The sequence below is a fragment of the Cynocephalus volans genome, chromosome X (genome assembly GCF_027409185.1).
Source record: "Cynocephalus volans isolate mCynVol1 chromosome X, mCynVol1.pri, whole genome shotgun sequence".
Classification (NCBI taxonomy): Eukaryota; Metazoa; Chordata; class Mammalia; order Dermoptera; family Cynocephalidae; genus Cynocephalus; species Cynocephalus volans.
In genome coordinates, this window is record NC_084478.1 from 177,584,151 (window position 1) to 177,655,440 (window position 71,290).

At 51.5% G+C, this 71,290-nt stretch overlaps 2 protein-coding genes and 1 pseudogene across 2 annotated transcripts; 2 read left to right on the forward strand and 1 right to left on the reverse strand.

The window, feature by feature from the left end:
* Window positions 1-9,963: 9,963 nt before the first annotated feature.
* On the reverse strand, window positions 9,964-21,067 carry LOC134368635 (histone-lysine N-methyltransferase PRDM7-like). The gene is made up of 7 exons (XM_063085056.1): window positions 21,051-21,067; window positions 20,826-20,963; window positions 19,512-19,633; window positions 14,714-14,815; window positions 14,231-14,502; window positions 13,736-13,803; window positions 9,964-10,147 (listed from the first exon to the last, which is right to left on the reverse strand). The coding sequence occupies exons 1-7, from the start codon at window positions 21,065-21,067 to the stop codon at window positions 9,964-9,966; spliced, it is 903 nt and encodes a 300-aa protein (XP_062941126.1).
* Window positions 21,068-42,134: 21,067 nt separating this feature from the next.
* On the forward strand, window positions 42,135-43,177 carry LOC134368636 (melanoma-associated antigen 8-like; annotated as a pseudogene).
* Window positions 43,178-58,533: 15,356 nt separating this feature from the next.
* PWWP4 (PWWP domain containing 4) lies at window positions 58,534-60,517 on the forward strand. Its single transcript, XM_063085057.1, is given in 2 exon segments — window positions 58,534-60,414; window positions 60,416-60,517. Coding segments are annotated over 2 exon segments (1,983 nt in total).
* The last annotated feature ends 10,773 nt before the right edge of the window (window positions 60,518-71,290 follow it).

The window sequence follows — 71,290 nt, forward strand, 5'->3', positions numbered from 1 at the left end:
GGATGTGAGGCCTTGACACAACTCGGTGACTCTGAAGTGGTCACTCCCGTGATCCCTGACCTAGGGCCAGGAGGAGAAGGTAACACTGACCACAGGGACACTGACCACATGGTGGACATCACTCCTTACTGACTACAGCTGGACATTACTTCTCACTGACCACTGGATGCACATGAGGCTCTGACAGTCACTCCTGAGACTCTTGACCCAGGACGAGAAGGAGACGTGACACTGACCACAGGGTGCAGGTCAGGCCACACTGACCACAGGGTGGATATCACCCTTTATTGACCACTGGGTGGATGTGAGGCCCTGACATGACTCAGTGACCCTGACCTGGTCACTTCTGCGACACTGACCCGGGGACACGAGGAGAAGGTGACACTGACTACAAGGAAACTGACCACAGGGTGGGCACCTGCAATCTGCCTGAAGCAGGTTCTGTGAGCACGTGGCTCCTTTTCCATGCAGGGCAGATGGGCAGCCGTCCCTTCTCTCTGTCCGTGACTGGACAGTGCCTGCTTCTTGCAACGATAAAATAGTCCTTCCCCAGGGGCACTTAGAAGTGAGACAGACACCATGAAAAACCTGCTTCTGATGTTAAGGTGGGCCTGGGGCGTGGGGGATGGGACACTGGAGAATGCCTGAGGGACAAGATTTCCCTACATTTAGACCCCAGGTGACCCTCGCAGGCAGACGCAGGTGCAGCCCTAAAGCTCTGAGCCCAGGTCACTCAGACCCAAGGACAGGCCTTTGGGGAGCAACTGAGCCTTGGCCCACCCACTGCCACTGGCATTGAGCTTCTGCGGGGCCTGCCCGTCTCTGTCTCCCTGGTCTGGCACGAAGTAGTCCAGGCTGTCAACGTGGCAGAAGGTGCTGTGGTCCAGGGACCAGTCCAGCCAACTGGGGATGTCCAGCCCACACAGGTGTCTGACCACCGAGTGGTCAGCACAGAGCAGGTACACGGAGCCCTGCCCTCGCTCCCACACTCCTGGGGTGGACGGCTCTGGCGTGGTGCCTGAAAGACAGGAGGTCAGTGAGTGGCCCCCAGGGCTCCAGCAGAACCCTTCCCCCTGCCCTGTCCACCCCCAAACTACAGACACTCCCCAGGAAATGAAAGATGCTCTGTGCAGGGTGGACATCATGGGCCTGGGACTGCTCTCCTCAGGAAGGGGGTCAGGAAGGACCCTTGGCCAATGTCAGGAAACCGGACCGTTACGGTGGCACAATGGGGGACCTGAAAAACAAATCCACATCCGAACCCCAGAACCCGGGAATGGGACCTTATTTGGAAATAGGGACTGTGCTGATGTAATTAAGACAAGGTCTTCCTGGAGGAGGGTGACCCTAAATCCACTGACAAGTGTCCTCATAAGAGACACCAGAAGAGACACAGACACAGAAGAAAAGCCAAGTGAAGACGGAGGCAGAGACTGCAGTGATGCAGCCACAAGCCCAGGGACACCTGGAACCACCAGGAGCTTGAAGCGGCAGGAAGGATCCTCCCCTGGAGCCTCTGGAGGGAGCGCTGCCCTGCCACATCTGGATCTCAGACTTCTGCCTCCAGACCTGGCAGAGGATACATTCCCATTGTTTTAAGTCCCCCAGTGTATAAGCACTTGTCACGGTGGCCCGGGACACTCCTACAGCTGCCGAGCCTCTTCTTACACTGCTATGAAGTCTCCCTAACCAGTAAGTGGCCCTGTGCCCACACCGTGCGAACCATGGGTTTATCTTGTGCCCGGGCGTTCTCTGGGCGCCTGAAGTTTGGGAGATACAGGGTGGATGGCGCCCATGTGACCAGCCCCCAACACACACCCTGGGCACCGAGTCCCTGACGGGCTCCCCAGGAGGAACCACCACACGCGTGTGGCCGCCTCTTCATTGCTGGGAAGAGGGTGTTCTGCAGACCTTGCGGGAGGCAGGGAGCACAGGGCAGTGGCACGTGGCTTCTCCTGACCCTGCTATCCTCCCCGAGGCCCGGCTGCGTGTCCTCAGGTGCCCTGAGACCCATGTTAGCTGCGAGCACACCACAATACGCTGACTCCACAAGCCGCCTGGGAGTGCCCAGACCTGGGTGGTCTTGGGGAACCTGGCGCACAGTGGTGCACAGCGCACACTCCGCACAGCTTCCACCTGGTGGGAGAACCACACTCCTGGCCGGTTTGGTCACTGCTGGTTGTTTGCAGGCTGAGCCGTGCCCCCGGCCCCAGCCCCAGCCCACATTCTCCACCTGCAGGTTTCCTCCCAGTCTTCTCAGGAAAGAGCCAGGCTTTCTACAGCAAATTGTCTGCAGGCGGCTCAACTGTGCCCAGACGCTCACATCCCCAGGTGTGAGACCTCCCCGGCCCCCTCCGCCTCGGGGCTGAGGTCCCTCCTGGGAGTCCCGAGCACCGCAGCCCACCCCAGGACACAGACTGTGCTCATGGGGCTCTGAATCCCACCCCAGGACACCCAGGGCACACGGGGCACTCTCACGAACGTGGACACCTCAGGGAAGGTGCCCTTGGCCATGCCACACGCCGATGAGATTAACATTTCCAGGGCTGGCCGAAGCCACATCTGGGCGGATAGCCAGGAGCCCAGGAGGCATAACGGGGTGAAAAGATGGGGTTTGGAATTGGACAGAACGCGCTGGAATGACAACTCTCGTCTGGAGACGCCCAGCACCACAGGGCATGCACTGGACGTCCGAGTGGTCACCTGCCATGAAGGGGAACAGCTGCCCAAAGCTGCCCGCTTGGCCCCTGGCACCTGCCCTGAGCGTGGGACTGCCCAGGTGGCCACTGGCCTCCAGCTGACCCAGGTCGCAGTGGGCTGAGGCCATACCTGACCTTCCAGAAGCCCACCTGCCACACACCTCCCGGCAGGGCCCACCTTGCCGTCGTTGAACCTGTTGTGGGGCTTGTCCCTGTCCAGCCAGGCCACCCACTGCACCTGCTGTGTCTCCCAGTCCAGGAAGCCGAGGCGGGTGCCGGCTGCCCCCACATAGGCCCCTTTCTGGCGCAGAGCCACGCAGACGACGCGGTTTCCTAGAGAAACACAGAGGGACAGGTGGGGCCCCCGTGGCTGCCTCTCCACTGGCCAGTGCCACCCCCACCCTGCCGTGGCGCCTGTTAGGAGCCGTGGCCGGTGAGGAAGTGTTTCTCTTCTCCCCAGGCGGGGGTCAGCTGCTCCCCAACTGAGAGGGGACCCCTCCTGAGCCAGCCGTCCTGTGCATCCCCTCCCCACAGCAGCCTCTACCGTTCCTCCAGGACGTTACCGAGGCGGCCGGCCCTGCCTGCAGCCATCACGGTGACCAGCTGCAGCGGCTACTAGCGGGCTGCTTTCTCTTCTGACAAAGTCAGGGGAAGCTCCGTGACCCACATGGGAGGGCACACCCAACCCAGGGCCCCAGGCGTGTGGGGACCAGACGTGCCTTCACACACGGTCCCCACCCTGATGACCAGGAAAGGGGGTCGAGTCCCCTCCCTGCGGGGATCCCCAGTCGCTACTCACTCAGGCCCACGGTCCGCACCTCCCCCGTGAGTGGGCTGCACCGGCCCGAGCCCGGTGGTGATGTCCACGAACAGCAGCTGCCCTGTGCCCTCTTCCCACACGGGGCACCCCCCCCCATCCTGGGCCGCTGCCTGACACGATGCCTCGAACCTGGGGGACGCCATGGCCTGAGGAGAAGGCGAGCCCCTGAGTGCAGCCTGGTGTCCCCTCCCCCTGCTTCCCAGTCCCCAGGGCTGGGGCCGCTGGACAGGGGAGACCCCGATGCTCCCGGTGTGTGATGCACGCACTGTGACGAAACCCGCGTCTGCCGCTGGAGCCTGACCACCGTGAGACTCAGACAACACCGCGCGCAGTCAGTGGAAAGACGACACCCGTGGGACGTCCAGGGGGCTCTTCGAGCAGACGCGTTGTCCCTGTTCTCAGCACGCCCGTGTTAACTCGGTCGCCCCTGCCGTCGCTCCACACAGCACACGGGGACACGGAGCCTCTGAGAAGCCAAGTGACGACGTGGCCAGACGTGGAGCATGGGATGGGGGCTGCACTCCTGGGGGTCTGGCTCCCAGGTGGCCCCTGCCTCTAACTACACCTTCCTTGCCCCGCGACAGGACTCCATTCACGTTCTTTGAGTTGGACGCAGTTTTCAACAACTCTCTTTTTAATGGGGTTTCTTTTCCAAACGCTTTCCTTCTAATCAGATTCACTTTGCAAAAACCTTCCCTCAATGGCATTTGTTTTACAAAACCTTCCTGGTATTCCAGACACTCGGGAAGTGGACCGGCCAGAAGCGGGTCCAATGTCACACGTCACCTGCGGCTTCAGGGGCTCGCCCGGCTCGGCTGCTCCGTCTCAGCTCTCCCTCCTCTGCTCCAGCTCAGGCAGGACACGCGCTGTCCTCAGCTGCTGAGCTCGGCCGGGGCCGCCCCTGGCAGGCAACTCCCTCCGACCCTCGTCCGTCCCTCCCTCCTGTGTCCTGGCCAAACCCCAGGAGAGCCCCAGTGGGCGGGCGCGGTCGCCCTGCTCTGTCCTGGGGAGCCCTGAGTGGCAGCTCCAGGAGCTGCTGTCCACTTTGCATTAGGCTGGAAGAAGAGGTGCTGGGGTCTCCTTCCGCAGGAGCCCCTTAGAGCACCCAGCCAGTGCCCCTTGCTCCTGCCAGCCTGTCCTGGGGCTCTTCTCAGGACCGGGCTGTGGCCGAGTCCATCCTCCCCCCACATGGGCTGCCAGCTCCTTGGAGGTCGATTCTCCTGCACCGATTAGTGATGCGGGCTCCTCCCAGATGGGAGCCCACACCCTGTATCCCACGGATTCCGCTGAAAGGCCTATCGCAGCTCACTGAGGGCTCTGGACACCATCCCGGACCAAGCGCCCTCTCTGTGGACCGAATCACGAATCCACAGATTCCGCGTCTTCCCTGACATGCCTGTCATATGTGGAGTTTCGCCTCCTGGGCTCCCACGGCACCCTCATGGTGTCAAACCCTGGGTCTTCCTGCAGCTCCCCTGGGCCTGTGACCCTGGCGGCTCCTGTCTGAGACTGTGCCAGGCTCATCCCTGCCAGTGGCCCCGACCCACAGGGCCCATGGAGGCCTGTGCCCCCGAGGAGCCTGCACCCCCATGGGCTGCGGTGGGATTCAAAGGAAAGGAAGCAGGGCCTGAGGCTTGCGGTGGGGACCCCAGAGCAGCGGGCATAGTGAACTCAGGGCCCACTCCCTGAAACAGCCTTTGGCGTGTCTTGCAACCTCTGGGTCAAGTTAGACCAGCTCCACCCGGCATGCGTTTCTTCCCAGGATGGCGCAGCTTTCTAAGTGTGTTTGGCTCTGCAGTACCTCACAGTTCTGTCTTGGGACCCCACATTAGGAAATGCTGTCTGGTCATCCCAACTGGGCACCTTGGTGTCTAGGTGGTCACTGGGGCCAGGAGCTGCCTGCCTCTGAGGCCTATTTGGGCTGACTGTGGGTGTGGACACTTTCACAAACTCCCTGGTTACATATGTGCGGGACACACACGCCACTTACACGCTCGCTCCCGTGGGTGCGTTTATGGAGCCACAAACACCTGCCCAGACCACCGGACACAGTCTGATTCCCTGAAGCTGAGAGAATGCGTTTCAGGGGGAAGGACGCACACGGCTGCGTGGGACACCACTGTCACAGAGGCCACACTGAAGGTCCCGTGGTCTACCACATTTTTTGGCCAACACTCCCTTTTCTGTCCATCCTCAAACCAAGAGGGCAAGGAGAGCAGCGGGCAAAGAGGTGCTTTTAAGTCCCCAAAGGAAGTTTGAACACAGGGAGGAAAGAGGCCACTGCACTGGGCCCGAGGAGGCCGCAACGGTGGCCTAGACAGAAACTGGAGGACGCATTCAGCTGCAGCAGGGCTAATCGCCGTCCATGGGCTGAGGACTCGGAAACACGTGAACCCCCGTCGATCCATGTGGGCCTTGTGCCTCCAGCGCCCCGGTGGTCTCCGCTGCTGAACCTTGGCCCTCGCGTCCCACCCCCGCCTGACTGGCAGCCACACGCAGGCACGAGCACCCTCCTGCCACAGCCGCTCTCAGCTGCGCCCCACGTGCTCTGGTCTTTCCCACCTTGAGGTCTTCCTCAGCCTCCGTCCAACAAGTCCCCCTCTCAGACTATCCCGTGGAGTTCCGGGCTCCATCCTCCCACCCCGTGTCCTCCATCTGCACCTGGGACTGATGATCTCACAGTCTCATGACCTTACACACTCCATGTGCCGAAGACTCCCGGCTTCACAGCCGCAGCCCAGATGCTGCTTCCAAACTCAGACTCACATACCCAACACCCCCGTCGGGAAGGTCACCAGGCATGAGAAATGAGCACGCCCCAGACTCCCCTTTCTGCCTCCGCCCCCTCTTCCTTCTCCCCACTGCTCAGAACATGAGTCTGGATAACTTCTCTCACTCCCAACCCCAAGCCCCCCAGCAGCACCACCGTGGTGGATGGATAGTGTCCCCCAAAACCCACGTCCCCCCAGAACCTCAGAATGCAACCTTATTTGGACATAGGGTCTCTGCAGATGGAATTAGTTAAGATGAGGTTCTAGTGGAGTAGGGTGGGCTCTGTTCCAATGTCAGGTGTCCTCACAAGAGACAGAAGAGGAGACACAGACACAGAGGAGAAGCCACGTGAAGACGGAGGCAGAGACTGGAGTGATGCGGCCACAAGCCCAGGGACGCCTGGAGCCACCGGGAGCTGGAAGAGGCAGGGAGGATCCTCCCTGGAGTCTCTGGAGGGAGCACGGCCCTGCCACACCTGCATCTCACACTTCTGCCTCTGGAACTGGGAGAGGACACATTCCTGTTGTTTTAAAGCACCGGTTTGTAGTCATTTGTCACAGCAGTGCCAGGAGACTGATGCAGCCACACATGTAGATGAGAAAAAGCTCATGGAAAGGAAAGGAACACCAGTGAGTGCATGGGGTTGCCTGGATGGGGGACACGGTGGATGGGGTGGTGGCATGTGGCTTTTTTGTGGGTGTTGGGCTCCTGGTGCTTATTCAATTACAGTAAATGAAAGAACATATAAGAGAGCTCAGCATGCACCAGGGATAGGCCGAGTCGTGATCCAGGGGCCCTGATCTCTGGCCTGTGCACCTGTCATCCCTCAGAAACAGCCGACCAGTGTACCAGGGATTCTGTGGACTGTTAAGTGCATGGTGTTGGGTTTAAATTCCTTACTGTTTTCAGATTCCATCAGACAAATTTGAAAGGGACAGTTTGGTTTGCAATGTCAACGTCCATTTAGATGCTGGAAATCGTGTCCTTGCCGCTCGCTCCGCTTGCAGTGAAAATATTGCATGCCAATTCTTAAACATGCAAAAAGGCACATAGTTTAAAAAGTCATTGCCAGGAGAACGTGAGCAAACACAAAAGTCTTGAAAACCCTCCATGCCGACCAACCCGGGTCCACGTCTCCCTGGGTAGAGCCCCCGTGTGCGCTGGTGAGGCGGAGGTGGAAGAGCTGGGGGCCGGGACTCCTGTTCCTCCCTGCTCGGTAGGGTGGATGTGGGAAATGTACCCAAAGTGCTTTCTGGCAGGAGCAGTGGAGTGAGCAAGTCAACAGTAGATCAGGTGCTGCTAACAGAGAGAGACCAGGACGGTGCAGGGCCGGCCTGTGGAATTGGGGGGTGCAAGCTCGGGAGGCGGTGGGGTTGTCTTGTTGGACCCACTTCCTCGTCTGTGACCTCAGAAGACCCGGGTCCTATTGTTGGGTGAGCAGGGCTGGAGCCATGTTGGAACCTAAAAGTGCATGGGCTCTAAGAGATTTTAAAAGGACCCGTTTTTTTTCTTGGCATGTGTTTCTCTGAGTTCCCTCTTTTCCCATGGTTAGTTAATATTTGGAACCTTGGTTATAGGCAATATGACATCAGTTACATGAACGTAAAGTTTTTTCATAGAATTAATGTCATGGAGCCACAGACTTGCCACAAGGCACGTACTATCCAGACCCTGAGAAACCAAGGAAGACGTCAACCAAGCTGTGCTGATTCCACCCCTAAGCAGGACCCTCAGGTGACAGCAAGGACGGGAGTGCAAACCAGGTGGAGCCTTGGCGAGACCTCACACCTGGCTCCTTGACTTTCATGTTGTTTATTTTTGAAAGGGAGCAGACAGCCGGACCTGGGCCAGGTAACACCATGAGATGAGGTGGGGGTGGTGAGATCAACTGAAAAGCAAATCTGGACTTAGTAAGGGAAGACTACTCAAAAGGATTATTGCAAATGGGGGAGACTCTTTCCAATAGGGGAGGGGACTACTGCAGTGGCGGAGGGGACTGTGGCATTGGGGAGGGGGACCATTGGAACAGAGGAGGGGATGATTGCAATAGAGGAAGGGAACTGTGACAGTGCGGGGGGGATTATTACACGAGGAAGATCTCTCTGGCCAGGAGGTCTGCAGGAGGAGGAGCCAGAGTCTCTGTGTGCTCAGGTGAGACGTGGGCAGAGGGGCTGCAGGAGGAGGGTCCACGGGCAGGGGTTAATGGGGAGCTGCTGCTACTGGGCTTGTGGTCTTCTTTGTGGCTGATAACAATTGTCCCTATGTGGGTGGATGTGGTGATTGCTTCACATTGCCAAGATGCTCAATTCCACTAATGCTAGATTTGATGTTCTGTGTTTTTTATCAAAGTAAAATAAAGTTTTATTTATCATATATTATATCAATAAATTTTATATGTTTTGTAAATATATATGACTGTTATGTGATGCATGATATATAAATCTGTACTGTGCACATTACCTATGCTTATACTGTAGCATATACTTTATAAAGAACATGGCTTTTTACATATGAAAATGTTATTTAATTATATGTATAACCACAGCGTGTTTTAACTCTCAAATAACAGAACATGGAGCTTACGAACTGCAGATCTCACCGTTGATAGGAATCTAGGCGGCGGGACAATTAAATCCTAACCGCCAGGGCGCCCCCAGCTAATCCATCCTCAGGACACTCTGCAGGTCAACAGCCCAGTTTCTTCAACCAAAAACTGCAAGGAGGAAAAGATGGATGGAGACGTGACAGCCAGTTACACAGCCAGCAGCATGCATGCCTGGGAGTGAGGAAGGGGCCCCAGCTCAGCCAGCCTCAGTCTCCCAGTGGCCAGTGGCAGTTCCTGAGCCGACCTGGACACTGGCCCAAACAGGTGCAATAACTTTTTCAATTATGAGGCAATGGAGAGATGTGAGAATCAAGACAAGTGTCTACCTATAACCAGCTATAATTTATGACTCAAGACAGACTCCAGCCCAACCAAGCTGTAATAATTAAAATGTGTGTGTTTGTGTATGTTATGGACTGCGTGGTGTGTAGTGTGTGTGATGCGTGTCTTTATGTGTGGTGTCTGTGGTGTGCGTGATGTGTGTGATGTGTGTGGAGTGTGTGGTGTGCGTGGAGTCTGTGGTGTGCATGGTATATGTGGTGTGTGTGTGTGTGTTATGTGTGTGGTGTGTGGGCTGTGTGGAGTGTGTGGGTTGTGTGGAGTGTGTGGTGTGTGTGGAGTCTGTGGTGTGTGTGGAGTGTGTGGTGTGCATGGTGCATGTGGTGTGTGTGTGTGCGTTATGTGTGTGGAGTGTGTGGTGTGCGGGCTGTGTGGAGTGTGTGGGGTGTGTGTAGTGTGTGGGGTGTGTGTTTATGTGTGGTGTGGTGTGTGTGTTTGTTTATGTGTGTGGTGACTTTTTACTGAAGCGTCTCCCACACTCTCTACCCTTGACTTTTGTAATTCTTGAGATTCTTACCCCCACATATAACTTGCCTGTGTCCTTTGGATTCACTCTCTGGCCTGTTGTGGACTCTTGTTCCATCTCACTCTCTCTAGAACTCCCCACTTGGCCTTTGGGTGGGCTGGAAAATGTGCTTGAAATCCTCCTCTGCTTTGCCTTTTTATATAAGGGGTTGGACCCTTCTTCGACCTCTTGACCTTCGCCCTCATCTTTCCAGCTGTGTGGATCAGAACGTTGCTGCTCCGGATTCTGAGCAACTGGATAGAGATTGCCTGGCTGGAGATGTTCTCTTGCAGATGTCGCTGGGAAGGTCTGAGAGGAGTAATCGCGTTTCACATGTTTCCTGATGCCTTTCTGATTGGAGAAGGCCAGAGGGCTTGAAGAACGTGGGTGGATCTCTGGCTTCGGTTCTGCTGAAAGAGGAAGTTTTTGGTCAGGGGAGGTGTAGACAACACTGTCTGGGCCATCTGCTCTGTCGTATGGTAAGGCCTGCTCCACTAATCATTCCTCATGTGTTAATGCCTGCTGTCTCCCACCGAGTGCTCCTTTACAGTCTATTCTCCATTCCATTTTTGTTCACTACACCTTCCTCCGAAATCCAGAAAACCCACATCAAAGGCCTTGTCTGTGTATCAGCCAAACTTGGGACCTTCAGTAGCACCAGAGGCAGCTTCAGTCCTTATACAGAAGGAACAGCAGTGACTTTCCCCCACACACTACAAGTGTCTTCGGAGTCATATCATATCCTCTTCTCCCCCGATTCCCTGGGCACTTTTCCTGATAGAGCATCTGCAGCTATTTTATTCTACTGAGATATAATAACACTCTGGATTATGTAGATGGTGATAGAGGTTAGACGTGCTGTCCCCCCAAAACTCATGTGAAAATCTGATCCCCAATATGGCAGTGTTGGGAGCTGTTTGAGTCATGGGGGCAGATCCCTCATGAATGGATTAATGCTGTACCTGGGGGGTGACAGTAGTGAGTGAGTTCTCACTCTACTAGTTCCCACAAGAGCTGGTTTTTTAAAAGACCCTGACACCTCCCCTCTCTCTCTCTTGCTTCCTCTTGCTGCTTGTACCCGCCAACTGCCTGCCACTTTCCACCATGAGTAGAAGCAGCCTGAGGTTCATGCCAGATGCAGCTGTCCCAGAATCATAAGCCAAATAAACCTCTGTTCTTTATAAATTACCCAGTCTCAGGTATTGTGTTATAGCAACATGAAGAGGGACTAATACTGATGGACTCATACTTAGTGACTTTTCTTATGAGGGAAAGGGATCTATTAAGTCAGGAGCCACTTCGTCTGGAGATGCACAAATGTGGAAGGCAGTGTAGAGTAGTGGTTAAAGAGCATGTGTGAGTAAATCTGAATTTGAGTTTCCTCATTGTAAAGACATTTAATTGAGGACTCTTCTGTACCTGGTTCTCCATCAGGAAGTGGAATTCAGAGTGGTCCAGGCCCCCTTGAGTAAAGGACTCTGGTTCCTGCTGTCTAAACTAGATTACGGATTGCTTCTGTCTCAGTGCCCACGAATCATAAAATGAAAATATGTCCTTGCTTGGGCGACACACCAAATATTCCTACTTGAGTTATTTCATTCAGTCTTAGCCCATTTCAAATTTAATAAGAAGTTGTTTTAAATATATCCCTAATCAGACTTCTTACCTCCTGACTCCCACCTTTATCCAATGCACCATCCTCTCTTACCTGGAGACTGATGTGGCCTCTAAGGGGATTACCCACTGCAGATTTTTTTCTGAAAATTAACCAAAACTCCACAATCTTTTCCATCTCAGGAAAATCCCCGGTGTCTTGGCCGGAATCATGGGCACTACATGTCCAGGCTTCTGTGTCTCTCTGACCTCTGCTCCCTTCTCTGCTTCCTTCACCTGGTGGTCTCAGCCATTCCACCCACACCCTCACTCTCTCCTGCCTCAGGGCTGTTGCATGAGCTGCTCCCTCTGCCTGGAGTCTTTTGCCCACAACTCTGCACCTCTCAAATGTTATGTCCTGAGAGGACCCTTCCCTGATGACCGTCCCCTGTCACACCCTCCTTCCCCTCATGATGATCTCTAGGCACTTTTCCAGATTAGTTTTCTTGAAAGCACGAATCACTGTCTGATATGCACATGCCTGTGTGTGTCTGCGTGTTTCCCTAATTCACGTGTCAGCTGCTCAAGAGCACTTATTCTGATCATCTTGTTCTGTCTGTATTTCTTGTTCCTGGGACATTGTCTGTTACAGAGTAGGAATTCACATGATGACTAATTGAAAGAATGACTGAATGAAAAGCAACATATGCATGTTATTTAGAAATATGGAAGAAATTAAGAAATACTAAAAAGAGCCAGAAGAAACTACCTTGATGAAAGAGCTGGTAGGTGCTGGAGACTTGTTCTTTCTCTCTAACCCTGTCAGGACTATATGTTGTTATATATTTCACATATAAAGTAGTTAAAAAATAAAATCAAAGCAAATATGTTAAATTATAAATCGTCCCTAAGAGTCAAAGGCAAATGAAACGAATCCTTAATTTCAGAAGCACCTGATTTGGAATTTTTCTGACTTTAGACTGCATTTTACTCTACTTAAGAGTTGTACCATGAAAATTGCCAAGGAGAATTCTTTCTTTTCTGTCCTTTTAAAGAATAATAGTGGTGCCCACCTCTCTCTGCCGTGAGCTCGTCCTTCGGCTCCCTGTCGCAGATGATACCCAGCTCCTGGCCATATTCGTCCCCATACCAGACCAGCAGTTCACAGCCCGGCTTGATGACCTGACAAGTTTGATAGAAGATCTGCCCGTGGTACTGAATGGCCACCAGGTTCTGCTCCTCATCATCCCGGGCGCAGTTCACGTACCTGGGGTTGAGGCAGACAAAGGGACAGAAAATAACAGGCAGTGAGTCTCCACTACCCGTCAGGGCCATGTTGGGCTTGTCACCAGATGATCAGGGCCCCCATGCTGTGACGGCCCATGCCGTTACCCTCCTCCAGGAACCTGCTGTTCATACCTAAGCCTCTTTCTCCAAGTCCTGCTTACGGTGCTCATCCTGCCTGGAATGCTTTCCCCCCCTTGACTAATTAACCATTCTTCAAAGCCCCATTCCAGACTTACTTCCACCTTGCTTGGCTATAAAACACTGACTTCTCACTTCTCTAAACTCTAAATCAATTTCTACATATAACACAGAATTTAGTGTGTGATCAATCACGTACTCTGCTTCTGCATTAGCACACGTCATTCTATACTCAGCCCACGTCTATCTTCTTTTGAGAGACCTTTCTCTAATCTCCCATAGTTTACCTAGGTGCCATTCACCTGCCTCCCTGGGTTCCCATAGAAACTTAGAGGTCCCTTTGTCTTAGCATGATAACACAGAATAATAACAGCATGTCCATATTCTTATCTTCTAATAAAATGAGAGCCCCTCATGGAAAGAGCTGGTCCATGCAGCACAGAGGCCCGTGACCACCCTGCAGCTCACTTCTCAGGCTTCAGGTTTAATTTCACTGAAGCTGCCAAGATTTCTGCCCTCACTGATTAGAGGTCCCTTGTTTTATTTTGTCTTGGCATTGTGTACTTCTCCTATAATCAAATGTTTCACATCTGCCCGTGATAGTCCTCCACGAGGGCATGGGTTGTGTGATCTGTTCATGTGATGTACTCCATTTTCCAAACTAGAATATCGTAAGTGCTTAATAAATGCTGATTAGATAAATTAAAGTGCGAATCCAGCGTCCCCAATGAATCTAGGCTCCTCAGGATTTACCCTGGTGCCCCAATTTTGGCTATCATAGAGATTTAGTTTTTTCATTAAAAAAATGGTAATATTTATATTTTATCTCTTTTTTCCTAGATGTTCATAATATGAAAGAACATTGTAAGGGGAGCAGAGAGTGTGAAAAGCATTGAGGGGGGCATGCTGAGGAGGAAAGAAGCCGAGCTTGAGAGAGATGAGTGTCCTTGCTGGAACCCGAAACCTATTGGCCTTACCTCATCCAGTTGGCCCGAGATTTGTCCTTTCCATCCACATACTCACAGCGGTTTCTCCCCTTGCTGATCTGAGTTTCAGAAAAATAAGTTAGTCTTTCTGGGGGTTGAGGGGCGGCTAATAATCAGAAGAATGATTTTATTCTACTGTCATCAACGCATTTTGAGCCTGCATGGATTCAGCCGCCAATGGCGACACATGCTGTGCTCCTCGGCCTCATCTACACGTCAGAGTTGGTTTGTCCAGTCAGAGCTGAGGCCCCATAGGGAGAATGCACTTTTTTGTCTCTGTGCCACTTTTCTCCCACTCACCGTCTGACCTTTAAATAGTAGTTCCAGGTTCATGCAAAGACCACTAAGTACACAGAGCTAACCATGTTGTCACTATCCATGTGCTAGCATGTAGAAGGGGATGTCCAGCATGTAGAAGGGGATGCCACCAAAGGCACAGAAGGGATGTAGGAAGCCAGAAGACGGGGTAAGATAGGCCCTTCTCACCTCCCAGGAGTAGCCAGTGTTGGCTGACTGTACATCTTCTTTGATCTGGCCCTCATAGGGGCCAAAGTGCAGACCCAACGGCAGATCGGATGCCTCATTCCATACTCCAAGCCCGGCCTCGGGGATGCCCGACGGTCCAATTCTCAGCCCAGGGGGCAAAGTGAGGTCTGAGCGGTTGGGATGCCCCATGGCTACTTCATTGTCTTTTACAAATGTAGGGGGTCCATGAGCCGGACAGCTGTCGATGAAGATGTTCTGGCAATGCTCACAAACTGGAGGTGAGAGCAGCAGGGATTAGGAAAAGTATAGTGCATGTACCTGGATATGAAGAGCTTCAGAAAGAGCCCAGCACTTACATAATTTAGCCTCAATCCTGTACTCCAAGCCACCAGAGTAAACGAATGATTTGGGGTCAAATGACAAGATGACATTATTGTACCAGGACATAGCCTTCTCCATGAGTGGGCCAAAAGGGTCACTTACATAAGTAGTCATCATCTTCAGGCTCTTCGACCTCTTCGTATGTACGACCCTTTCTTTCTCGCAGGCTATACGTCTTCGCTTCAGTTTCCTCGCTTCTGAGTTCTAAGTTGGAGAAGAGTAGGTGAGTGAACTTAGGAGTCTGGAGTGTTTGTACCCGTTTCATCAGAAAATGTGAAATCTCCTACCATCAAATTTTCGTCTATCCTTCTACATACTCTGGCTCCCCACCCCTTCACTACCTCTTACCTATTATTTCAGAGAGACTAAGACTCCACACCCACACTGACTACAGGTGCATAATTCAATTTTCGATTCTAGATTCCCAGGATCAGGTTTAACCTCCCAAACTTTCTACTCACAAGACAGTTAATTCATGCATTTATTTATTCACAAAATATGTGTTGAGGCTGCATTACATATTAGGCATTGAACAAAGGCGTGGATATACAATAAGAAAACGTGGTCTCTGTTATCACAGATGGATTTATTGGACACCTTGCATGTACCAGGTCTTTTATATTTAATTTAATGCTTTTAAGCAATATATGAGCTATATGTGTTTATCTTCATTATACAGATTAGCATTAAGGAGCTCAGAGAATTTATAATGTCTGCCCAAGGCGCTAATGATTCTGCATGGGTTATAACCCAAGTGTGTGACTTCAGAGTTGGTGTTTGTTCTTACATGTTATTCAATACTACATCTAACTTCTGGTCTCAGCTTAGTCCAGGTTAAGCCCAGGCCTATCGAAAGTCTACCCCACATATCTAGACCATACTCATCGACCTTTCTAAAGGACCTAGAGGAACTAAAGTCCCCAAATTATTTTCTCTTACCCAATTTTTGTCCAGAGGGCAGTCCAGAGGTACTTGCTTCTGCAGGAGGGGACACTCGGTTCTGGGCCTTCTCTGAGTCACTTGTGTTTAGTAAATCTGTTGTTTCTGACAATTTCTTCACTCTAGATTCAATACTTGAAGGTGCCCTGGACATTTCCTTTAATGTGAGAGTCACATATTAAAAGACAACATAGATTTCTTGAGTTCCTTAGGGCTTGCAACCTGTTTTCACATATATGACTTTAGTTAATGGTTCAACAATCCCTGGAAAATCCTGGAGTGTCTGAATACCAGAGAGAAAGGGAAAGGCCTGAGGGGGTAGTCAATCCAGGACTAGAACTCATGTCTGAAGGCTCTTTTCCTTCAACTTTCTAAATATAAGTGAGAGTGAGGGAGGGAGAATACTTTGGAAGACAAGCTGGAGACTCAACAAGGTCTGTGAAGGAAGGAGGTAGGGGCTTATAGAGAAAAAGAGGGGATCTTCTATGAACTAGTAGACATATGATGGAAGGAGAAATGTAGAAAAGCACAGAGGGTACAAAACACATCTGGAAAATGAACAGTGAGTTTGGGAAGAGAAGAAACAGTTGGCATAAGTGTATCTAGACAACTAAGAAAGTGATGCTAAGAGTTGCAAACTGCCATATCCTGGAAAGAATACTTAACTTTGGAATTGAATTAACTGGTTCCTGTACCAATTCTGCTTAAGTAAGGGTGTACCATTAGCTAATTCTATTCAGTTTCCCAATGCATAAATTGGCATCCATTCTAATTCTTAATGGTACAGTGAACATGAAATGTAATAATGTTCACCAAGTGTTTTGTGAGACCTTAAACACAGTACAAACATGAGATGAGTAATTTCTCTTATAGTCCTGACATCGATTTACCTCCTCAACCATCTCTACAGTTGAAATCTAATTCAAAGATATTATCTTCAGCACTACTTGACCCTGTTACACCTATTTTAATTTGTAAAATTTGGAATCGTTTAGAAAACATTCCGGGGCCATCAGGGGCTCTCAGCTGGGCCTGGGACTCCTGAGAAAAATCAGATCTGGACCGCGCTCTCAAAGAGCTCCCAAGACAGAGGCAGCAGGCTCAATAAATGATTTGAATCAGCATGAGATCTGCTTAATTCGGGCCCGGAGGAACGAGCAGTTACTTCTTCCTACAGGGAGGAGCGTTTAAAATCAGTACCAGGATACATTTCTTCTGCACAGTGTAGAATACATGAAGTGCTAAGTCATTTTCCTATCTGTTGTTTCTCAGTCAAACCTCAAACTTCTCAGGGCTAGGAGCAGCTTTCTCACATCTGAATGGGTCCCTTATGAGAGAGTAGGAACTATCTCCGTCTTCATCTGGGACCGTGCACAGAAGAAATTGACTGTGTATTTGCAAGCTTCCCTTAGAGGGTCTTAGCATATCTCTCACTTAGCACAGCAGAGAAGAATTAAGTTGAAATAACCAGTCAGATGAATAATGTAGAGGTGTCCGGATAAGGCAGCATGAACTTTATAGAACATGAAAGTTCGAATGAGCTTGTAAGTACTTTAGAGAAGGAAGGAGTACTGGATTAGACTGAACCACTACTCACTGTGATCTCAGGCATATAATCAAACATTTCTGTCCCTCAGTTTTCTCATCCACAAAATGCTTATGCTTATAGTACCAACTTCATAGGATTGTTGTGAGGGTTTGAGTGAGTTTATTCATATAAAATGCTCAAAATAACGTCTGAAATATTGCAAAAATAAAACAAGTGGTGGTGGTTATTGTTGCTCTTATTAACTCTTAAAATGATGATATCAGACACTGTGCTAAAGTGATCAGACAAGGGAGGCAGCAGTCCCAGGATACTCTGCACGTTGTACTTCTCGCATGTGTGTTTGGATCTTCCATGAGGAAGATTGTCTTAACAATAGGATTTTTCAGGTACTCACCGTCCGTTGTTTACGCTTTTCCACTCTGAAGGCCGCCCGATGAGGTTTGACTAAAAGGTCATGAGAAATCAGTGTTTTAGTTGGTAAATATTTTTAAGCTCAGAAGATTCTCATTAGGGACAGAGAATTCTGAACCAGAGAGGGACAAATGAAACCAAACCAAACCAATCCTTATCTCCCCTTCATCTTGTGTTCACAAAGTATCTATTACATTTATTTTTAAAAAATGAATTAGCTTAACTTTCATAAAAAAAAAACCCTGAACGAAACCACACAGTGGAGGACAGGTCAGTCTCTTCAAGAGATGGTATTGGGAAAACTGGATCGCCACATGCAAAAGAATGGAGATGGACCCTTATCTTCCACTACATACAAAAATCACATCAAAATAGATTAAAGACCTTAATGTAACACCCAAAAGTATAAAACTCCCAAGAAGAAGACATGGGGGAAAGCTTCAAGAAATTGAATTTGGCCGTGATTTCTTGGAAATGACACCAAAAGCATAAGTGACAAAAGCAAAAGTAGACAGAGGACTACATAAAACTTAAAAACTTCTGAGTACCAAAGGAGACAATCAATGGAGTGAAAAGGCGACCTACAGAATGAGAGAAAATAGTTACAATCCATATATCTGATAAGGAGTTAATACCTAGAATACATAAAGAGCTCCTACAACTCAACAACAAAAACACAACCCAGTTAAAAACTGGGTGCTATGACTGGACTTTTTTCCTCCAAAATTCGTATGTTGAAACCCTAATTCCTGGTGTGATAATATTTGGAGATGGAGCTTTAGGGAAGTAATTAGGGTTAGATGAGTTCATGAGGGTGCGGCCCTCATGACGGGATTAGTGCTTTTATAAGGAGAGGAAGAGAGAGATTCCCCCCAAGAGGTGGAAGCACCCTAAATATCCATCGACAAATGAATGGATAAAGAAAATGTGGTATATAAATACAATGGATTACTATTTAGCCTTATAAAATAAAGAAACCCTGTCACATGCTACCACACGGATAAATCGTGAAGACATTTTGCTAAGTTAAATAAGCCAGTCACAATAAGACAAATATGGCATGGTTCACTTACATGAGGTATCTAAAGTAATCGAATTCCTAGGAACAAAGTAGAATTGTTGCCAAGAACTGGGGCAGGAGGAAATGGGGTGTTGTTGCTCAATGGGTATAGTTTTAGTCATGCAAGATGAAAACGTTCTAGCAGTTTCTTGCACATCACTGTGTATATAGTTAACGATATCACACACTCAAAAATTGTTAGGAGGGTAAGTTTCTGTTATGTGATTTCTTACCACAATAAGAAACAATAAATTGATGTGTGACAAACCATGGGGTTAGTCATGTCTTCTTCCAAGACACTTGATCCAATAACTGAACTATTAGGAGATTAGGGTTAGAAAGCTTTTTGGTGGATTTACAGTTCAATTCAGGTTTAGTTAATTGTCTGCTGATTAATTAAAAATGTTTAGCAAAAACAGTCTTTTTTTATTATTACTTGAAAGAATGATAGACTTTAAACATATAGAAAAGTGTGGGGAATAATGCTGGGAAAACCTACAAATCCATCACCATGCAGTCCCATTTGAACATTCTGCCACAGCTGCTTCAGATGTTTTTATCTCTACTTTTTATTTCAAAATTCAAAAATAAAAATAAAACAAACAAAAAAGCTAACTATGACGCAGTGAAGCCACCTGCCAGCCCTTCCTCCTTCTCTTGTGATAATACTTCTGAGTTTGGTATTTCTCACTCACATTCAGATTTTTATACTTTTAGCACTTATTACTGTATCTGTAAATAAAATGTGTAATTATTTTACAGGTTTAAAACCTTTATATGAACAGCCTCTTACTGTATATATTGTTTTGCACCTTGCTTGACGGTTGAACATTTATGTTTTTGAGAGAACATGGTCTCCTTTGTTAACTCCTGAGATACAGCTGAGACATCAACCCAGGCTGGTTTCAGGAGGTCACCTCTAATTCCTCCTGGCCTCTCACCTTTCTGCCTAGGTGTCCATTCTTCATCGGAATCCGCAGGGTCATCCACATGGAGTTTGGCCTGCCTTCGGTGACACATGGAAGCTGGTCGAGGGGCTCTGCGACCTGGAAAGAAGCCAAATCTTTGTCCAAAAAGGGAAGAGGTGGGAGGAGGAACAAAGGGTGTGGCAATGGAAAGCACCACAAAGCCGTTGTGGCTCAGCGCGTGCTGGGAGAGTCTTGAACAAGGTCAAGATGTGAGCTCTGCATGACTAGTGCCGACACTCAGCCGTGCACTGACAAAAAAAAAAAAAAAAGAAAGAGAAGAACAAAATTTCCCCTCCAGATTTGTCTCCGTGCAGAAGGGTACTGTGGACAGATGCAGCTGCCTAAGAGAGAGCCAAAATAATACGGGGACAGACCTGTTTTATATTTCCCAGGCCGGTCCGGGTCAAGGCTTAGGTGTCTTCGAGGGGAGTCCTGAGATGTGAGGGCCAGGGGAGTCCCATGGAGACCTTCAGGTCCCCTGACTGGTGGGACTCGGGTTACACTGACCAGCAGAGTTCTGCTCCAGAGAGAAGAAATGAACATTTCTCATAGGAAGGATTCTGGGATCTCCACCTGGAGATTCTGGAAAACTCTGGGAGTAAAGCAGTCTGGATCTCTAAGGAGCAGCAATCCCTCAGGCTGAGGAGATTTGGTGTCTCCAAGGCCAGTGAGATTTGGGGTCTCTCAGGCTGAGGTTCTGGGGGTTTCTGAGGTCGAGGGGATTTGGGGTCTCTCAGACTGATAGTATTTGGGGTTTTTCAGGACAAGGTTTTGGGTCTTTCATGCCGAAGAGATTTGGGATGCTCAGGTTGAGAGGCTTTGGGATTCATCAGGTAAAGGGAATTTTGGAACCCTCAGGATGAAAGGATTGGGCATTTTTGAGGATGAGGAAACTCGGGGTCTCTCAGGCTAAGGAAATTTGAGGTCTCTCATTAGGGGGCTTTAGGTTCTCTGACACTGACGTTATTTGGGGGTCTTTGTAGCTGAAGGACGTTTCCAGGCTGAGTAGGATCTCTGAGGTTGGGGAAATTTGGTCTCTCTGTGGCTGTGGTATTTAGAGTTTCCCAGGCTGAGGGGTTTGGGGTACCTTAGGCTGAGGGGAGTTGTGATTCCTCAGGCTTAGGGTATTTGGGCTCTACGTATTAGGGGACTTGGCGTTCCTGTGGGTGAAGGGATATGAGGTCCCTCCAGGTTAGCAGATTCCAGGCCTCTTGGAGATAAGGGATCTGGGGTTTCCCAGGCTGAAATCTGAAGGTCTCGGGCTGAAGGTTTATAAGGGTTTCTTACAGCACGACAACGACTTCCCGAGTTCTTGTCAGTCTCTCCAGCTTTCTCCTGCCGCCCTGCCCATCCTGGCCCCGGTGCCTGCTCAGATCCTCTCGGGAGGTGAGACATCGAAGTTGGCGAAGCAGCCGTCTGTACCACCTGGTAGGGCAGAAACCGGCAATCAGAGCTGCAACCAATGAGCGATCAGGAGGGGATAAAGGGGCGGGGAGTAGGGCAGAGCCATGCCTGTCAGTCACAGGCATCACTCAGTTCTAGTCTCGGGCGTCAGGGCGGGACCTGGTCTTTCTCGTCGCATGGAAGAACCCGCCCACCTGTCGTGCGTGTGTGTGCGTCAGTCAGGAAGCGTGGCGTGGTCAGAACGGTCTCGCGATCGTGACGTGCCGGGTGGGCTTGTCATGAGCCGAACCCGGCTCTCTGCACTAGAGTCGGTCTGCCCCGCGGTCCTGCCCACAGAGGATCTCAGTCGGGGTCGTGCAGTGTGTTCAGCGCTCAGGATCACTGTGAGGGCCGTGGTTTCCCTGGCGCGCCATGTTAGGGGGATGGGTAGGAGATTGGTATTCGGGTTGTTGGTTTTGTTGGGGACAGAGACTGAAGAGGTCTTCTACTCTGCAGTCATCACTCCCCTGTCCCCAGAGAACACTGCTCCGCACCTCCTTTCTGCCAGGGTCCTCGAATCCCTTCATCACAGCTGCACCCAACCCACCTACACAGTCCTTGGAAGCACGAGTCGATCCGTCCACACGTGCTGAGGCAGGATTAGAGGGACATGTGATGACTTGGCTCAAGCAACGTACATTTTAACCTGGTCTTGTGTAAAATTTCAAACCAGGTAAGAGTGGAAAGATTAGTCCAGTGAGTCGTGGTGCTGGCAGCACTCCGGGCCAAAGCAACCAGCTCAGGCCGCAGCTACTTTGTCAGCCTCCCCCTCCTGTCCCCAGCCTGACGACGCCAGAGCCCGCCCAGACGCCCTGTCCTCCCGTCTGCGCTCAGTGCAGGACGTGCCCACAAGAATCAGGGCTCCAGAAAGACGCACGCGGCCTCCACGACACCCGCGAATTGTCACCACATCCCCAGACATCCTCCTTATCTACACTGTACGCAGGTCTCCTCGTGGGCCACACACACAACACATACATAGACACACACACACATAGAAACACACCCCAGACACCCCACACATAAACACACACCCCACACACCACACACAACACACACACAATGGACACACACACACACACACCACATACACCACGCACACCACACACTCCACACACATAACACACACACACACACCACATGCACCATGCACACCACACACTCCACACACAGCACACACATCACGCACACCACACACTCCACACACAGCACACACATCACGCACACCACACACTCCACACACAGCACACACATCACGCACACCACAGACACCACACATAAAGACACGCACCACACACACTACACACCAAGCAGTCCATAACATACACAAACACACACATTTTAATTATTACAGCTTGGTTGGGCTGGAGTCTGTCTTGAGTCATAAATTATAGCTGGTTTTGGGGAGACACTTGTCTTGATTCTCACATCTTTCCATTGCCTCATAATTGAAAAAGTTATTGCACCTGTTTGGGCCAGTGTCCAGGTCGGCTCAGGAACTGCCACTGGCCACTGGGAGACTGAGGCTGGCTGAGCTGGGGCCCCTTCCTCACTCCCAGGCATGCATGCTGCTGGCTGTGTAACTGGCTGTCACGTCTCCATCCATCTTTTCCTCCTTGCAGTTTTTGGTTGAAGAAACTGGGCTGTTGACCTGCAGAGTGTCCTGAGGATGGATTAGCTGGGGACGTCCTGGCGGTTAGGATTTAAATGTCCTGCCGCCTGGATTCCTATCAACGGTGAGATCTGCAGTTCGTAAGCTCCATGTTCTGTTATTTGAGAGTTAAAACACGCTGTGGTTATACATATAATTAAATAACATTTTCATATGTAAAAAACCATGTTCTGTGTAAAGTATATGCTATAGTATAAGCATAGGTAATGCGCACAGTACAGATTTATATATCATGCATCACATAACAGTCATATATATTTACAAAACATATAAAATTTATTGATATAATATGTGAAAAATAAAACTTTATTTTACTTTGATAAAAAACACAGAACATCAAATCTAGCATTAGTGGAATTGAGCATCTTGGCAATGTGAAGCAATCACCACATCCACCCACGTAGGGACAATTGTTATCAGCCACAAAGAAGACCACAAACCCAGTAGCAGCAGCTCCCCATTAACCCCTGCCCGTGGACCCTCCTCCTGCAGCCCCTCTGCCCACGTCTCACCTGAGCACACAGAGACTCTGGCTCCTCCTCCTGCAGACCTCCTGGCCAGAGAGATCTTCCTCGTGTAATAATCCCCCCCGCACTGTCACAGTTCCCTTCCTCTATTGCAATCATCCCCACCTCAGTTCCAATGGTCCCCCTCCCCAGTGCCACAGTCCCCTCCCCCACTGCAGCAGTCCCCTCCCCTACTGGAAAGAGTCTCCCCCCCTTGCAATAATCCTTTTGAGTAAAGTCTCCCCTTACTAAGTCCAGATTTGCTTTTCAGTTGATCTCACCACCCCCACCTCATGGTGTTACCTGGCCCAGGTCCGGCTGTCTGCTCCCTTTCAAAAATAAACAACATGAAAGTCAAGGAGCCAGGTGTGAGGTCTCGCCAAGGCTCCACCTGGTTTGCACTCCCGTCCTTGCTGTCATCTCAGGGTCCTACTTCGGGGTGGAATCAGCACAGCTTGGTTGACGTCTTCCTTGGTTTCTCAGGGTCTGGATAGTACGTGCCTTGTGGCAAGTCTGTGGCTCTATGACATTAATTCTATGAAAACAACTTTACGTTCATGTAACTGATGTCATATTGCCTATAACCAAGGCTCCAAATATTAACTAACCATGGGAAAAGAGGGAACTCAGAGAACTGCATGCCAAGAAAAAAAACGGGTCCTTTTAAAATCTCTTAGAGCCCATGCACTTTTAGGTTCCAACATGGCTCCAGCCCTACTCACCCAACAATAGGACCCGGGTCTTCTGAGGTCACAGACGAGGAAGTGGGTCCAACAAGACAACCCCACCGCCTCCCGAGCTTGCACCCCCCAATTCCACAGGCCGGCCCTGCACCGTCCTGGTCTCTCTCTGTTAGCAGCACCTGATCTACTGTTGACTTGCTCACTCCACTGCTCCTGCCAGAAAACACTTTGGGTACATTTCCCACATCCACCCTACCGAGCAGGGAGGAACAGGAGTCCCGGCCCCCAGCTCTTCCACCTCCGCCTCACCAGCGCACACGGGGGCTCTACCCAGGGAGACGTGGACCCGGGTTGGTCGGCATGGAGGGTTTTCAAGGCTTTTGTGTTTGCTCACGTTCTCCTGGCAATGACTTTTTAAACTATGTGCCTTTTTGCATGTTTAAGAATTGGCATGCAATATTTTCACTGCAAGCGGAGCGAGCGGCAAGGACACGATTTCCAGCATTTAAATGGACGTTGACATTGCAAACCAAACTGTCCCTTTCAAATTTGTCTGATGGAATCTGAACACAGTAAGGAATTTAAACCCAACACCATGCACTTAACAGTCCACAGAATCCCTGGTACACTGGTCGCCTGTTTCTGAGGGATGACAGGTGCACAGGCCAGAGATCAGGGCCCCTGGATCACGACTCGGCCTATCCCTGGTGCATGCTGAGCTCTCTTATATGTTCTTTCATTTACTGTAATTGAATAAGCACCAGGAGCCCAACACCCACAAAAAAGCCACATGCCACCACCCCATCCACCGTGTCCCCCATCCAGGCAACCCCATGCACTCACTGGTGTTCCTTTCCTTTCCATGAGCTTTTTCTCATCTACATGTGTGGCTGCATCAGTCTCCTGGCACTGCTGTGACAAATGACTACAAACCGGTGCTTTAAAACAACAGGAATGTGTCCTCTCCCAGTTCCAGAGGCAGAAGTGTGAGATGCAGGTGTGGCAGGGCCGTGCTCCCTCCAGAGACTCCAGGGAGGATCCTCCCTGCCTCTTCCAGCTCCCGGTGGCTCCAGGCGTCCCTGGGCTTGTGGCCGCATCACTCCAGTCTCTGCCTCCGTCTTCACGTGGCTTCTCCTCTGTGTCTGTGTCTCCTCTTCTGTCTCTTGTGAGGACACCTGACATTGGAACAGAGCCCACCCTACTCCACTAGAACCTCATCTTAACTAATTCCATCTGCAGAGACCCTATGTCCAAATAAGGTTGCATTCTGAGGTTCTGGGGGGATGTGGGTTTTGGGGGACACTATCCATCCACGACGGTGGTGCTGCTGGGGGGCTTGGGGTTGGGAGTGAGAGAAGTTATCCAGACTCATGTTCTGAGCAGTGGGGAGAAGGAAGAGGGGGCGGAGGCAGAAAGGGGAGTCTGGGGCGTGCTCATTTCTCATGCCTGGTGACCTTCCCGACGGGGGTGTTGGGTATGTGAGTCTGAGTTTGGAAGCAGCATCTGGGCTGCGGCTGTGAAGCCGGGAGTCTTCGGCACATGGAGTGTGTAAGGTCATGAGACTGTGAGATCATCAGTCCCAGGTGCAGATGGAGGACACGGGGTGGGAGGATGGAGCCCGGAACTCCACGGGATAGTCTGAGAGGGGGACTTGTTGGACGGAGGCTGAGGAAGGCCTCAAGGTGGGAGAGACCAGAGCACGTGGGGCACAGCTGAGAGCGGCTGTGGCAGGAGGGTGCTCGTGCCTGCGTGTGGCTGCCAGTCAGGCGGGGGTGGGACGCGAGGGCCAAGGTTCAGCAGCGGAGACCACCGGGGCGCTGGAGGCACAAGGCCCACATGGATCGACGGGGGTTCACGTGTTTCCGAGTCCTCAGCCCATGGACGGCGATTAGCCCTGCTGCAGCTGAATGCGTCCTCCAGTTTCTGTCTAGGCCACCGTTGCGGCCTCCTCGGGCCCAGTGCAGTGGCCTCTTTCCTCCCTGTGTTCAAACTTCCTTTGGGGACTTAAAAGCACCTCTTTGCCCGCTGCTCTCCTTGCCCTCTTGGTTTGAGGATGGACAGAAAAGGGAGTGTTGGCCAAAAAATGTGGTAGACCACGGGACCTTCAGTGTGGCCTCTGTGACAGTGGTGTCCCACGCAGCCGTGTGCGTCCTTCCCCCTGAAACGCATTCTCTCAGCTTCAGGGAATCAGACTGTGTCCGGTGGTCTGGGCAGGTGTTTGTGGCTCCATAAACGCACCCACGGGAGCGAGTGTGTAAGTGGCGTGTGTGTCCCGCACATATGTAACCAGGGAGTTTGTGAAAGTGTCCACACCCACAGTCAGCCCAAATAGGCCTCAGAGGCAGGCAGCTCCTGGCCCCAGTGACCACCTAGACACCAAGGTGCCCAGTTGGGATGACCAGACAGCATTTCCTAATGTGCGGTCCCAAGACAGAACTGTGAGGTACTGCAGAGCCAAACACACTTAGAAAGCTGCGCCATCCTGGGAAGAAACGCATGCCGGGTGGAGCTGGTCTAACTTGACCCAGAGGTTGCAAGACACGCCAAAGGCTGTTTCAGGGAGTGGGCCCTGAGTTCACTATGCCCGCTGCTCTGGGGTCCCCACCGCAAGCCTCAGGCCCTGCTTCCTTTCCTTTGAATCCCACCGCAGCCCATGGGGGTGCAGGCTCCTCGGGGGCACAGGCCTCCATGGGCCCTGTGGGTCGGGGCCACTGGCAGGGATGAGCCTGGCACAGTCTCAGACAGGAGCCGCCAGGGTCACAGGCCCAGGGGAGCTGCAGGAAGACCCAGGGTTTGACACCATGAGGGTGCCGTGGGAGCCCAGGAGGCGAAACTCCACATATGACAGGCATGTCAGGGAAGACGCGGAATCTGTGGATTCGTGATTCGGTCCACAGAGAGGGCGCTTGGTCCGGGATGGTGTCCAGAGCCCTCAGTGAGCTGCGATAGGCCTTTCAGCGGAATCCGTGGGATACAGGGTGTGGGCTCCCATCTGGGAGGAGCCCGCATCACTAATCGGTGCAGGAGAATCGACCTCCAAGGAGCTGGCAGCCCATGTGGGGGGAGGATGGACTCGGCCACAGCCCGGTCCTGAGAAGAGCCCCAGGACAGGCTGGCAGGAGCAAGGGGCACTGGCTGGGTGCTCTAAGGGGCTCCTGCGGAAGGAGACCCCAGCACCTCTTCTTCCAGCCTAATGCAAAGTGGACAGCAGCTCCTGGAGCTGCCACTCAGGGCTCCCCAGGACAGAGCAGGGCGACCGCGCCCGCCCACTGGGGCTCTCCTGGGGTTTGGCCAGGACACAGGAGGGAGGGACGGACGAGGGTCGGAGGGAGTTGCCTGCCAGGGGCGGCCCCGGCCGAGCTCAGCAGCTGAGGACAGCGCGTGTCCTGCCTGAGCTGGAGCAGAGGAGGGAGAGCTGAGACGGAGCAGCCGAGCCGGGCGAGCCCCTGAAGCCGCAGGTGACGTGTGACATTGGACCCGCTTCTGGCCGGTCCACTTCCCGAGTGTCTGGAATACCAGGAAGGTTTTGTAAAACAAATGCCATTGAGGGAAGGTTTTTGCAAAGTGAATCTGATTAGAAGGAAAGCGTTTGGAAAAGAAACCCCATTAAAAAGAGAGTTGTTGAAAACTGCGTCCAACTCAAAGAACGTGAATGGAGTCCTGTCGCGGGGCAAGGAAGGTGTAGTTAGAGGCAGGGGCCACCTGGGAGCCAGACCCCCAGGAGTGCAGCCCCCATCCCATGCTCCACGTCTGGCCACGTCGTCACTTGGCTTCTCAGAGGCTCCGTGTCCCCGTGTGCTGTGTGGAGCGACGGCAGGGGCGACCGAGTTAACACGGGCGTGCTGAGAACAGGGACAACGCGTCTGCTCGAAGAGCCCCCTGGACGTCCCACGGGTGTCGTCTTTCCACTGACTGCGCGCGGTGTTGTCTGAGTCTCACGGTGGTCAGGCTCCAGCGGCAGACGCGGGTTTCGTCACAGTGCGTGCATCACACACCGGGAGCATCGGGGTCTCCCCTGTCCAGCGGCCCCAGCCCTGGGGACTGGGAAGCAGGGGGAGGGGACACCAGGCTGCACTCAGGGGCTCGCCTTCTCCTCAGGCCATGGCGTCCCCCAGGTTCGAGGCATCGTGTCAGGCAGCGGCCCAGGATGGGGGGGGGTGCCCCGTGTGGGAAGAGGGCACAGGGCAGCTGCTGTTCGTGGACATCACCACCGGGCTCGGGCCGGTGCAGCCCACTCACGGGGGAGGTGCGGACCGTGGGCCTGAGTGAGTAGCGACTGGGGATCCCCGCAGGGAGGGGACTCGACCCCCTTTCCTGGTCATCAGGGTGGGGACCGTGTGTGAAGGCACGTCTGGTCCCCACACGCCTGGGGCCCTGGGTTGGGTGTGCCCTCCCATGTGGGTCACGGAGCTTCCCCTGACTTTGTCAGAAGAGAAAGCAGCCCGCTAGTAGCCGCTGCAGCTGGTCACCGTGATGGCTGCAGGCAGGGCCGGCCGCCTCGGTAACGTCCTGGAGGAACGGTAGAGGCTGCTGTGGGGAGGGGATGCACAGGACGGCTGGCTCAGGAGGGGTCCCCTCTCAGTTGGGGAGCAGCTGACCCCCGCCTGGGGAGAAGAGAAACACTTCCTCACCGGCCACGGCTCCTAACAGGCGCCACGGCAGGGTGGGGGTGGCACTGGCCAGTGGAGAGGCAGCCACGGGGGCCCCACCTGTCCCTCTGTGTTTCTCTAGGAAACCGCGTCGTCTGCGTGGCTCTGCGCCAGAAAGGGGCCTATGTGGGGGCAGCCGGCACCCGCCTCGGCTTCCTGGACTGGGAGACACAGCAGGTGCAGTGGGTGGCCTGGCTGGACAGGGACAAGCCCCACAACAGGTTCAACGACGGCAAGGTGGGCCCTGCCGGGAGGTTTGTGGCAGGTGGGCTTCTGGAAGGTCAGGTATGGCCTCAGCCCACTGCGACCTGGGTCAGCTGGAGGCCAGTGGCCACCTGGGCAGTCCCACGCTCAGGGCAGGTGCCAGGGGCCAAGCGGGCAGCTTTGGGCAGCTGTTCCCCTTCATGGCAGGTGACCACTCGGACGTCCAGTGCATGCCCTGTGGTGCTGGGCGTCTCCAGACGAGAGTTGTCATTCCAGCGCGTTCTGTCCAATTCCAAACCCCATCTTTTCACCCCGTTATGCCTCCTGGGCTCCTGGCTATCCGCCCAGATGTGGCTTCGGCCAGCCCTGGAAATGTTAATCTCATCGGCGTGTGGCATGGCCAAGGGCACCTTCCCTGAGGTGTCCACGTTCGTGAGAGTGCCCCGTGTGCCCTGGGTGTCCTGGGGTGGGATTCAGAGCCCCATGAGCACAGTCTGTGTCCTGGGGTGGGCTGCGGTGCTCGGGACTCCCAGGAGGGACCTCAGCCCCGAGGCGGAGGGGGCCGGGGAGGTCTCACACCTGGGGATGTGAGCGTCTGGGCACAGTTGAGCCGCCTGCAGACAATTTGCTGTAGAAAGCCTGGCTCTTTCCTGAGAAGACTGGGAGGAAACCTGCAGGTGGAGAATGTGGGCTGGGGCTGGGGCCGGGGGCACGGCTCAGCCTGCAAACAACCAGCAGTGACCAAACCGGCCAGGAGTGTGGTTCTCCCACCAGGTGGAAGCTGTGCGGAGTGTGCGCTGTGCACCACTGTGCGCCAGGTTCCCCAAGACCACCCAGGTCTGGGCACTCCCAGGCGGCTTGTGGAGTCAGCGTATTGTGGTGTGCTCGCAGCTAACATGGGTCTCAGGGCACCTGAGGACACGCAGCCGGGCCTCGGGGAGGACAACAGGGTCAGGAGAAGCCACGTGCCACTGCCCTGTGCTCCCTGCCTCCCGCAAGGTCTGCAGAACACCCTCTTCCCAGCAATGAAGAGGCGGCCACACGCGTGTGGTGGTTCCTCCTGGGGAGCCCGTCAGGGACTCAGTGCCCAGGGTGTGTGTTGGGGACTGGTCACATGGGCGCCATCCACCCTGTATCTCCCAAACTTCAGCGCCCAGAGGACGCCCGGGCACAAGATAAACCCATGGTTCGCACGGTGTGGGCACAGGGCCACTTACTGGTTAGGGAGACTTCATAGCAGTGTAAGAAGAGGCTCGGCAGCTGTAGGAGTGTCCCGGGCCACCGTGACAAGTGCTTATACACTGGGGGACTTAAAACAATGGGAATGTATCCTCTGCCAGGTCTGGAGGCAGAAGTCTGAGATCCAGATGTGGCAGGGCAGCGCTCCCTCCAGAGGCTCCAGGGGAGGATCCTTCCTGCCGCTTCAAGCTCCTGGTGGTTCCAGGTGTCCCTGGGCTTGTGGCTGCATCACTGCAGTCTCTGCCTCCGTCTTCACTTGGCTTTTCTTCTGTGTCTGTGTCTCTTCTGGTGTCTCTTATGAGGACACTTGTCAGTGGATTTAGGGTCACCCTCCTCCAGGAAGACCTTGTCTTAATTACATCAGCACAGTCCCTATTTCCAAATAAGGTCCCATTCCCGGGTTCTGGGGTTCGGATGTGGATTTGTTTTTCAGGTCCCCCATTGTGCCACCGTAACGGTCCGGTTTCCTGACATTGGCCAAGGGTCCTTCCTGACCCCCTTCCTGAGGAGAGCAGTCCCAGGCCCATGATGTCCACCCTGCACAGAGCATCTTTCATTTCCTGGGGAGTGTCTGTAGTTTGGGGGTGGACAGGGCAGGGGGAAGGGTTCTGCTGGAGCCCTGGGGGCCACTCACTGACCTCCTGTCTTTCAGGCACCACGCCAGAGCCGTCCACCCCAGGAGTGTGGGAGCGAGGGCAGGGCTCCGTGTACCTGCTCTGTGCTGACCACTCGGTGGTCAGACACCTGTGTGGGCTGGACATCCCCAGTTGGCTGGACTGGTCCCTGGACCACAGCACCTTCTGCCACGTTGACAGCCTGGACTACTTCGTGCCAGACCAGGGAGACAGAGACGGGCAGGCCCCGCAGAAGCTCAATGCCAGTGGCAGTGGGTGGGCCAAGGCTCAGTTGCTCCCCAAAGGCCTGTCCTTGGGTCTGAGTGACCTGGGCTCAGAGCTTTAGGGCTGCACCTGCGTCTGCCTGCGAGGGTCACCTGGGGTCTAAATGTAGGGAAATCTTGTCCCTCAGGCATTCTCCAGTGTCCCATCCCCCACGCCCCAGGCCCACCTTAACATCAGAAGCAGGTTTTTCATGGTGTCTGTCTCACTTCTAAGTGCCCCTGGGGAAGGACTATTTTATCGTTGCAAGAAGCAGGCACTGTCCAGTCACGGACAGAGAGAAGGGACGGCTGCCCATCTGCCCTGCATGGAAAAGGAGCCACGTGCTCACAGAACCTGCTTCAGGCAGATTGCAGGTGCCCACCCTGTGGTCAGTTTCCTTGTAGTCAGTGTCACCTTCTCCTCGTGTCCCCGGGTCAGTGTCGCAGAAGTGACCAGGTCAGGGTCACTGAGTCATGTCAGGGCCTCACATCCACCCAGTAGTCAATAAAGGGTGATATCCACCCTGTGGTCAGTGTGGCCTGACCTGCACCCTGTGGTCAGTGTCACGTCTCCTTCTCGTCCTGGGTCAAGAGTCTCAGGAGTGACTGTCAGAGCCTCATGTGCATCCAGTGGTCAGTGAGAAGTAATGTCCAGCTGTAGTCAGTAAGGAGTGATGTCCACCATGTGGTCAGTGTCCCTGTGGTCAGTGTTACCTTCTCCTCCTGGCCCTAGGTCAGGGATCACGGGAGTGACCACTTCAGAGTCACCGAGTTGTGTCAAGGCCTCACATCCACCCAGTGGTCAGAGTGGCTCTGTGGTCAGTGTTACCTTCTCCTCCTGGTCCTAGGTCAGGGATCATGGGAGTGACCACTTCAGAGTCACCGAGTTGTGTCAAGGCCTCACATCTACCCAGCGGTCAGAGTGGCCCTGTGGTCACTGTCACTCTTTCCCTGTGGCTCTGGATGAGGGTTGCCCGTGGCTAACTGTCTGTGCTCAGCAACTCGGTGATCGCCTCACTCAAGAGACAAGCACCAGCCCTCGAGGCTCCTGGTCTCTCACACCCAGAGATATTGTTTCCAGGCAAGGACCTAGAGCGCCTTTTCCACGAGAAACAGCCTGAGCTGGGCTGAGAGGCCGAGAGGCTTGGAGGGGGTGGACGATAGAGGTTTCTCTGACGTTTCCCTGTCCGGGGAGCCGGGTGGTGCTGGAGCCGAGGAAGCAACACGGAGCAGGAGCCAGCAGGTGTGGGAAGAGGAGGGGGCCGTCACCTGCTGGGAGCACAGGAGACCCACGATCAATGTCAGCAGAGCACAGCGGGTACGCCGAGTCCAGGTGGTCACGCTCACGCTGGGCACATAAGAAGGTGGTTCAGATAAAACTGAAAAGAGGAAATGTGGAAAATGGTGCCAGGCGCTGAGAGAAACTAGTGTGCAGCACGGCCAAGAGAAGGACGCAGGGCAGGACGTGCAGCAGGTGACAGGCAGGAGTGCAGGACGCAGCAGGGCAGGTCCAGGGTCAGAGGCGGGATGACCAGCAGGAAAAAGTGGGGTCCTCTTGTGGACTGTGAGCCCTAAGTGGGCCTTCAGGAATTTGGGGGTAGGCAGGAGGCTCAGCCCAGGAGCAGGAGCCGTGGGGATGGGGAAGGTCCTGGGTCCCAAGAGTCGTTGAGGAAGAGCAAGAGGGTGGGGCCCGGGAGAGGCCAGGGTGGCCCCGAGTGTCAGACACATAGCACCTGCCCAGCTCATCTGAGGGGCGCCGGCTCTGGGCAGCTGTCGGAAGGCACCGCAGACCACGGGGCTTGGACGGGGGTGTTTATGGAGACTTAGAGACCAAGGTGGGGCAGGGCTGCTTCCTTCTGGGGCTCTAAGGGGAATCTGTCCAGGTCGCTCCCGGCTCCTGGGGCTGCCGGCAGTCCTCGTGTTCCTGGGCTTGTGGCCACATCGCCCCAGTCCCTCGGCCTTCACTTGGCTGCAACCCTGTGTGTGTCCGCGTCCCGACCTCCTCTTGTCACGAGGACAGCTGTCCTATCAGATGAGGCCCACCCGAGCAACCTCGTTTCATCTCACTCACCTCTATAAAGACCCTGCTTCCAAGTAACGTCCCGTTCGGAGGTCTCGGGTCAGGACTCCACCTGTCTTTGTGGAGGGCACTCTGGGGGTAGCTGTGACCAGTGCTGGGAGGTTTGAGAGAGCATGGTGGGGGAGGGGGAGTCCTTGAGGCAGAAATCCAGGAGGGCCTGATGGAGGCAGCAAATGTCTGAAGACGATGTCCTTGGCCCGGCTTCTGAGGAGAAGCGCTCTTGGTCAGCATTATTTGGGGGCTAGTTTGCCAGCCTACAGCTCATGACTATAAGGGGGTCAGTAAGCATCAGGGTCCAGCCATGTCCGGGGCCCTAACAAGCTGGTGGTGTCTCGTCCAGGCCTCGTCCCCGTCTTGGTGTTGGGGTGGGCTCACCCAGGGTTCTGCCTGCTGCAGGCACTCATGGGGCTGGGAGTGGTCCCCAGCCCATTGCCCAACTCTCATTGCAGCGAACCCGAGGCTCCTGTACCAGCTGCTGCAGGAGCAGGGCACGCCCGACGGGATGTGCGTGGAAGCTGCAGGGAAGCTCTGGGTGGCCTGCATCGATGGGGGCAGAGTGATCCGCCGGGACCCCGAGACAGGTGTGTGGGCCGTCCCGAGCTGTGGCCGCATAGGGGTGTCCGCTGTGTGCACGGAGTTCTGCTCCAGGACCCAGGACAAGGCGGTAGCCACGTTTTTGTGGACACACTTGTCCGGCTACAGACGCATCTTCCTTTCCTAGATGGCACGATTCTCAGGTCCCTGTTTCATCATTCAGGAAGTGTAGGAGTCCTGGAACTGCCACACAAAGGACCACACACTGGGAGGCTTAAAATAACAGGAATGTGTTGTTTCCCGGTTCTGGAGGCCGAAGTGTGAAATGCAGGTGTGGCAGGGCCGAGCTCCCTCCAGAGGCTCCAGGGGAGGATTCTTCCTGCTTCTTCCAGCTCCTGGTGGCTCCAGGCGTCCCTGGGCTTGTGGCCGCATCACTCCAGTCTCTGCCTCCATCTTCACGTGGCTTCTCCTCTGTGTCTGTCTCCTCTTCTGTCTCCTATGAAGACACCTGTCATTGGATTTTGTGCCACCCTAATACAGAATGGTCTTATCTTCACTAATTACATCTGCAAAGACCCTATTTCCAAATAAGGTCCCATTCTGAGGTCCCTGTTGACATGAGCATAGGGGACACTACTGAACTCACTACAGCAGGAGAGGCAAGGCCGGCTGGCAGGTGTGGATTCAGATGCTGGCGATGCCGTGGAGACGCTGGTATGGACCATGGGGTCAGGCTGGGCAGTCCGGAGGCCTTGGGCCCTAGAACAGGAAGGTGGTCGCAGTCCTGAGGGTCAGACCTCACCCTGCTCGCAGGGTCACAGCTCTGCGTGGTGGAAATGCCTGTGTCCAGAGTCACATCCTGCTGCTTCGGGGGACCGACTATGCGGACCTCTACGTGTCCTCCGCAGTGCAAGGCCTGAGCCCAGAGCAGCTGTTGCAGGAGCCTCAGGCTGGACACGTCTTCGAGGTTTGATGAGGTCTTTTATACTCAGAGTCCCCAAGGTGGCTTTTGTGCCGCTTCTGCACAGGACAGGGGTGAGAGGTTGTCTCTAAGCTCTGGGAAGTTTGGGTAGGGTGGGTCACGTCCACAGACAGGCAGGGATTGTTTATCAATCCACCCAGAAAACAAACATTTCCAACGCTTTACCCACCTCAGCGTCACATGAAAACTGTGTCTTTAATGTGCGGGTTCAGAAGTAGCTAGAGCTGCTGTGGCCTCGCGCTGCCAGTGACACGGTGCTTCGACAGCACCTGGACTGACCACGACATCTGCTCTGCCGACAGGTCACAGGCCTGGGGGTGAGAGGGGTCGCACCTCGACCCTACACTGGCTGAGCGAGAGCTGCTTCCCGGGCCAGCCCGAGCCGCCGGCCTCCGTGTCGAGGGACTGCGCCAAGGTCGGCCGTCCGTGCACGACGCAGCTGGTTCACAGCACGATAACAAAGGTGGCAGATCCTCACAGTCTTCCTGTCGTGTTTCAGGGATCGCACTCAGGGCAGGCCTGGGGTCTCTGTCCACCTCCTCTCGGCTCTGGGCTGTCCACGCCTCTCACACAATTCACGGTCCCCACGCAGTCACCCCGTCATCCCAGAAACCATCCTGCATCTCTGCAGAACTTCAGTTCCCTGGCCAGGACTTGGTATTAAGTCACTGATAGACACAATGTTTTTTATTAAGTTGTGGTAAATGTACATAAAATTCGCCATTTTGAAGTTTACAATTCAAGGCATGTAGTACATTCACACAATGTTGTGTGACCGCCACCTCTAGTTCCAGAACATTTTCTTCACCTCAAAGGGACACCCCTACCCCTCAGCTCTCACGCCCCGTCCCACTCCGCTGGGGACCTCCAGTCTGCTTCCTGTCTCTGTGGATTTGTCATCTGCACACTTCGCAGAGATGGAATTACGCACTGTGTGTTCCCCTGGGTCTGGCTTCTGTCACTGAGAATGACGGTTTCACGTTTATGCACGTTGCAGCCTGTGTCAGGGCCTCCTTCCTTTTCATGGCTGAGTAATATTCCACTGTGTGGGTGGACCACGCGTGTCTGTCTGTCCGTCCATCGACGGACGCCCGGGCTGCTCCCACCTCCCGGCTCTCCTGCACGGTGCTGCTGTGAACATTTCTGTACGAGTTTTTTTTCAGCGTCTGTTTTCAATTCTTCAGGCACATTCCCAGGACTGGAATTGCTGGGTCACGTGGTAACTCCGTGTTTAGCTTATTAAGGGGCCGCCAAACTGTCCGTCCACAGCACTCTGCATCCCCCCAGCAAACAGGCACCCCAATGATAACGGAAAACACCGAGTCATTGATTCTCGGGGGCGCTGGAGCACGGGGCACGCTGAGGGTCTCGCCACGCGTGTGGGCACACGAGGGTGTGCAGCGGCTCTGCCTGCTGCGCCGTCCAGTGTCTCAGACGTGGAGGCCCGTGGCTCGTGTTTTCAAAGTGCTGACTTGTCCTCCTGTGAAGGAACGGGGCTGCTGGACCTGGCCTCCGAGTCCTGGTCTGGGAGCCAGGAAGACGGTCCACAGGGACTCGGCCACCTTCATTACCGTGGGAGGACGTGAGGCCCGTTGGAAGGTGCTCCTGACTGAGAGGTCAACCTGGGGGATGGGCAGCGGGTCCCAGGGGACAGGGGAGGGGACCTCAACCCAGGCGTAGACTCTCACGTCAGGGCTCCGGGAGCTGGGCAAGGCCAATGTGAACCTAGTCATGTGGGAGTGGACCCGGCTGAGCACGACTGGTGAGGATGGAGAACACTTGGAACACCGGGAACACGGGGAACACTGGGAATACTGGGAACACCAGGTACACGGGAACACTGGGAATACTGGGAACACCAGGAAATCTGGGAACACGGGGAACACTGGGAAGTCAGGTACACGTGCAGCCTCTCGTCCTGCTGGTAAACCACGTGCTTTTGCTGATGGTGTGTCCAGCATGTGAGTGGAAGATCCCTTGCAGAGGGAGGAAACGTACACGTTGGTATCAGAAATGCCCCTGACGCTGGGGGTGGAATTCAAAGGTTCCGAGCGGGTTCTGCGTCCTCCTCCTGCCTCGACCAGGGCCGTCTTCCGGCCCTGCCGTCCCTGCTGGGGCAGACGGGAAACCAGGAGAGCGCTCCGAATGGGGCGTCAAATGCCCACTTTTATGAGAACCTCAGCTGCACCACCTGCCTCGCGGCCGGAGAGCCACAAGTCACCCACCTGGCCTGCTGGGGCAGAGCCACAGGTGGGTCTGCAGGTGCCTGGAGCCCACCACGGCTTCACCACGAAACGCCCTCTAGTTCCCACCGCCGACGCCTCGGCAAGGGCCGCAGGGGTGGGCTTGTGTCCGATTCCTGCACGATGCCTGCCCAGCCCAGCAGCCCGAGGCGTCCAGCCCAGCAAAGAAACAAAAGCCGCCTCCCCGTACTCCGAGTGCCAGCTCCCACTTCCTGCAGCCTCCTCGTGTACACGCCTTGTGCAAACATTTCAAACGTGTTCCAAAAGCACGGCTTTCTGGGCTGCACAGAATTTCACCACCTGAATGTACAATTGAACTGACGGGTGTTTCATTTATTTCACATTTTTCTACAGTAAATAACACTGGGATGAGCACCTCCATCCTCACGTTTCTTCAGGACCTTTCAGTTCCTCCCTGGGGCAGATTCTCAAAGGGGAGTCTCCTCGACAGACCCGTGCTAGGAAGGGCTTTCCCCTTTGACTAGGTCATTGACCCAATACTGGCACTTTGAAAGTTTTCTAACCCATGGAAAAACGGAAAGAACAGCAAAATGAACAGCTAGAGGTGCTTGCTGGGGACTGGCGACGTGCTGAAGTGCTGCCACGTGTGCGTGGTGTCTCTGCACCCACGTTATTTCTGCTGAACGTTTGAAAGGTTGCAGCCCCCGTGACCAGGGTGGGCGTGTCAGGTCAGCGAGACAAACAGACTAAGGGACTCCGAGCCACACGTTATCACGTCAGAGACTTTATCTCCAGCGAACCTGGAGGGGAGACTGAAAGCTCAGTTTTCTGCCCCCGTACAGACTAGCGAAGCTTCATAGGGTTTGAATTTAGCAAGGAGGGGTTGGGGGAAGAGCCTGAGTTCTGAGACGGGGACGGGCAGCTATTCTGACACTACAGGCTTCGTGGTTTTTCCCAAGACCCTGTTTTGTGCCAGATGTTATCAGAACGCACCGGCCTTGAGGAAAGGGAGGGGGTAGGGGACAGGGTGAGGGAGGTCACCGTGGCACTGCTTATGCTGAGCTGACTGTGAGGTCTAAGGGGGACGCCTTTGATACCAGACAGCGTCATTATCAGGGCTTGGTCTGTTGGGTGGAAGCTGGTACAGCCCTCGGGGGTAGACAGACCTTCTGGGGAGACTAAACTCCCCACGGCTCTTTAAGGAATCCACAGGAAACAAGGTAGTATTGTTGGTTTAGGCAGACAGTAGCGGGTTACAGAAATTGTTCAAAAAAAAAAAAAGAAAGAAAGAAAGAAAGCAAAGAGAGCCTGGGAATGCACAACGGTGCGGTGGCTTTGGAAGGCGACTGGCAGTTTCTTACAGCACTAAACACTCTTCTGCTGCGACCCAGCAATCACACTCCTTGGCATTTAGCAACCGAGCCGAAGAGCTAAGTCCGCACAGAAACGTGCCCACACGTGTCTGTAGCAGCTCTGTTCCTAGTTGCCACAGCTTGGAAGCAAGCAGACGTCCTCCGGTAGGTGAGCAGGAAACAAGCTCTGCTACACACACCGTGGAGCGCTACTCAGCAATAAAAAGCAATAAGCTATCGAGCTACGAAAAGACATGGACGAACATGAAATGCGTGTTGCCGAGTGAGAGGGGACATCTAAAAAGGTGCATCCTGTATGATTCCAGCCACGTGGCACCTGTAAAAGGCAAAGACCATGGAGACAGTAAAGAGATCAGGTTGGCAGGGGTCAGGGAGGGAAGGGTGGACAGGTGGCGCACAGAGGGTGTTTAGGGCAGTGACACTACAACTTCAACGTTGGACACACGACATTCGACATTTGCCCAACCCCACAGAGTGCACAGCTCCGAGAGTGAGCCCGTGTGTGTTAGTTAATAGTAACGTGTCACTACTGGCTGCTGGACAGTAACAAAGCACAATTCAAAGCTGGCATTAGGGGCTGATGTCAGGCTGGTTCTCAAAGGCTCTGGGCTTCCTTTTGCTTGCTAATGACCTGAGGGCAGGCTGGCCAGCTGGTCAGAGGTCAGCAGCCCCAGAGGTCGGCAGCCCCACAGGTTGGTGGCCCCAGAGGCCAGGAATCCTACAGGCTGGTGGCCCCCGAAGCCAGCACACTGTCTCGCTGGGTGCTGAACCGTCGTTGTCCTGAGACTTGGTGCCACATCCAAACCTGAGTGAGAGGTTTTGTCCTAATCTTCTGAAATGCAGGTATTGTTGGCTCCCGTGAGGGTGTCCCGGGATGTGCAGACTTGGATCTCTATTCAGAGAGGACACACGCACGCGCCTTCCAGGTCCTCTCTGAGCAGTCATGGTCCTGCACTTGGACTTCTCTGCCAGGTGGCCCAAAGCTTTCAGCACTGAGGCTGTCACCAGCCATGCCCATCATGCTGCCTGGGGTGGACGGCGTTTGCCACCTCCTGGACCAGCCTTTTTGACGCTCCGTCAGGATCACTCAGCCAGGCTCTCTGCCTCAGCACGTGCCCTGACAGCGCTGAGAAATTGTCCCGGCTCTCCCGCCCATGGCTGCTTGCAGAGCCCCACCCTCCGTCCCCACTGGACGGCCTTCCTCTCCTCCTGCAGAAGCGTCCACGCAGCCAACTGCTCGGATGGGTCCAAGCCACTCTCTCGGATTTTCTCTTCGAGTTTGGTCCCTGTTGGAGGAATGGGAGGGTTTTCCCCGCTGCAGAGGCTCAGGTTTTGGGGCCATGCTGAGGGCCCGCATTTGCACCATCTCCCCCAGGGGTGTCCCCCGTCACCTAGTGCGTCAGGCCTGCTGCTCCTGGGACTCTGAGACCTTTTGCATCTTGGACCCAGGAGGTAGCGGCATGGATATCAGCGTCCCCTCCCGCCAGCCTCCCCACGAGAGGGCCTCTTGCCTGCCCATGGGGCAGTCACTCACTGAGGTCGCTGCCTGACTTACTAGAGATCTTCATCTTTGCTTCAACTGACCAGGTCCTGGTCCTTTGCTGGCTGCAAAGCCCAGGACGACCACATGGCTGTCTCTGCCCCTCAGAGGACAGCAGTGCCCACTTCCAGGACAGCCTTCCTGTGCTCTCAAAGTCCCTGGGTGACAGAGCAGAGCAGGGAATCAGGCAGAGCCAGAAGAGGGCTTCCTCCTAGGGGATGGGGGACAAGGGATCAAGCATCCATTGGACAGAATAACCAGGGGATGAGATGCAAGACCAAGCACGCAGAGGAGAGAACATTTAGGACAGTGTCCAGAGAACAAAGTGTCCCAGGAATGACGTGTCCAGTGGACAGAGTGACCAGGGGACAGAGCTTCAGCCGAAGGAGCTTCCAGGACAGAGTGTCCATTTAACAAAGTGTCCATGAATGAACTGTTCAGTGCACAGAGCCTCAAGGGGACAGAGCCTCCAGGGGACAGAGCCTCCAGGGGACAGAGCATCCAGGGGAGAGTTTCCAAGGGAGATAGTGTCCAGGGAACAGAGCGGCCAGGAGAGAAAGTTTCCAAGGGAGAGAGTGTTCACGGGAGAGAGTGTCCAGGGGAGAGACCAGCCACGGGACAGAGCATCAGGGAACAAATGGTCCCGGGGACGGAACGTCTAGGGGAGAGATTGTCCAGGGAACAGAGCATCAGGGGAGAGAGCACCCGTGGGACAGAGCATCCAGGGGACAGAGCATCCAGGGGAGAGAGTGTCCAGGGGACAGAGCGCACAGGGAAGGGACTGTCCAGGGGACAGAGAATACAGGGAGCAGTGTGTCCGGGGGCAGAGCATCCAGGGGAGAAAGTGTCCAGGGGACAGAGAGTACAGGGGACACAGCCTCCAGGGGATAGAGCGTCCAGGGGAGAGACTGTCCAGGGGACAGAGATCTGTCTGTGTTAGAGATGAGGTGAGACTCTGAAGGGGAACTGAGGGACCCCGAACCATCCAGCTGTGCCCCGGCTGCCACCCGTGGAACACTCGGGGGCAGACTTGTCAGGCTGAAACCCCCTTCTCCACTGCCACTTCTGGGGACTCTGGAGTCAAGCCTTAGTGTGACGGGGCAGACTCAGGGCACAGGGGGCAAGGTGCCAGGCTCTGTCCGGAACCAAGTTGAGACACCTCTGGGTGAACTAAGGGGACCCACGGAGTCCACTTCAGCCCCAGGCAGGGGTGACACCCGCAGGATGTGACACCTTGTCACTTCTGGCTTGGTGTCACTTCCTTTTCAGGGAGCTGAGGGCCTTGGTTTTAGGGGTGAGATTGGATCAGAAGCAGGAGAAACATCTGATCAGCTGAGGAAGGGATCCCAGGATCTGTCAAGAGAAGAGATTTTGGTGAGGACTGAAGGTGCCCCCAGCCCAGAACTTAAAGAGGGTCCCACAAATGTCCACTATGGCCCTGCTGTCAGCCCAGGAGACTCTGGGAAGGGCTTCAGACTGAGCCTCATTTCTGGCTCAGGGGTCTCAGAGGGCTGAGGACCTTAATCTGAGAGGGCCACGCTCAGATCAACAGAGATGTGTCCCAGGCCCTACCTACCAGGAGTCAAGGTGAGGGCTGAGGGGACCACCCTCACCAGAACACACAGGAGCCCAGCCCCTCCCTGCTCCTTCTGTCAGCCATGGGAAGATGCAGGGAACAGTGGGGGCTTTGGCTCTCACTTCCTTTTCCGGTGTCTCATGGAGATAGGGCCTTGGCGTAAGGCACGTGGCCTCAGGTCAACAGAGGGCGAGTCCCAGGACCTGCCAGACATAAAGGTGATATCACACAGACCCCTCACTGCATGACACACGGATCCCACTGAATTTGGGCACCTCCTGCGGTCCTCCCTGGGATGCCCTGGGCAGGTGTGGCCAGACGTGGGCCCCTCACTGCTTTTTGTTCCATATCAAGGGTGTGAGCTCTTGTTCTGAGAGTTTCTCGGGCCAGCAGAAGGGTTGGGTCTGGGTCCTGCCGGGGGAAAGGTGAGGACTCCGAGTGAGTATGGAGGGGACCATTCATTCACCACAGAACAGTGGGGACCTCACAGAGTCTGGCCCACCCCTCCTGTCAGCACTGGGAGCCCAAGGTGTTCTTGCAGTCTGCAGCCTGAGGACCTCCTCTGTTCCTCTTACAGGAGCTCCAGGAACTGAGAGGTGAGACCTTGGTGTGAGGCAGTGTCCTCAGGTGACAGCAGAGAAGGCCCAGGAGTGCAGGAGTCAAGGTGAGGTGCGTGACCTGAATGAGGACCGAGGGCCCCACCGGCCCCGGGACAGAGGGGATCCCGCAGCGCCCGGCCCCACCCACAATACTGTCAGTGCCGGAGCCCCAACCTCTGGCAGCTGCACCCCGAGGAGCCGTCTCATTCCCCCTTCAGGTCCACAGGAGACAGGCCGACCAGGAGGACAGGAGCCCTGTGAGGCCCCAAAGCACCACCTAAAGCGAAGACCTGTGAGTAGGCCTTTGTCACAGCCCCCTAGGGTGTGGTTCTAGGCTGAGGCCGCTCACCTGCTCCCTCCTTCCCCCAGGCCTGTGCGTCCCCATCGCCCAACTCCAGCCCTCACTCCTGTCTTCTGTCCCCAGGGAAAGTCGTGATGCCTTATTGTCAGAAGAGTCAGCTCTGCAAGCTTGAGGACGGCCTTTGGGCCCAAAGAGAGGAACCGTCCCTGGTGGGTGCGCAGGTTCCTGGTGATGAGGAAGACGTGGAGGTCTTCTTCTTCACCACCTCCTCCTCCTCCTCTTACTCCAACTCCTCTGCCTCCACCTCTCCTCTGATCCCGGGCACCCCGGAGGAGGTGCCTGCGGCTGGAACACCAAGTCCTCCCCCGAGTCCTCAGAATGTCTCCTCATCCCCCACTGCCATTGCCTCCACTCCATGGAGCCAGTCAGATGAGGGCCCCAGCAGCCAAGGAGAGGCGGCCCGAGCACCTCGCAGGACGTGGAAGTCCCTGAGTCCTTGCTCCAGGATGTACCACGGGAGAAGCTGAGTGATTTGCTTAATTTCCTGCTCCTCAAGTATCGAATGAAGGAGCCGATCACAAAGGAAGAAATGCAGAATGGTGTCCTCAAAAGTTACGAGGACCAATTCCCTGCCATCTTCAGCAGAGTCTCTAAGTGCCTGGAGCTGGTCTATGGCATTGAAGTGAAGGAAGTGGATCCTGCCGGCCACGCCTACAGCCTCAGCATCTGCCTGGGCCTCACCTACGATGGGATGCAGAGTGATGACCAAAGCATGCCTAAGACCGGCCTCCTGATTAACATCCTGGGCTTGATCTTCATGGAGGGCAACTGCACCTCCGAGGAGATCGTGTGGGAAGCGCTGAGTGTGCTGGGGGTGTGTCCTGGGAGCGAGCACTCCCTCTACGGGGAGCCCAGGAAGCTCATCACTGAAGATTGGGTGCAGGAAAACTACCTGGAGTACCGGCAGGTGCCCGACAGTGATCCTGCACGCTATGAGTTCCTGTGGGGCCCGCGTGCCCACGCTGAAACCACCAAGATGAAAGTTCTGGAGCATTTGGGCAAGTTCAGTAGTACCGTCCCCAGTTCACTACCATACTCGTATGAGGAGGCTTTGAGACATGAAGTGTCCTGCACTCCTGTCCCAGCTGCGGCTGAACACAGCGTAGGAAGCAGGTGACTTATACCCACCACGTACAAGGGTCTCCTGAGAGATAAGAGTGAACCTCCCATGAGGTGAGGCCCAGAAGCCACTGGCCAGGAACTCTTCTGCCTGGCCTGGGGAAGCAGAGCCAGCCCCATTAAAATGGCATTTTAATTAGGTTGTCTTGAGGGTAATTTGGCCAATTGTTAGCAAGGGCCAGACTTTTGGTGGTGAGGGGGATTAATGAAAATAGGGGTATGAATGGAAGAGCACCTGGGAGAATGGGAAGAGTTTTGTCCTTGACTCAGATTCTACAAGCTTTGAGTTGCATCCAGCTGGGGAAGACTCCTGCACACCCACATGAAATAAATAATAGATCATGCAGGAGGGAAATCTTACCGAGTTCTATCTCTGAAGCAACGTTTAGTGCTGAATTGGTATTCCTCGTACTGTTGTGCTGCATAATCTCTGAGGCCTCCTAGATGACACCCAAAACAATAACATTCTCAGAGGAGAGGATAGTAAGATCTATCACTATCCAAATATTGATATAGATAACTGCCAATCATTAAAAATCTAATACATGTCAGACACTGTGCCAAGAGCTTTGCATACATTCCGTACATTTCAACAGTCCTACTAGACAAACTCATTATCAAACCCATTTCACACATGAAGAACCTGAGGCTCACAGGGCTTGGTAATCTTCCTGTAACCACGTGTCTAGTAAGGACCGGGGCTGGGGCTGGATGCCTGGTGTTACGGGCAAAATTGTGTCTGCCCCCGAATTCCTAAACTGCAGTACTTCAGAATGTGACTGTATTTGGAGATGAGGTCTTTACAAAGGTTATCAGGTTAAAATCAGGTCATCAGAGAGGGCTCTAATCCAATGTGACTGGTGTCTTTATAAGAAGAGAAGATTGCAACACAGATACACACAGAGGAAAGACCATGTGAAGACACAGGGAGGACATGGCTCGTCTACAAGCCCAAAAGAGAGGCCCAGGAGAAACCAACCCTGCGCACACCCTGATCTCGGACTTCCAGCCTCCAGACCTGCGAGGAAATGAGTTTGTGTTGTTCAAGCTGCCCAGTCTACTTTACCTTGTTAGGACAGCCCAAGCAAACTAATACACATGGTCTGAATTCAGTAGAGCTCACGCCATTCTCACTCGCCCAACCTAAAGCAGGCCTTCTATCTCACAATTCATTTCTCAGGACTCTGTAACGTCTCTCTCTTCTCATGACTCTGCAGTGTCTCTCAGGCAACCAAATGATGGTACTAAATGATGGTACTAAAAGCAGGTGTGAAGAAGTGCTATGGACTAAAATGTGTCCCCCCACAACTTACATGTTAAAGTCCTAACCCCAATGTGATGGTATTTGGAGATGGGGCCTTTGGGAGCTAATGAGTGTTAGATGAACTCTTGAAAGTGGAGGCCCTCATGATGGAATTGGTGCCCTAACAACAGGAGACACCAGACCTCCCCCCCACCCCCGTTCTCTGCCAGACACACAGAGAATGTGGCTGTCTACAAGCCAGGAATAGAGCCCTCGCCAGACACCCCCTATACTGGCATCTTGATCTTGGACTCCCCAGCCTCCAGAACTGTGAGAAAACAAATGTCTGTTGATTAAGCTACCCAGTCTATGGCATTTTATCATATATAGCAGCACGAGCTGACTAAGACAAGAAGGAAGGTGACAATGCACACCAAACACAAATTGGGGATTGGCTGTGGTTCCTTGAGAGCCGAGTCTGTCCAGGTGACAACATTCCCATGCAGTCCCAGCGCTTTTCTGCAATGCTGTGGCCTTCTCCTAGTCTTCGCCCATATGTCCTCCTATCCAGCTCTGGAATCTGGCCTGTTTCCAGCTCTTTGTGGCTGCATCCTCTCAAGGCTGCACCCTGCTCCCAGTGGGACAGCCAAGAATCACGGGCCCTCCCCCTAACATGCAGCACTTTTACTCTTTGCAGACATCCCCTTACTGTCTGTGTCCCTCACTCTGGAGCCCCCTGACAGCAAAGTCCCTTTGACTTTAAATAGTGACCTTTGAATACCTGATCATCCCATTGGATGTCTTCGACACATTCTCAAAATGTTTTCCAAATAAGCTGGTGATTGGAGTCTGATTTGGCCCATCGTGTACCAGTTCCTGGGATATAACCCTGAAGTTAGTTAGAGGTTTTGAAATCACCCTGATATTTACAGTAGCATGTTAATGGGATGTCTCATTTGAAACTAGCCACTTAACACATACATAGATGAATGAGCTTTGCTACGTGGTCAAAAACCAAAGCCTCTTATACTAGTCAGCTCAGACTACCATAGCAATATCCCATAGACTGGGTGGCCTAAAAAACCGAATCTGTTTCTCACATTTCTGGAAGCTGGGAAGTCCAAGTTGCGGGTACTGGCAGATTTAATGCCTGGGGAAGGCTCTCTTCCCGGCTTGTAGATGGCCACCTTCTCGGTGTGTCCTCACATGGCAGAAAGAGAGACCGGCAAGCTCTCTGGTGTCTCTACTTATAAGGGCACTAATTCCATCATGAAGGCCCCACACTTACAACCTCATCTGAGCCTAATTACCTAATTACCAAAGGCCTCGTCTGCAAATACATCACAGTGGGAGTTAAGACTTCAACATTAAAATTTATTTTTCAACATTAAATTTGGAGAGAGCAGGGAAACAGTTCAGCTCATAGCATCTCCCTCATAAGTGGGAGATGAGGAAAGACCATGGAAATCGCTGTGGAGCAAAGATCTACTAAAGTTAAACTTCTAAAACCCTGAAATCCTCCTAGGAGTGAAAAAGGGTTCCTTGGTGTACATGCTAGCTCTGATGAAAAATGAAAAAATAACCATCTTTTCACTGCCTGTGGCCTACGTATCTGCCCCACAGGAGACTCCTGCCTTTCAGTGTGTCTAATGGCACCGGTACAGATAGATATTCTGGCATTGGAGGGTAGCAGAGACTGACTGGTTATGATTTTGCCCAGCATCAAAAGCAAGTAAACTTTTCAGCCTACTGAGATTTTAGAGGTTATTGCAAAGGATGGTGCAGAAAAGTGCTATTGAATAAAAACGGCTCCTCACTGAGATTTATGAGATCCTTGGAAAACTCCATGGGATGCTGATTTGAAAGCACCTGTCATATAGCAGGTTCTTAATAGCCAAGATATGGAGCCAACCGAAATATCCATCAATGGACGATTGGATAAGGAAAATGTGGTATATATCCACCATGGAATACTACTCTGCCATAAAAAAGAGTGGAAATACTCCCATTTGCAACAACATGGATGAGCCTGGAGAAACTTAGGTTGAGTGAAATAAGCAAAGCACAGAGGGATAAATACCGCATGTATCGCTCTCAAGTGGGCACTAAGAGAGAATGAAGGAAGGAAAGAAAGACCACAGTGGTGCCTTGGACTTGCAGAGGGAGAGAACAGACCCAGGGATACAAAGTGGAGTGGGGAAAAGGGGGGTGGGGAGGGAGCTCAGATAAAATTGGGTGGAGGACAGTGGGTATCATCACCATTTGTGGTAATGGACATGCTGCCAGTATGGATCCGGCCATCACATCTTGGGCACGAGTGGTGACAATTAGCTTTGTACCCCATGAATATTCATAACCAATAAAAAAATGAAAAATTCTTAAAAAGTGAAGATTTGAAAAACTTGAGGCAAATCTGGCCTTCTCAGAAACTTCCAGCAATGAAGACGGCTGTTTCATAACAAACTAAAGTAGTTGATTTTGTCGAGCACCTACGATGTAACAGTTTAAGGGAAGACTTCAAGTGCCCTTACACGTCTTGTCTTCCTGTCTTTCCTGGACACAGGGACGGTACATTGCCAGTCCACTTGTAGTTAGCAAGAGTCATGCGACTTTTCCTTACCACTGAAACGTGAGCAGACGCGTTGTTTGTCCCATGTAGGCATTTGAGAGCCAGTGGGCCATTCCCATCCTTTCTCGCTCCATGCGACAGCAGACATGACGACCCCACGCTGAGACGGCAGGACCACAGGAATCTGGATCTCTGGGTCACCTGAGACTGGAGAGCCACTGCCAAACCACATCAGAGTTTATGTGCACAAAAAACAAACCTTTGTTATGTTTCAAGCCATTCAAATGTTGGGGTCTGTCTGTTGCATCAGCTTGCAGTTACGTTAAATACTACGCAGCTACTATTTATGTGGTTAAGCTGACTTAGATGTCTTAACTGCAAATGTGATAGTGCCCATATTCTTGTTGCAAAACATTTGTAAATACAGATAAATCACATTTCCTATCGTTAGAAAGGTCTTTCACAATTTAGCCACCTCCTCAGCGCTCACCACAAGTAATAATCTGGTGTGTATGATTTTAAAGCTTATTCCATGACTTTCCACACATAGACGTGCTATGATAATATACAGTGTTTTTTAACACCCATGAGTAATGATGCACATGTTGATCTGTCACATGTCTTTGCCACTTAATAAGATGGATGCAAGGTGTCTGCAGATCCTGCCCGTTTGGTCTTCTCATGGTTTTCAGTGAACAGGCCAAAGAAGGGAGTGACAGTGTTCGCTGGGGTTAATGATCCTGACTACCAAGGCGAAGTTGGGCTATGACTCCACAAAGGCAGTCAGGAAGAGTATGTCTGCAATACAGACGATCTTTCGGGTGTCCCTCAGTATGACCATGCCCTGTGATTAAGGTCGGTAAGAAACTACAACAATCCAGTCCACGCAGGACTATTCACGGCCCAGACACATCAAGAATAAAGGCTTGAGTCACCTCACCAGGCAAAGGACTATGACCAGCTGAGGTGCTTGCTGAAGGCAAAGGGAATACAAAAAGGGTAATAGAAGAATCCAGTTATAAATACCAGCTACAACCACGACACGAGCTTTACAGAAACAAGGACTGTAACTGTCATGAGTATTTCCTCCCTGTTTTGTTATGAATATGTGCCAGCAAAATGCCTTTGAATTTGATACTTTCCTTTCTATTGCTGAGTAGTATACCGTTGTATGGATGCACCATAGTTCGTCTTTCACCCATGGAAGGATATTTGGGTCGTATTCAGATTTTGGAAAATATGCATAAACCTTCATGTGTAGGTTTTTGTGAGAACATACATTTTTATTTCTTCCAGGAGTGGCATTTCTGAGTCATATGGTGCCTGTTTATAAGAAATGACCAAGTGATTTTCCCCATGGCTGTAGCATTTCATAATTCCCACCAGCAATGTAAGACATTTCAACTTGTCCTTTATCCTTGCTAGCAATTAGTAGTGTCGGGATTTTTAAAATTTTAATCCCTTTCAAATGTGTATAGTGTTGTCTCATCTTGATTTTGACTTACAATTCTCTAATGGCTAATGATGGAAAACAACTTTGCATGTGCTCATTTGCCATCATATGCCCACTTTGGTGAGGTGCTCATTAACGTCTCTTGCCCATTATTAAAAATGGGTCATCTGTTTTCTAATTTTCAAGGTTTGAGAGCCCTTTACGTATCCTAGATACAAGTCCTTTGCTGGGTATGCAGTTCGCAAATATTTTCTTCCAGTCTACAGCTTGACTTTTTTATTTTTATTTTCTTTCTCACAGCACATATTTTTAATTTTGAGGAAGTCTAATTTATTTTTTTCCTTTATGAATTGTGCTCTTGGTGTCATGTTCAAGATCTCTTTGCCTCACGCTAGGTCATGAGATTTTCTCCTATGATTTTTAAAAAAGTGTTACAGTTTTTCATGTAACATTTAGATCTATGCTATGGTTTTACACATGGGTATCTAATGGCTCCAATGCCATTTATTGAAAAGACAAACATTTCTCCGTTGAGTTACCTTTGTAAAATGTTAAAAGCTGTCCTTGTGCGTGTCTATCACTGGACTCTCTAACCAGTTCCTTTGATCCCGTGTCTGTCCCTTCGCCAGTACCAGTTTCTCGATTACTACAGCCTTATCTTCAAATCAGACAGTGTGATTCTTCAAACTTTATTCTACTTTTTCATCATTGTTTTTTCTGTTTGACAAATAAAAATTGTCTGTATTTAAGGTGTACAAGTGACGTTTTGATATACATACACATTGTGAAGTGATTACCACAATTAACATATTCATCACCTCATATAGTTGCCATTTGTGTGTGTGGTGAGAACACTTAATATCTACTCTCTTAGCAAATTTCAAGTATATAATACATTATTATTAGCTATAGTTACCTTGATGCACATTAGATCTCCGGAACTTACTCACTTTAGAACTGAAATTTTGTACCATTGACCAAAATCCTTTCATTTCCCCCAACTCCCAGCCCCTGGCAACCTTTCTACTCTGTTTCTATGACTTTGACTTCTTTAGATTTCACATGTAAATGAGATCATTTAATATTTGTCTCTCTGTGCCTGGCTTATGTAACTTAGCATAATGTCCTCCAGGTTTCTCTATGTTGTCCCAAATGGCAGGATTTCCTTCCTTTTTAGGGCTGAACAATATTCCATTATATATACTTGTCACACTTTCCTTATCCAATTATCCACTGTTGGACTCTTAGGTCGCTTTCACGTCCTGACTATTGTGAATAATGCTGCAATGAACACGGGAGTGCAGATTTCTCTTTGAGATCCTGATTTCAATTTCATTGGATATACACCCAGAACCGCGATTGCTGGATCATAAGGTGTTCTATCTTCAGTTTTTGAGGAACCTCCACACTGTATTACGTAATGGCTATGGCTACACCCATTTACCATCCCACCATCAATGTACAAGGGTTCCCTTTTCTCCACATCCTCAAGAGCACTTGTTATTCTTTGACTTTCTGATAATAGTCATCCTAACAGGTGTGACGTGGTATCTAATTGTGGTTTTCATTTGCACTTCACTGGTGATCAGTTACAGTGAGCACTTTTTAATGTATCTGTTGGCCATTTGTAATATCTTCATTAGAGATATGTCCATTCAGGACCTCTGTCCATTTTTCAAATTGGGTTATTGGGGTTTTTTGTTTGTTTGCTTGTTTTACTGCTGAGTTTTATGAGTTCCTTGTATTTGGGGGATATTAGCCCCTATAAGAAATATATATGATTTACAACTATTTTCTCTCATTCTGTAGGCTGCTTTTTTATTTCATTGATCATCTTTGCTGTGCAGAAACTTTTAGTTTGAGTAGTTCCAATTGTTTAGTTTTGCTTTCGTTGCCTGTACTTTGGAAATCATAGTCATAATGGCATTGCCAAGACCAATGTCTAGAATTTTTTCAACTATTTTCTTCTAGAATTTTTACATTTTGGGGCCTTATGTTTAAATCTTTAATCCATTTTGAGTTGATTTTTGTGTATGATGTAAAATAAGTGTACAATTTTATTCCCTTGCATGTGGAAATCCAGTTTTCCGAACACCATTTATGAAAGAGACTGTCCTTTCCCCATTGTGTATTCCTGGTGCCCTTGTCAAACATCAGTTGATGGTTATGTATGGCATTATTTCTGGGACTTCTATTCTGTTCCGTTGGTCTATGAGTCAGCTTTTATGCCTCTACCATGCTGTTTTGATTACAATAGTTTTATAATACACTTTGACATCGGGGAGTGTGATGCCTCCAACATTGCTCTTCTTGCTCAAGGTGGATTTCGCTACTTGGGGTCCTTTAGGGTTCCATATAAGTTTTAGGATTGCTTTTTCTAATTCTGTGAAAAATGTCATTGGAATTCTGATAGTAATTGCATTGAATCTGTAGGTCACTTTGAGTAGTATGAACATTGTAACAACATTGATTCTTCCAACTCATGAACATCTAATGTCTTTCCATTTTGATGTGTCTTCTTCAGTTTCACCAATGGTGTATAATTTTCAGTGTACAGACCTTTCATTTCTTTTTAGTTCGAACTTTTTTTTAATAAAAATTAAAATAAAAGATTTTTTAAAAAAATCTTTGATACCAATGAACTATCCTGCTTCAAATGGTTGCAATGGTCGTTATTACATTATGTGTATGTAATGACAGTAAAAAAGCAAGAGGAAACACAGTTTTAAAGTTGGTTGTTCAGAGGAGCGAAAGCGCAGGCCACCGGTCCTTCAGGCACTAGGTGCAGGGGTCACGGTCGGCCCCCTGCTCCTGTTTGCTTGCGTCACTGCCCAGGACAAGGAGCTGAAAACCCAGGGTGGTGACAGAGGCCCTGGAAAGCCACCACCAAGGCAGGGTGGCACTGGATGGTCCGTCCGCTAGGGGGCGTGCTTCGGGGGCGTGGCTCCACGCTGCCCGCCTCCCACAAGCCCCCACCAATCAGCAAGGCCCACTGCTCCCACGCGGCCCCAGGCCCTCAGAGCCGCATGGCCAGCAGGCGGTGGCGGAGTCCCATGAGGCACCAGGTCAGGGTCCCTCCCATGAGGCGCCTGCCTGGCCCTGCAGCCCAGAGACACGAGGGTGTGGGCGCGGGGAGGGCCTTGCGGACCTCTGAGGAGACGTCCTGTCGTGGGCGTCGCCCGGGGTCTGGGACCTGGGCCCGGCAGGCGAGGGCGCCGGGAGGGTGGCTGCGGGGCCGCGTGCGTGCGGTCGGGAGGGGAGGGGACTGTGCACGGGGGCCCTCGGCAGCGGGGGCAGCGTCCTGTCCTGGTCGCCTCCTGCTGCCAGCGCAGACTCGAGGGCACGCCAGCCCCACGCCTCTGGGGCCCAGGAAGTGCCCGCTGGCGGTCGTGTCGCTCGCCCATCCCTGCAGCGTGGCTCCACGCTCCCGAGGGCCAGGAGCGGTCTGCAGCGCGGGAACACAGCGCGCCCTGGCGCCGGCGGGAAGGAAGCGCGGGGACAGAGCCGCCACCGCTCCCCGGGCTCACCTCTTGGGATTCCACCTGTGGCAGCCGCTAAGCAGCCCGTGGCTCTAAAGCGTGCTCTTGGCCTGCAGATCCCCCTGTCATATTCCTGCCCCGCAGCAGTCACAGAGTTCCGGACGCTCCTGCAGCAGCCCTTCTGGGCGTGGGCAGTCCTTCCTCCCACATGTGTCACCAGTAGGACCTGGTTTACGGTGACCCGAAGCCCGAAAGGCCTGCAGAAATGTCTGCAGAAAACCGCCCTGGGCCTTGGCCTGACTTCCTCTGAACTGCACTTGCTGGTTCCATGGACTGTATAGGTCTGCTCCAAACGCCTCTGTAGTCCAAAGGCCTTCGAAACTCCACGGCGAGGGTATTTCTCCATGAAAAATGACCAAAATCGGGAACGCCTGCTAAAACTGTTTTCCCTCTTTATTTTCATGCAGGACAGGATGCAGCAACTGATGAACGTGGGCACAAAAGGCCTTTTGCAGAAGCAGCTGAGCAAGATGTGGGGTCCTGCGTTTGCAGTCATGTTTGCCTGCCTAGTAAGGTGCTTTAAGAACAGTCACCCGATGCCCATGCAGCGACCGTTCTACGCAAAACACCTGACACGACACGTTGTTCCCAAACACACACTGTGGTCTATGGGTCAAAAGACGTTATGAAGAGAGTGAAAAGATACCCTAACGCATGGTAGGAACTATTGCCAATCATATATCTGAGGAGGATCTGCGGTGCCGAAGACTGAAAGCACGCTGGGTGTCCCTTGCCAACTCAGCGATCGGGGACCTCCTGCTGGTGGCTCGACATCAGCCACGCAGGGCGTATGTCCAGCACGGAAACATCAGGCCTGCGCCGTCCCTCCCGAGCGCCCGTTTCCAGCGCATCGCTGCCCCGCCTTGGCCGCAGCAGGGTCGCCTGCAGCCAGCTCATGAACAGGAGGAAGGGCTGCATCAGAGGACAGCTCTGTCCCTCTGGTGGGAAGGACGACAGTGAGAGAGGAAGCGCGTGCCCGGTAGCCAGGTGATAAGAGACCTGCGTCCGAGCATAGCGTGCATGGGCAGTGCGGTCTCAGCAAGATACGCTGAGCTGAAAGCGGGTTCCAGATGGGACAGGCTCCTCCCCGCCTGCCTGTCGTCCGAGTTCACAGGGCCATTGTGTGCTGACGACTCTACTGACCCGTCCCGGTCCCTGTGTGGACCCAGGATGCTGCGGTCCTGCCCAGCCACCCTCTGGCGCGCAGGTGCCTTTTGCCCACGTGCTTCCTCGTCCACACGTCCCCTGAAAGGGATCGACGGTCCTCGACCTCGCGTGTTGTGGCAGGGAAAGGGGGTGTTTCAGGGGACCTGGATGCTGAGTCTGTGTGTCCGAAGGGAGAAGAGGACCCGATGTCCCTTCCCTCCCCTTCCTCCCTGCCCCGAGTGCCCCCTCCCGGAGAATGCCGTCCCGGCTCCACAGCTCATTCATTGAGTCCCCGCTTCGGGCGCGTGTGACCGAGGGAGCTCGAGACCAACGCTCTGCCCCTGAGGACGAGTGAGTACTTCCTGGTGGGAAGGGCGAGGAGGACATTGTGATAACCTGCTGGTTGCTATGGCAACCGGGGCACGGCATTCTTTCCTGGAGGCAGAAACGCTTCACAGGACATTGCCGGACCGGAGACGTGGGAGCAGCGTACAGACAGCGAGACTAGTAGGTGTCTGCTGTCAGCCTGCGCGTGTGCGTGAGTGTGTGCACGGCGTGCTGGCATGTGTGCGTGCGAGCTCCTCGGCTGGACTTCGGGGCTCAAGCCCCCTGCTTATCACAGAGGCTGGCAGCTCCTGGGGAAAGGGGGCCTGAGGAGACTGAGCAAGCATCAGGCCTCAGCGCCCTCCCGCCATGGTTCTGAGGTGACACCCGCTGTGTGAGGGCACTGCCGTCTGAGTGCTTCAAAGCAGAGGTCCCCTCCTAGTTCCAAACTTACCCCTCGGTTTCCCCACGGTTGTCACCTGTACCATTAGCGATGTGGCTGACTTTGGTCATTTGAATGTGGGTACTGTGTCGAGGATCATGGCTCATCGTATGGAAGGCGACAAGTCTAATTTCTTCTATTCTTGTGAAAAAAACTGAGGCAAATCACGATTCTTCAGTCTGTAATGGTGACGGTTACACCTGAAGTACAAAACGACCCCACTCGCCGCGTAGGCGTGACCTCTATTTGTAAAATGAATGAACAAAATAGTAGAAAAATGCAAAGGCATTCATTCACTCCCACCCAGTTATTCCACACAGGCCCTGCGACCCTATGAAACCTGCACACTTTCAGAGAAAAACGTGGGGACGTTGCTGGGGAGTGACTCTGGCAAAGGAAAGGTGCGAGAAGAGGCGAGAAGGTGTTTTCCTTATTTACAAAGCAGTCTTGTAAACGGTGCCTTTCTTACAGTAAAGGGATCTGCCAGCTCATCCTTTTATGGAAACCCACGTCTTGAGGAAGGTTTGAAACCCAACCCAGTAGCCGCACAGAAGCTCCGACACACATCTAGTCACGGTAGAGGGGGCATCGGGTGACGATGACAGAACGGTGTGGGGCTCATGTACAGAAAGGGGCCCCACTTTGAGACGACCTGCTGAGGATCGTGCTCTTTCGTTTTCTCCTAAGAGGTAAATGAAGCCTCACTGGGGAAAGGAGTTCACAGAAGCTCCCAAGTGACAGGGCTTCCAGGTCATCCTCCCTAAATCACGTTGTCGACTGGAGAAGTCAGTGCTCACTGTCACCTCGCTCTTTTACTCCTCAGCTAAGGAACAAATGCAACAGAAGAAAAGTGACAGTCCAAAGGCTGGCACTACTCTGCTTGCGAATGTCATTTCCTGGTGACCTGAAACTCACTCTGACGTTGCAGATTGTGGCGTCTCTATGCAGAGTATGTCTCTGCTTTTCATCCGCATATGCTCACTCTGCAGGCAGCGTTTGCTTTGCTGTTGGACTCAAATACTGGATGCGTGTTCCTGTCTCGCCCTCTGAGAACCCGGCATCAGTTTACAAACTTATCCTGCCGTTGTCCATGTTCTAGTTTTCCCGCAGGCTCCTGTGGGCAAGAGAAGATTACTATTTACATATCATCGCCTATGTATGTTTACGCATCTCTATGCATCGATCTATTTATCTAACCCCCTGTGTCATCCCCGTCTTTATCTTTCTCTATCTCTGTTTTCAGCTGCGTCTGTCTAGCTATTCATGGTCGGTCCATTCTATCCTTCTGTGTATCTCTCAATCCTCAGTTTTCTATACAAGTATATTTATAAATGTCCGCCTCTGTATCCACGTATCTTTGTCCCTACCTGTCATCTGCCTGTCCCCTGCTCACCATTCCTCATCATTCTGTCCATCTAACTAGCCGTCTTCTCTCTACTATATGTGATCCGTCTCTGTCTCTATACGCACCTACCTTTATCTGTCTCTACCGACCTATGCGTCCATTTCTGCGCATCTCTGCCTCTGTGTGTCTGTGCATCTGACGATACACCGTCCGTCTGTCTACCACCCACCTACTTATCCATCTGCCTACCTACCTACCTGCCTGCCTCTCCAGAGGAGAGAAGTGAGCTGCTTTCCCATTAGGACGAGACAGGAACGGAAATTATCTGGAAGACTCTATGCAGACCCTTGATTGAAGCTGTTTGGGCCACGGGCCAAAGCATGTGGTGAGAGGAGCCTTTACTGTTTTGATTTAACGCACTTCCCTTCTGATTGGGTCTGTTAAGGCTTTTGTCATCAGAAAACTCACTGGGATTGCTGTTTTGTATCTGTCGAAAGTATACTCTTAAAAGGTTTCACACTGGAAAAGAGCAGCCAAATGTGAGTCATGAATAATATCCAAGTAGGCTGTGCAACTCTTAAGGTGTCTTAATTATCGTATCCAGATATATTTACTGCATACGTTGTAAAGAGATTCACAGAACTATATCTATAAAGACACATTTGTATATATAAAACTCCTGGAGCCCACGGACTCACGTGACTGCACCAAGAATTCCTGGGTGATTGCATCACTGAGGCTCACTACGCTCATTCTTTTGTCATCTTGAAGATCATTTCAGATTTTTCCGTGTATACTTTCAAAACAAGGAACTGGATGGAGCTCAAAATAGCGTTCATCCTGGAAGCAAGTACAGGGGGAGGTGTACAGACAGTGAGCTGGATTGTGGGCGTCCACACCAGGCATCGTGGGTTTGTAACATCGGCGTGTACGTGGCTGTGAGCGGGCGTGAGTGTGTGTGACAGAGAGTGCGTGCTCGGGTTTTGGGGCGTGGGTGGTCACGCTTCAGGGCGCTCGATCACGCCTGTTTCCTGAGAAGGGCTGGCAGGCACAGCTGAGGGAAGACAGAAGAGGCCGGGTCACCTGTTATTCCTTCCCCCTGTAGTTGTGTGTCCTCAGGTGACCCTTGGGCTTAAGAGCCCAGCACCCTTGAGTCCTCTAAAGCAGAGGGCACCAACCTGTGTGACCACGCACCCTCGTCCAAGGAAGGCCGTGTGCAGACTGTCCCCAAGGTACGTGTATTTCGTCATCGTGACACATTTCCTGTTACATCGACCAGTGTGCATGAACAAAGACACACACATATGCATTTATGAAGGAAAGAAGTTTTGCATCAGAAAACAGAATTTGAAGTCAATACTGAACGAGCTAAAGTGTACAAAGGAGTCGTGACACTTATTTGGATGAAGTATAGAGAAAACTAGGACATATGAACAAAGCACTTGGAGTGGAAAAGTAGGAAGAGTAGGACGGATAGAACGGTTGCATCTTCGGCAGAACACATTTCTATACTGTCGGAAATTCCATGAGAGTTTGGAAATATCAGGAAAAGTTTGGCATAAAGAGATTCATGAAAATGACATAGGAAAATGAACATTCACTAGGAAATGTGTGCAATTATGCTCTCATGTTAGCAACTGCAGTGTAACACAGTAGCGCTCGCACGTGCACAGGGATGCATAGGGAATGCGCTGGAAGCACGTGCACCACCGTCTTCAGAGTGAGCATCTTTAAGGTGCTGCCCCCTCCGCACAGCCTTCTACGCATGTCATGTTCTCTGCAAGCTTATTCAGTGTGCTTTGAGAATCAGAAAAACACAATCACACGAAAAACCCCATTTTTGTTACACACACACAGATGATCACAAACACACGACTAATGTTAAATCCATGTGTCCAAGGCAGACGCGATCCCAAAAGCAGTAGCTCCCCCTGTTCTGAAGCGGGAAGACACTAGCATACGCCAAGCACCATACCGTGGAAACATTGCAGAATGCAAAAGAAGGAAAATAAACATGACATCTTCATCATAGATGTGACTCAGGTATCAGCTCGGTTTCAAAAAGGCGTGCATCCTAGAGTTGGGGAAGGGATCGCGATCATTGGATCCCCACTTAATTGACTTATGTTGCTTCCTCTTATGAATTTTCCAGATTATTATGAGAGGTCCGTAGGTCCTGGGTATCTACACGAGGTGCCATCTGATCCCTGAAGAACAGTGCCCTTCAGAGGCACGCAGCGGGGTAGAGGGTGTGCGGACAAGCAGTTGCAGTGTGAGAATCAACAGATCCAGCCCACAGAACCGGACCTGCCTCCATCCACGTGGCGTTGGTAAGACGTCCCCATTCACTTGCAGCCATCTCATGTTGACATTTTGGGGTGCAATCACCTTTGCACCTCACTCTACACACAAGTGTCTTCATAACGAGCATCACAGCTTTGGGGTTGGGAGACAAGAGTTTTGCACAGTATAGAGGTGCAGGTCGCTGCCAATAACCAGTGCCTGCAGCAATCCCTACTAACGGTGACAGCCAGGAATCATCAGGATGACCTCATAGACCTCTGGATTCTAAGCTCATGCTCTTGAACATGGCGTTGTGCTGGATGCCCGTATTGGTATGTAGGAGATGACTTCAGGCTTCCTGGGGCGCACAGGGCAGCATCGGCACCCTAGGAAGGCGAAAAACGAACGAAGAATTCTCCTAGGTTGAAACCCGAGGATCCCAGAAGGCACAGTGTGTCTGAGAGAGAAATGGGATCCCTGACACGACCCCCACGTCCCCATGCAGATGCTCTTCCACATGCTGTCATTATAATTAGGGCACCATGGTGGCTTCGGAGTGATATAAAACTCCTCCTGCACCTTCTGCATTGTTCCCCAAATGCTTGCCATTCATCTTCCCCTCTGTCTAAGGCCCGCTTTTCATAATACCTTGTTTGATCTCATCAATTCCTTGAGTGGAGCACTTGTAGTTTCACAAAACGAATTCTTTCCTGATACGCGTCTTCTTTTCCTTTTCTTTATCCCAGTCTCCTGCAGTTCTGTCCTCTGACAACACGAGTGCAAGCATCTCAGGGAGAACCAGGTGGAGGAGGACAGCGCTCACCAGCTGGGAACGCTTTGCAGTCCAGGGGCACAGGAGGCCTCGTAGAGTAGGGGGTTGGGAGAAGACCTGACGCAGCAGTGGCAATGACAGCCAGACACCTGCCTGTCTTCATCACCTCTTGTTAGATGAAAGAGTTAAAGTGAAAACCACAGACATAACGGCCCTAATTACGCCTGAAATGGAAGCCATGGGCTCCTCAGCAGGGGCACAGTGCAAGGTCGGTGCCCAGTGGAAGGTCGGTGCCCAGTGCAGGGTCGGTGCCCAGTGCAAGGTCGATGCCCCAGCGGGAGAGGAATGGGGGTGCAGAAGAGCCCTGAAAGTGGTGCTGGAGAAAGTGGAGGAGGGAACAAAACTGGGCCGAGGAAGAAAACCAGATGACGAACAGACCAGTCTGCCCTCCCTGAAGGTAGCTCCACATCCAGCCAGTTCACCCCCTCGTAAAAAGTTTGGCAAACGCAAAGGGGTCGCTCGGAGGAGTGCTGGGAAGAGAGAAGACCCAGGATCACCGCCGGTTGGTGCAGAGAGTGAGGATGGTGTGTGCGGTGACAAATCACGGCTGCACACGACCTGTGCGCCTGCTCCAGCAGAAACGCAAATAAAGGCATCACGGAGGTCCAGCGCGTGCCACGGTTTCTCGACACTGTCGGGACACGAGGGTGGGAAAGAGGGCAAGGCTAAGGCACAGGCCTGCATGGTTACGTCCCGGCATCCCACAGTCCTGGAGGAGGGTGCATGTGCTAAACATGGACAGGGGGCCCCATCCCGGCCACCAGGTCTCATGCCCACTGTGCCCAAAGCTCTGAACGCAGAGGCACAGGACACCTGCCCAAAGGCTCTGGCTAGTCGCTCCGCGTGCTCTGCCTTGTCAGGGAATACTGAGGACCCTGGAGAGGGGGCCTCGAAGCCAGGCGTGGAAGGGGCGGCAGCTCCCTCCGGGTCTTCTGTGCCCTCCAGGTCCCCTGCCGTGAGGCCGCGTTACTCCCTCCGTCTGGCAGACCAAAGAAGGAAGCTGCAAGTGCTGGTTTCGTCGGAAGGGCTGCAAGAACGCCGACCTCCTGCTGACTCGACGGCCAGCAACCCCATCCTCACGGTTGAAATGGCTGGCGGTAAACGAGGGGGACAACGTGCCAGCATGGCTCTGGCACAGGAGCCGCCTCCAATTGAAAGAGGAACAATGGTGTGGTTTCAATTTCAAGACCACCCATTCTGGCCGGCCGTGGTGAAGAGTGTCAGCGCGTCAGAGAAGACCGCACGGGTGCTCTTGATTGAGGCAGACCTGCGCCGGGAGAGCAGCGGCCTCCGAGTGCCCCTTCGAAGACTGAAGCACCTGGATTGCAGAGAGAAAGACAGACTCCTGCAGAGAGCCCGGAAAGTGCACGAGGAAGGGGTCAACTGGTGTTTCTCCCTCATCTCCCACTACACACGAGCCATCGGCCGGGGTTCCTTCGTGGGCTCTTTCGTGGACTATTATGCCACCGACGTCAGCTACCCACTCAGGACAGCCATCCAAGAGGGCCCGCTGGAGACTGACTTTCCAAAGGTGAACTATGCCGACCTGGAGGTCTCTGAGGACGAGACCCCCCTGGGCGGGAAGAGGCCCTGCAAGAGGATTCTCCCCGACAGGATGAGGGCCGCTCGGCACCGGGACAACCGCGAGCTGGTGGACTTCATCGTGAAGAGAAGGGGGGCCGACCACCACCTCCTGGACATCTTGAAGGGCAGGAAACAGTCCAGGCGGCTGACGTCATTTCTGAAATCACCTAGGCACGCGCTCTGCGTTGAAACGTACCTGGAGGATGAGGACCAGTTGGATGTGGTGACGAAACATCTACAAGAAATCTACACCCAAATGGACGACACCATGCGGACTCTCAGAAGGGACGACAAAGTAAATTTTGTTCTGGAAGTTCTCCTGCCAGAAGCACTCATTTGTTCCATCGCAGCACTTGATGGGCTGGATTACCAGGGGGCAGAAGAGAAGGATCTGCGAGGGCCGCCCGTGCACTACCGTGAGAAAGAACTGTTTGACAGAAACATCTTAAAGAAAAGGAGAAAGAGATCAGCAACCACGAGGACGGCTAACTAGGTCTCCTCCTGTGCCCCTACAGCGACAGACCCTTTTCTTCTATCTTATCGCCACATTCCCATACTCCTTCCAAAAACGATTCTAAAAGGGAAGCAGAAAGTGAACGGGTCACCTGCACGTAGTCCACATGTGAGTGAATGAAATCCCCGTGTGCACTAAACCTTTGTCAGCCTTGTGCAAGGCACTCTTGACTCTGTTTCCCTGAAATTCCATCTACCACAGTAGCTCTCTCTCAACGGCCAAATGACTTCCTGAAACAGACAGGCTTCCGGCTGTCTTCAAAACTGAAGGCGACTGGATCCTCTCCCTAGAGCCCTGTGCCCCACGCGCACGGCAGCTACCTCACTGCATTCACAGTCCAGCCACTCTACACCTGTGAGCCAGGCTGACTGTGTAGGAGCCCAGCTACTCTCATATAAGTTAGAGGAAAGCAAGCACTTTGTTCTGGACCCTGGACCCCCAAAACGGAGTCATTTGTCTCAAACCAACCGAGCTTCATCTTTGCATTTATTCATTGTCTAGCTCCAACAGGTTCCATCGGCACAAACGCAGACTGGCAAGTCATTCCAGGTGGCTGGAGCAGTAGGTGGAACAAAACCAGGAATTTGAAAACAGGTTCTACAAACAGCCTCCATTTGGCTAAACATGACCGTCTCTGGAATATAATTAATTAGACACACTTAGTTGAAAGAGAACATGTGAAGCCCATGAATACTACTTTAAAACAAGGTGTGTTTTGAGAATAAATCTTGGGAAAGCTAGCCTAGATTTTAAACTTCATGTGAAAATAAGCATTGAGGGCTTAACAGGAACCTGAGGACATTTCTAGTTTAGAGGAAGTCAGCTGCTCCCGTTAGACCAGGCTGTGTTTTCACAGGCCCACGTGTTGCTGTCAAATTTGCAAATGGCCTGTCTGGATTCACAATAAACCCATGGTGTCTGTTACCTCGAACTTCTGCTTCATCACACTTGAGATTGGACCAGTTCGTACGGGGTGTGTGTAAGAACATATATAAACGCACTTCCAAAGAAACCATGTTTTGGACATTATGGTGGTTGCTGTTGTCAGGGTTTAGAGCCGATTGGAAATGTTCTTGTCATTCTAAATAAATATTCGCGTTCATGCTCGATTGGGTATAACTTTAGAAGAACGTCTTCCAGGTCGTGTAATCGTCAGGCCCCACAGAACCCTCTCTGGACTCTGCCCGAGAGAGAGCAAGGCTCCTGGGGCACACTGCCAAGCACAGTCCACATGACATCTTCCTGGTCCTGGGGACAAGTAGAAAACACAGCACTTCCATGCTCTGTGTGGACCTCATACACCGAGGCAGCACACTTTGGTTACGCTCTAACACTGAGACTCTCTCTGAGTCCAATCTGTGACCCAACCTCAGCTTTCTCGTGGACTCACGTTCCTCTCCACGTTCTAACATTTTCTTTACGGCCTCATGCATCCACCACTCACCCATTCATTCACTCACAGTATCGTAAGTCAGCAGAGCAAGTATGGTGTGGTTTCTGCCCTGAGGACAAACTTCAGATGCCCTAGAAGAGATGGAAATCTGGAGACCCAGGTGGCAATCTAATTCTTAAGATAACGAGATAGGCTGCCTCATCCTGTTAGTGAGAAATATTTATCAGCGTCATAGGCTGACGGCCTGAATTCGTCCCCAGAGTACCGGGTTAACCCATACTTGTGAGATCATGGATTTCTTTGATTTGGGTGAGGAGAAGGGGCCTGGTGTCTCTTGGATGTCGTTTATACCTGGGGCATCTATTCTGCTCCTTTTGAATCAAGGTCACTGAGAGTTACCTGGGGGACGGGATGGATTAGTGGGAACGTGGACTCTGAGATCCCTTCTAGCCTTGCTGGATCTCTAGCAGAGTTGTGTGTTTAATGGAAAAGCTCAACTTTCACCTACCCTCACTGGCTAGGTGAAGGAGACCTCCTCTCCTCTACTCCTAAGGGCTGAACATCAGGCCCCGATGCTAAGTGTTGGTTGGCCCAGCTGCACAGAGATGCCATGCACAGCTTTCTCAGGTCTCTATATCCATGTAAGGAACTGACAAAGAAAGAGTGGAACCGTGAGACCTGAACAGGTAATAAGCATGAGCGTGTTGAATCCGTAAAATCCTCTTGCTGGCATTAGCAACCTCCCAGTCCTTTTTTACCGGGGAAGAATTTTTGTGTCCTTGGAGACCCTGCAAAGACCTCATGTAAGGAAATTACCTCGAAAGATGTTGCTGTCTTAATCCACATTCATCCTGGTAACTTCATTGCAATGGGACTGATGACAAGTGTAGACTATGGCTAGGTGAGATCACAGCACATCACAACACAGGAGGAAACGCAGTTTCTGTTTGGGTGGGAAATACCTTCTACTGAGATGGACTGCAGGACCTGGCTAATATATACTTGCAGGAACTGGGGTAATATGTGTGGGCATGGATTTTTGTGGATGTCAAGCCAGCAAGACAGGGGACAGCATATAAGTCAATATAGGGGAGGACTCATTCACATGGGAGCACAGAGCTGTGATTCAGTGTTCAGTGCTCCAGAGCTGGCCTCATATGCTGCTTGAGTGGCACCTTTATGCTTGGTCAAGAATACCCTACAGTAAATGACATGAAAATATGAGAACTGCTTGGCAGAGTTCTGACAAATTGGTGAGAAAGTCCAGGGGAATGGGGCATTATATATGAATTTTTATGTGACACCAAAGGTCTTACCTCTGAACTCTGTTCCCTGGGTGGGGGGGAAGACACTATTAAAATAAGGAATGTGCTGTTGAAGGAGCTGCTGGCATCTTTGAGAAGGTCAGTGTTGCTTTTCCTCTGAAAACAAATCTTGGAAAGAAGTGATGCTGCTGTGGAAGTGGCAATCGATGGAGATGATAGGATTCTCCAATAGCAGGGTCCAAATGTTGATGGAAAATCATCAGGGGTGGGGTGAGCACAACGACCGTACTGGGCAGCAATATTAGGATGGGGTCAGGCTTATGCGAGCAGCAGGGATCTGTGGCAATGTTATAGATAGTAGTGTTCCAGGGTCCAGATGCATGCACAGCTGAAGGGGTATGACTTGCCTTTATAAAATGACAAAAATGAGAGCTGGCAAGCAGAAGGCGGTTAGAAAGCTGCAGTGGAAATCTGCAGTCTCCCATCAAATGCTCAGATATAAGTCAGTTCATAGGCCCAGAACCTGCTGATGAAAGTAGCAGTCGGAAACACTCAGGCACGCCTTCCCACAAAACCTGTGGCTATTTACCAGGGTAAATGTGCACTGTGGAAATAAGGATACCCACATTTTCACAACAAAAAAAAATTGTTTAATATGAATTTCTCTGCTTAGAAAGAAGCTTATGAAGTCCAGGTAATAATGGAGTTCTGTCTCTGTTTTATCTCCACTCTCTTAGCAAGTCCCAACCCTCCTCTGGCTGAGGGGACATGAGTCAGAAAGCCAGGTTGTCTTGTTACAATAGCAGGTCTGAGCCTTTTTCTCATTTATCTCATTAACAGTGGCTGCACGTGGTGGCACATTTGTAGATGCTAATCGGATGCTTTTTACCTGTCTCCCGGGTAAGACGGTGGTGTGGTCATCCTCTGAGGTGCCCCTGCCCTCTCCCCCACCTGTCCCTGCTATTTGCCCTGCACCACAGTCCCAGGGGATGCCACCTGGGAGGCCCTGTTGACCAGGAACTATGTGATTCAGTCTCTTCTGGCCCAGCTCTATCTGAACCCTGTCATCTGCAAAGATACTGTTAAAAGTAATTCATGTTTTCTTCTTCCTTAAATGGAAATTATGCTACTCCTTACCTCCTAGGTTGGCTATCAGGACTAATAGAGAAAATACCCTTGAATCTCTTAGCACAATGCTTGGTCCGAGTCCTCCAAGAAGGAGGCACCGGACGGATTCGACATGCAAGACATTTATTAGAGGAAATGCCTGGAAGGGAAAGAGGAGCGGGTGTCTGAAGAGGGTGGAAGAGCTGGCAGGCTGTGATGCAGATGGGACCCCAGGTGGAGGAGAGAGGGAAAGAAGAGCGAGGGGGAAGCCCCTGAGACTACGGTGCAGTTCCCAGGCGAGCTCAGCAAGGCTGTCGGGGAGTCCTCAGGCCAGAGTCGGCTGTTGGAGGATTCCTGTGTGTCCCAGGAAGCCGCCGGCCTTACTCCCCCATAAACACAGCAATAGACCTCACAGCGCAGCAGCCGGGGCCTTCAGTCAGGGGCCCCTGTAGTCAGGAATCGGAGAGATGCTTCCCCACGCCTGCCAGCGAGGCTGTATGTTCTGCTCCTGGCAAATGATGTCTACTGTTGTTCTTTCTAAGCTCCCAAGGATATCCCACAAGGAAAGAGGGCTGCAGTCTAGTGAAGATGCTGCTGACTAGCTATTTGGCCCTACTGTTAGCCTCTTTGTACCTCCACGTGCTCATCTGTATGATGCGAGAGCACTAGGAGGCAGTACCTGCATATGTCACGACTGACAGCAAATGCCAGGGTCTAAAGGATGTGAAACATCATGTTATGGGTAAACAACCCACAAAAGCACAGAAAGAAAACTATTCAGAGCTACCTACACCAGCGGGACAACAACCCAGTTCACTGAGGGCTAAGGCTAGCAAGTGAACTGATGGCTCCGGGCTTGGCAGGTCCCCAAGGGACTCCTAGCTGGAAAGAGGGTAGAGGTGTGACGAGGAGAGACAGGCAACAAACTAAGGCCTGGAACACCCAGCAGGGCTTGCAGGTCAGAAAGAGCAAGTCCCACCTTCCTTGGGCCGTTAAGCTCAGCTCATTATATGTCAGAGGCAAGTTGGTGGACTTCAGGTGGAAAAGGGCAAGGATATGGCCTGAGCTGGTCAGCTTTGTATACTCCAGGTAGTTACAAGAATGATACTCTAGACCTAGTGGAGGAAACAATAGGAAACGGAATCTATGAGGTACAAAAGGGGACTCTGAGCAATCAGCCGTTTCCAATATGGTGGAAATGACCCAAATGCTGAGCACAGACCCCAGAAAGTTTTGGGACATGACACAGAAGAGCAAGAGAAGGAAGACAAACTGGATAACATAAGATCTGCAGAAGATGCCTGCATCATTTCACACAGAAGATGACTGGGGACCACACCTATTTGCTGCACAGAACGGGGACAGGGGCTGAGAAGAAACAAATGCAGAGTCATAAGGAACTGGGGAAGGGTGTGACATGTAGGGACTGAAGACACTCTATGCTGCTACTGTCCGACAGCAGGAAGGGGACTTGACCAACAGGGAAACTAGACCAACAGCCACAGATTTAATTTAATTCATACGTTGAGATTAGGAATATGTATCTTGCTTAGTTGAAGAGTTAGCCTGTAGCCGCCATGGTGGTGAAGCTCGTAGGTCTCAATAAACAAGTGTAGGAGCTTCCAACAGGGGAAAGTGTATGAAAAGTTACTTAAAGAACGTCCTGCTTATTTTAAAGAAAAATGTAGCCAGTTTAATATAAAATCATAATAATAGTAGTCAGTAGTTATTTAGCGTCACCAGATGCTTGTTCCTTGAAAACCGGTCTGTGATAACGTCTCCGACGCCAGTCATCTCCGACGCCACTCTTAAGTTTGTGTTTCACATGAAGCAAAACCAGAGACCGCAGACCTGCTGCAACACATGTGCTCCCCAGATGTGATGAAGCCCAGAAAGACATTACTCACGATGCCAGAAACAGCTGTGGTGGCTTCACCACGCGCCCATCAGATTCCCACACGACTCCCGAGACCCCTACTCGTCATTCTGTTGTATAAATGCTTGTGACTTTAAGCCATCAGGGGAGTGCAGAGCATTTGCTGCCTCATTCCCCTTGAGTGGCACCCCTCAATGTTACAGGTGCTCTTTTCTCCTGCAAACCACGGTGTGTGGTCTTATTAGTCTAACTGCAGAATGGAAGGCGAACTCCTTCTGGTTCAGTAATAAAACCACAACTCGAGGAAACGGAGTGGCGCCTACGCATAAGGAGACACCCCGAGCATGATGGACAAGAAACATGCTCTGGTCTGGAGAGAAAAATGTTAGCTGGGAACGCGTCTGCTTGGGATTTATCTGCAGCACAGACCCGGGCCCATGACTGATGCTCCATAAACATTTGTTGAATAAAGAAATGAATAAATGGATGGACGAAGGACAGCTCATGCACTGGACCAAAAAGTCAGAATTCTTCCCGAGTCCTAACAGCCTAGGATGATAAGATAAAACTGAAGATGGCCAAATATCCGTCGTATACTTGAAATTCTACAATGGAACAAGGACGGCTTGTAAGAATTGTATCTTAGCAGGAGCTCCCAAACAGTGACCTTGAAGGCTGATTACAGTTGACATCATGAAGCGACAGTCACTTCATCACTCAAATGAGAGCACTTCTTGAGGCTGCGTGAATAGAAGTGCAGGCCGTGAACAAAGAGAGACACTATGGTTCTATTCTCTTTGACTCTGGTCGGACCAGACCTGGAGTATGACATCTCAGGTCAGGGACAGCACTTTAAAAGGAATACGGACAAAAATCAATTACTATAGGACAGCGACCAGAATGGCAAAGGGACTCCAAATGGAGTCACAAAGAAAAGCCAAAGGAATGTGGGACGTTTACCTTGGAAGAGAAGATGCAGCTGCACGTGGCAGCCAGTTGGGTGTGGCTCAAGACAGGAGAGCTGTACTTCTGCTTCCAAATGATGACGACGTGACTAGCCTTCCCATCGTACACCAACAGAAAACAGTACCAAAGGGATGAGGAGACTGTTTCCTCCACTGGAGAATTGGCAGCCCAGACAGCACCTCTCAGAGAAAGGGAACTGCTGCGTGGGCCCCACAATTGCTGCAACGCACTGCCTGAGAAGAAGCTGGAGAGGCTGGAATCAGCAGAGCAGGCACTTGGGAAGGGAGCTGTGCAGGTCCAGGGACGCTGAAGTCTGTATGGAGGCTTCCCAGGAGTCCCCGACCCAAGGCAGGGCTGCTCAGGCCCGGGACAAGCTGAACCCCCATGGCTGCTGCAGGAGTGAGAGCAGAGCAGAGGAAGCCCAAGCCAGTTTTGGACCCCAAGTCGAACCCATACATCCAGCTAGACACCAGAAAGATCACACCCCAGGAGCAAGGCTCACGTCCTGGAGGAAGGACTACTCTAGACCTGCACAAGCAAAGCTTGAAACTGCTCGTTGGGAAGAAGCAGGAGTAAGACACATTTTGGAGGCTGAGTCCTGACAAATAAGAGAGGCCCTGGATCAATTCAGCTCCCTGCTCTTATCCTGCACCTCATCCCCCTTTAAGCCTCCCTGAGGACCAATATGAAAACATTCTGGGAAATTCTGTGCGCATGGTCACAGTGATCTGGAGCCATGCTCAGAATTGTGGTGAGCAGATACAGGTTGGGGAGCTGCCTCACTAACTCCACGCCCAGGCAGACCCGTGCCCTGGTGGCAGTGCGCTGGAGCACACGTGTGTTCATTCATGTTCCAGCATACCCGGGTCTGACTCAAGAGGAGCCCTCCTGGAGTGGGATCTCCAGTTCTCCCGTCTCTACATGCCCAGAGGTCCAGGGGCCCATCCCGCCTTGAGGAGGGAGGCAGCCAGGCCCCCAGAGGCTGGTGCTCCCTGGCAGGTGTCAGCCACCTGGAGGTCACACATGGGCAGGGACAGCCACATGAGAGAGGAGCATCTGGCAGCCCCAGAGGGAGCTCTGCTGGGAGGGAGGCCATGGGGACAGGGGTGCGGAAGCAGCCAGGCCATGTGGGAAAGGGGCCCTGCGAGGAGGCGGGAGGTGTGAGTGCCTCTCACCCCTTCTACTGGGGTGTGTGTCTTTTATCTGTTACCAAGGACGGGCCCCAGACTTGAGAGCCCCCTTCCTCTAGCAGACTTGGTGATGAACGGGGTTCATGGGTCAGCCTCTTCACTGACATCTCAGGTGTCTGCTGGGTGGGGCAGAGGAAGGGGACAGTGCTCCATACCGCAGGAGCCCGCAGTCCCCCACAGGAGAGGCAAGGAGGGCTCCCTATCACCCTGAAGGTGTCAAGGCGCTGGGACAGACTGGCCCCAACTTATTCTTGAAAATTCCTTCCAGGACAAAGAATCCCACTGAGGAGAACCTTCTGGGAATAGAATACAAATAAAGCACGATGGGAACAGTAGGGACAAAAAAATGAGAAGGTTCAGATAAAAGTAAAGGAGGAAAACAAATTGAAAGTAACATGATATATTTGCACAGTTCTCAAAATCAGCAAAAGAGGGTTCTCTCTGTAGGTGAAATTAGAAAATCTATGCTGCAAGAGCAGGAAAACTAATTTCATGTGAAAAATGAGTTAACAGAAGAAGATCAAAGCGAATCTCCTATAATGTTGCTGAGATAAAAAAAAAGAGAATAAGAGCAGAATAACCTTCCTGTAGACAATGAAAGTGGTCCAGAAAGATGTGCATAAAACACCTATAAATATAATCCTTTACTTCAAAGAAAGCTAAAAGCATTAAGAAAATGACCCATGACATAAAAGAACAACATATATCAGATGGGGTAAGATGGCAGGTTAGAGGTGCCCAGAGTGCATTCCTCTCACAGAACAGGACCAGAACAACTAACACAGGGCTAAATATTGATGGGATCATCTGTGGGAGAGGGTAGGAGTGCAGCAGAAGACTGGTGAGATCTCTGTGGAGCATTAAAGCTCAGGATGGTGGCATAGAGAGGAGAGAGAGGGACATACATTATGTCAGCCACAGCATCTCTGCCACGAGGGTCCATGCACAGGGAGAAAGTAGGCAGAGGGCCCACACCAACCCCCATTCTCAGCACAGAGGCCTGCAGTTCCTACGACAGGAAGATTCCACAGCCTGGGAGCTTGATGCAAGCCTGGAGCCAAGTGTGGAGAGCTGCCTAGAAGACATGCACTGCCAACTTTGTTGAAAAGGCATTCAAATTAATGATCTTAAGGAAACTCACTCAGATATAAGAGAATACGGATGAACAATTCATGAAATCAGAAAGACAATACATTCTGAATGAGAAATTTAACAAAGACATATCGTAAAATAAAAACCAGAAATCTTGGAATTAAAAAATTTATTGAATGAAATAAAAAATACATCCAAGTGTCTCAACAACAGACTAGATCATGCAGAAGAAAGAATTTCTGGTCTTGAAGAGAGCTGTTTTGAAATAACCCCGTAAGACAAAAGGAAAAGGAAAAATAATAAAAATAAATGAACAAAGCCTACAAGGTATAGGGGACACTATTAAGTGAACAGATATTCAAATTATGAGCATTCCAGAAGGAGGAAAAAACAACAACAAAAAAGTAATAAAAACCTATTTAATGAAATAATAGCTGAAAACTTCCCCAGTTTGAGAAAGATACAAACACCCAAATCCAGGAAGCTCAAAGGTACCCAAATAGATTCACATTCTTTTCATCAGCACATGGAACATTCTCCAGGATTGACCATATGTTAGACCACAAACGAGTCACAAGTTCAAAAAATCGTATCAAGTATTTTTTCTGACCATAATGGGAGGAAACTACAAATCAATAACAAGAGGAACTTCCAAACCACACAAGTACATGAAAATTAAACAAAATGCTCCTGAATGGTCAATGAGTCAAAGAAGAGATTAAGAAGGAAATCAAAAAATTTCTTGAAACAAATGAAGACAGAAACCACAACATATCAAAACCTATGGGATACAGCCAAGGCAGTATTAAGAGAAAAAATTATAGCAATAAACACCTACATCAATAAAATAGAAAGATTTCAAATAAACAACCTAACGATGCACCTCAAGGAACTAGAAAAGCAAGAACAAACCAAGCCCAAGATGAGTAAAAGAAAATAAATAATAAAAATCAGAGCAGAAATAAATGATATTGAAACTAAAAATGCAATACAAAAGATTGATGAAACAAACAGTTGGTTTTTTTGGAAAGATAAACAAAATGGACAAATCATTAGCCAGCCTAACCAAGAAAAAGAAAGATCCAAGTAAGTAAAATAAGATATGCAAATGGAAACTTCAACAGATATCACTCAAATACAAAGGATCATCAGAGACTATTATGAACAACTATATGCCAATAAATTTGAAAACCTACAGGAAATAGATAAATTCCTAGACACATATGACCTACCAAGACTGAACTAAGAATATCTGAATAGACCAATAACAAGTAAAGAGACTGAATCAGTAATAAAATGTCTCCCAACAAAGAAAGCCCAGGGCCAGATGGCTTTACTGCTGAATTCTACCAAACCTTTAAAGAAGAATTAATACCAATACTTCCCAAATTATTTCAAAAAACTGAAGTGGACAAAATTCTTACAAACTCATACTACAAGTCTAGCATTACCCTGATACCAAAACCAGGCATGGATACAACAACAAACACTACAGGCCTATATCCCTGATGAACACAGATGCAAAAATTCTCAATAAAATACTAGCAAAATGAATCCAACAGCACATCAAAAAGATTACATGCCATGATCAAGTGGGACTTATCCCAGGGATGCAAGGATGTTTCAACATACGCAAGTCAATAAATGTCATACTTCACATCAACAGAATGAAAGAAAAAAAATATGACCATCTTAACAGACACTGAGAAAACATTTGATAAAATTCAACATCCCTTTATGATAAAAATTCTTAACAAATTAGGTATAGAAGGAAAGTATCTTAATATAATAAAGGCAACCTATGACAAACCCACAGCTAGCATCATACTGAACTGGAACAAGACAAGGATGCCTACTCTTACCACTTTTATTCAAAAAACTACTGGAAGTCCTAGCCAGAGCAATTAGGCAAGAGAAAGAAATGAAGGGCATCCAAATTGGAAAGGAG

Bases quoted from the DNA above. Each gene is read 5' to 3' on its own strand.
- LOC134368635 (XM_063085056.1), bottom strand. The intron at 14,816-19,511 runs GTGAGAGGCCAG...TCTCCAACTTAG, and splicing joins ATGGACACCTAGGCAGAAAG to AACTCAGAAGCGAGGAAACT. The intron at 13,804-14,230 runs GTGAGAAGGGCC...TCTGAAACTCAG, and splicing joins ACACTGGCTACTCCTGGGAG to ATCAGCAAGGGGAGAAACCG.